The sequence below is a fragment of the Garra rufa genome, chromosome 1, assembly GCF_049309525.1.
Source record: "Garra rufa chromosome 1, GarRuf1.0, whole genome shotgun sequence".
NCBI classification, from domain to species: Eukaryota; Metazoa; Chordata; class Actinopteri; order Cypriniformes; family Cyprinidae; genus Garra; species Garra rufa.
Genome location: NC_133361.1, coordinates 67,586,721 through 67,658,809, shown reverse-complemented (window position 1 = coordinate 67,658,809; position 72,089 = coordinate 67,586,721). Strand labels below are relative to the sequence as shown.

The window sequence follows — 72,089 nt, the reverse complement described above, 5'->3', positions numbered from 1 at the left end:
AATCTCTCAATTGCCATGTACTTGATGCTCTGTCCTGCCTTGTGTAATTATTACTGTGACTACGCTGATGCTCTCATGAAACATTTCTTAAGCGAATTTGAGCTGTTGTATGGTGCTGATGAATTGGTGTATAATGTGCACAGTTTGACTCATTTGGCTGATGATGTTAGGAGGTATGGAGCTTTAGATGGAGTGTCAGCTTTTCCATTCGAAAACTATATGAGGAAATTGAAAAAAGCTTCCCGGAAACCACAGTTTGTTCTTAAACAAATATTTAACCAAATTACACTTGAAAGGACATTTATTACATCAAAAAAAATAAAGCAGAAAGACAGCAAGACACCTTTGCTGAAAATGAAACACTCATGTGGTCCATCAATACCTAACCTACCTCACTGCACCCAGTATAAAAAGGCAATCTTTCAACAGTTCTGCGTTGCCACAACTACTGGAGACAACTGCGTGATGGTTCAAGGGAATTTGGGACTGGTTCAAAACATACTATGTGATGAAAAGACCAACACAAAGTACATAATTTTCAAGAGGTTTTCAAAGCTAGATTCCCTTTACTCCAGTCCTCTAGATTCAAAAGACATTGGTGTTTATAAAGCAAGTCAACTAGAAAGTACAGACCAAATAAACTACCTGTCAGATATAACAAGAAAATATGTTTTGATCCACACAGACAACGACTGGGCAGCCATTCCATTTCTCCATAGCTACTGAGGTTTTTTTCTTCTTTCTTTTTTTGTATGTACATGTCTTCCACCAGCGAGCTACCGTCCACCAGCGAGCCACCTTCCACCATCGAGCCAACTTCCACCAGCAAGCCGCCTTCCACCATCGAGCCGCCTTCAACCAGCGAGCCGCCTTCCACAAGTGAGCCACCTTCCACCATCGAGCCACCTTCCACCAGCGAGCCGCCTTCCACCATCGAGCCACCTTCAACCAGCGAGCCGCCTTCCACCATCGAGCCACCTTCAACCAGCGAGCCACCTTCCACAAGCGAGCCACCTTCCACCAGCGAGCCGCGATCCACCATCGAGCCACCTTCCACCAGCGAGCCGCCTTCCACCATCGAGCCACCTTCAACCAGCGAGCCGCCTTCCACCATCGAGCCACCTTCAACCAGCGAGCCGCCTTCCACAAGCGAGCCACCTTCCACCATCGAGCCACCTTCCACCAGCAAGCCGCCTTCCACCATCGAGCCGCCGTCAACCAGCGAGCCGCCTTCCACCAGCGAGCCGCCTTCCACCATCGAGCCACCTTCAACCAGCGAGCCGCCTTCCACCATCGAGCCGCCTTCCACCATCGAGCCACCTTCAACCAGCGAGCCACCTTCCACAAGCGAGCCACCTTCCACCAGCGAGCCGCGATCCACCATCGAGCCACCTTCCACCATCGAGCCACCTTCCACCAGCGAGCCACCTTCCACCATCGAGCCGCCTTCCACCAGTGAGTCAACTTTTACCTGAGAGCTTCCTTCCACCAGCGAGATGGCCCTGTACAACATTGTGGAGTTCCCAGATTACTCAGTAGGGATTGTGAGCAGCAAATGGCTTAATGAGGACTCCTCCATAACTCTGTGGCCACCTTATACTGACCCTGGTAAACACAAGGCAGCTTTGTTGAAGCATGAAGTTCCTGGAGAGACTTGGAAAGCTCATACAATCTGTGTTTTGGGCACAGCAGGTAGATTTTTTTTTCTCTCCCAGAATTGTAAAAACTTAAACTGAGCATTGCATGAAAGGTGTCAAAATAAATGTCATTGGGCCTTCATCTCTTCATATTTTCCTTGTTTCTTACAGTGGATTATGAAAAGGCAAGATATAAAGCCAAAATGGCAGAAACAAATTTACTTGTAGCCAGTGAGCCTGAAGAATTAGATCGCAGTCAGCGGTCAAGACAGTAAGTGTTGTTCTATCGCCTGTACTGTCTAGTACATTTATGCAAATTAGGTTAAATATTAAACATAATTTATAGTACTGGTGCATTCATAGTTATACATGTTGTGAACAAGATCCTGAAAGCAAACTATTACTAATTCTAAAATAGTATGAGCCAGTTATTAGTGTAAGCCAGTTAATTTAGTATGAGCCAGCTGTTTATGTGTGCTAAAATGCATTCTTGGATTGTATCTCCTCATTTTGTGCAGACCTACCAAACGCTACATTGATTTTGAGCCTGAACCTGCTCCACTGAAACGGCAGAGACAGTCACAAACGGTCACAGCTGCAGTTGTACACCAGCCACCAGTTCCACCACCACCCATGGGTGGCAAACCTTCTGATCATAACTCTCTGGTTACTCTGTCTCCAAGCCACCTTCCACCAGCGAGCCACCTTCCACCAGAGAGTCCCTTTCCACCAGCGGGCTGCCTTCCACCAGTGAGCAACCTTCAACCAGCGAGTCACATTCCACCAGCGAGCCACCTTCCACCAGAGAGTCACTTTCCACCAGCGAGCCGCCTTCCACCAGCGAGTCATCTTCAACCAGTGAGTCAACTTTCACCTGAGAGCCGCCTTCCACCTGCAAGCCGTCCATCACCTGCAGCCTTCCCCCTTCCTCTGAGGCACTCTCTATCAACAGGTATTGTTTAGTAGACTGTAAAAAGGTTTACACCTCTCTAGCCTAAGAAGCAAAAGTATTTTTTACTCTTTGTGGTTACATCTTGTAAAGATTGGTTATTCATTGAGAATTGATTCTTGAAAGAAATGTTAGTATCCATTTAGGCTAGACCTTACATTACGTAATAATATTTGGATTTTGTCTGTAATGTATTGTCTGTGGATTTTATTGTTTCATTAGTTGAGACAATAAACCGATTACAATTTTCTAGGCCGATTCTGATTTCCGTTTTTTCATTGAGTTTGACCTGCTGATACCAATTTTAACTGATTCCGATTTCATTTTACCTAATCACTTTACAGCACACACAAATATTTATTTTCAATCTTTTATTTAATAGAATATTTTGCATAGAACTTAGAATATTTTTAACAGATAATCGCTATAATGCATACTTAAACTGAATGATTTAAAATAAGCTTAAATGTATAAATCTTCCATAAATATTTCATTATTCATTTTATTTTCTGACATGCTCCAATTTTTTGTTGTTTTCACGTTCAGACTGCAGGCCTTAATGCTCAATTCTGACGTATTGCCAGATCCGATTTCTGTTTTTTTTTTTTGACTGACTGACTGTTCACATTATTTTTTAAATGTGTCCCGCATGCACAAAAGGGTAATATGACGTAAATAGTATGGCTGGGTATTGACACAAGTTTCACAATTCAATTCAATTTCGATTCACAAGCTTGTGATTCGATTTCGTTTCGATTCAATATCGATTATTTTGGATATCAGGTACATGCATCAGGGTTTCCGCGGGGTCTTAAAAAGTCTAAAATTTAAAAACCTAAATTTTAGGCCTTAAAAAGTCTTAAATTCGATGTTCTAGATCTTAAATAATTTTACACAGGTCTTATTTTTCCGATGTCCATGTAACGCTCCCTCTAATGCTCATTTAAATTATCTTTTTTTTGTTTCCGTGGTGTTGTAGTTCTTTATTCAACAATTCCAAATATAATTTGCTGTATTTAAACTACAAATAAGATCAGCATGCAATAGCCAATCAGCTTTCTGTTATTGGCCCGAGTCTCTCTCGGATTGTACCGCAGAAGTAAAATGGATTTAACTTTTTAGCCATGGGGAAGTGCAAGTTTAGCGATACTTAGCTTGAAAAAACTGAATATACTGTAGGGCTTGGCTAAGGCCAGTTGCTAACAACAAGATTTTTTTCTCCCTCTGTGGAAGTTACTGCGTCTATTTGTGACACACTTTAAAACAAATGAATGTAACAGCACTCTAAAGAAACACACTGAGGTAAAAATTTCAAATGTATAGTTTATTTATAACATGATATAGTTCAGTAATATACCAAGTGAGCTTTTTGCTGAAAATTCTCACAATTACAAATGTTACATTAATTTTAGCTCAATAAAAAAGTAGTTAGTCAAGTAGGTAGTTACTTATTAGACTATATGCAACATTAGCAGAAGCATTCTCCTAGCAACGTTTTGCTGTGATTCAGCGTTTTGCTCGAATCAGTTGAAATAACTCGCTCATGAAGTGACTTACCGCCACCTGCTGGTAATTTAGTGTGTTTAAAAGTATGCCTCCACACCCAACATTTCTAATGTATATATTTATAAATCAATAAATGTATTTAAAACATTAATCTCACTTTTAATTTTGCTGTGTAAATTATGTAATCTCACTGCTAACAGCCATCCGGAATTTATTGATAAATTCATCAAATAAATTTCAAAGGTGATGCATACATTTCAAAAGTAAAAAAAAAAAGGCCTTTGTAAAGGTAAATCAAATATGCAGATTTAAGATGTAGAAGCTAATAGAGCACTGATGAAAATATTGCTTCAGAATTTTTTTTTTTTTACATCAGATATTTCTAGTGGTACTTTTATGGGGATAGTTTGTGTGGAATAGTATCTGCTGATATGAAAAGTTCACTGTATATCGTAGTAATAAATTTAATTTATGACAGCCATGAAATTGTGTTTACTTTTTACATTAAACACATTATCACATGTATGCATGTAATATAATATCTATTTCAATTACAGGTTTAGGTCTTAAATTTCATATAGGGTGGTATTAAAAAGGTCTTAAAAAGTTTTAAATTTCACTTGTTCATATCTGCAGAAACCCTGATGCATTTGTTTCATTTCAATAATATCAAAGCACAAAGATTATTGCGATTTATTGGATGGGATGCGCGCAACAATGTTCCATTCATTCTTCAACTGAAACAGGATGACTAATCGATTCTTGGGATATAAGCATCAATATCGTTTCGTAAAAAAATATTTTTTACCCAGCCCTAGTAAATAGTGCGGAAGTAAACATGGGAGGTCACAGAGATTAGCGCTAGCATCTACGGTTTCGTTTTTAGGTTGATTTCAGGTGGAAGAAATCATTTGTGAGCAACCACAAATCTAGAGTGGTGAATTCCGATTCGACTGTCCAGACTGAGGTTGCATTTTTTTTTTTTTAATCCGACCTGTAATGGAATTGGACCACATATGAAAGACCGACCTGGAAAATAGCGGATTCCATGTGACTAGTGCTGTTCAGATGTGAGTCACTTTTGCCTGCAGTCCGACCGTAGCCGAAATGCTGTACAATACTGGACTCTAGGCGCACACTGTTTTTTAGACCCCTATTGTGAGTTATAAGTTGGCCTATTATTCTACTAAAACGGTCTCTGTGCTCAGTTTTAATTGTTTTCTTCCTTTTCAGGTATTGATAGATATTTAGTTAGTACACTTGAGGAGATTAAGGACAGGCTGACTGTGCTGGAGAGAACAGTATCAAATATCTCTCGATCGAGCACAAAAGAGGTCACGTTGCCTGATGACATCATATTACCCCTCCAAAGCTACCAGGACATGGATTTCTTGGAGCAAAAGATAGAAGACCATCAATGTCGGAAAGATTTGGTATGTCAACAGTAGCTCTACTCAAGACGAAAATTACACACACTATATGGACAAAATGGCATGCCTTTAAAATCCATATGCATTAACATGGACTTGGTCCCCCCTTTGCAGTTGCAACAACTTTCCCTCTTCTGGGAAAGATTTTCACAAGATTGTGGGATGTCAGTGTTATTTTATGCTCAAACATCAAGAGTATTTGTGAAAGTTGTTGCAACTGCAAAGGGGGAACCAAGTCAATGGGTCCACATACTTTGTCCATATAGGCCTTGTTTACACTGCAGGTCTTGATGGCCAATTCTGATTTGTTGCCTTTTTCTGTTTTATTTTATTTATTTATTTATTTTTTTGACCGTCCGTTTACACGTACTTTCAACTGTGACCCATATCCAATTCATGTGTTTACACTTTCCGTACTATTTGAAACACCACGCATGCTTAACCTTTTCACACGTGAGTTTAAAATATTCTATCTAACCCCAAAGAGTGAGTTTTTTTAGGCGACCATTATTTTGGAATGTTTGACATTACTGTTTCCATGGTGACGCGTCATGGGACACACCGCAGCCACAACAGCACTGTAAGACACATGGATCGCTTTTATTTCGTTTTCCCTTTTTTATTATTGATATTCACAAGCATGCTCGCTATATTATGAAATATCTGATATTCCGATTTTGAAATATGTGCAAGTAAATGTATTTAAAAGTCCAAATACTTTTATTATGACCGCGTTAGTTAATCTATACCGGGTGATGGGCGCCGCTATGTTTGTTCGCGCTGAATCCGAGCTGTGGGATTTAACACGCGCAAATGCATCCTCTCCTCCCGAAAGACATTAAAGTAAGTCTCTGGTGAGCTGGGAGAAAAAGAGAGTGAACTTTATAGTTACCTGCATAATCTGTATATGATATCAATAAATTATGCCGTCAGAATATATTTGTAGGATCATTATTGCCGCTTCCAGACATCAGTGTGTATTTTACAAACTATAAATGTATGGTTTTGCTAGTACTTATGTCTATTTAAATGTCTGAAACCTAAAATAAGCATTATATGGTTAAAAACACTGAATAGTTGTGATAATTTGACAAGCACTCAGCGCGTCCGATCTGGCTCAGAGCCAGCAAAAGCGCCAAAACAGATTTGAATTCAGCAGCTGATCACGTGATGCAGCAAACGTTCGAATCACAGCTGTGTGATCGTACGCTCCAGGGACCACCCAAGACAAATCACACCGGTGTGATCGTACGTTCTAAAGGGTTAAAGGGTTATATTCTCTTGCACAGATCGGTGGACATGAAATATGCTTGATGCTAGATCTGCGATATATGCGAAGATCGCCAAACATCACCATGATTTTGAGGCGAAGGAGGACGAAAAGTGCCATCATTGCACATATGCTTCAAGTATTGTGTGAGAGAGAGATCTCAGGACTGGTGGGAGAAATTTGGCTTTAAATATTGGCCTTAAAGGGTTATGAAACCCCAGGCAACTTTTTCTGAGATTTTAGCAGAAGTGTTTGTGTTGCACATCATAGAAAGCAACGTTGGCATCTGTTAATATTAATTGTTAGAAATAACTGGTTAATTTTGAGCTTTTTTGCGCTATTTTCATCTTCCGGGTTTAAAATCTACATTGTCCTGACGTCACCTTTTGTGACGCGGCGATGGACTATAGTACATCGATGACGCGTCGGTGTCTCATAAATATTCATGCTGCTGCGTGTTCTTATCCTATGAGAAGTCGATTTCGCTTAATTATTCACGACAGCACGTGCTGATTTGCTGTGGCAGGCGCTTCAGTCTCAGTCTATGAGATCGCCCAGAGCCGTTTGTTTCTCTATGGCTCTGAGATCACTTACATTAACTGAGAGGAACGTTCATGAGTGAAAGAGTCTGGCACACGCGATTCATTCACAAAGTAAGTGTAAGCGGTTTTTCTTTGACGCAACCCATCAAAAGGCTTATATAAACGCGCCAAAATAAGCCTTAAAGGAGAACTCCGGTGTGATATTGACCTAAAGTGTATTGAATCATGATACCGAGTGTGAACGTACCTTGCATATCTCATCTCGTCTTGTCCACTGCTGTCCGAAATCTGGGGTCAGTTAGCCGATGCTCACAACAGCTTGTCAATGAGAGTCAATGGGGCATCGAGGCAGTCATGTAAATAAATCACTGTTTTACGCCATTTACGAGGCACAAAGTAGCGCCACACTTCATTGGTAGACTTCCAAGGGCCCCGACATTTAAAACGAGACATTGAGAACTCAGAAAAAGCACCGGTAGTTTATTTACGAGAAGATTTATGCAGACAGTAACTGCAAGATGTTTAGCGGCCGCCGCCATCTTGAATGTAGTCACGTTAAGTCGAGTGACGAGCAGGAAGGAAACTACAACCTGATAAGTTGAAAACCTGATACGTTCCTTCCTGCTCGTCACTCAACTTAACGTGACTACATTCAAGATGGCGGCGGCCGCTAAACATCTTGCAGTTACTGTCTGTATAAATCTTCTCGTAAATAAACTACCGGTGCTTTTTCTGAGTTCTCAATGTCTCGTTTTAAATGTCGGGGCCCTTGGAAGTCTACCGATGAAGTGTGGCGCTACTTTGTGCCTCGTAAATGGCGTAAAACAGTGATTTATTTACATGACTGCTTCGATGCCCCATTGACTCTCATTGACAAGCTGTTGTGAGCATCGGCTAACTGACCCCAGATTTCGGACAGCTGGACACAAACCGAGATGAAATATGCAAGGTACGTTCACACTCGGTATCATGATTCAATACACTTTAGGTCAATATCACACCGGAGTTCTCCTTTAACAGTTATTAGTGGTTCAACAGTGTATTCATATATAGGTTTTCGATGCATAGTGCAAAAGGATGTACATTTATTTGTGTTTTAAACTCGTGGGGAGCGAAATGAAACTGTCTGAACCCAAAGTTGTCTGTGTGGTCTCTCTCCCCGATCTCCCCTCTCTTCTCCATGCAGCGCTGTGAGCGCGCCACGCCCACTTCTGGAGCATTTTTCAAAACTTTGGTGAGAGTAGCAAGTGCTGAAACAGGGGGGTTTCGTAACCCTTTAAGGAGGAGCATTGGGTCCGAAATTTTGTTGTGTACAACAATATGTTGTACACAATTCCTCTCCTACGATGCCACAACGTTACGTCGGGCCATCCGTCCCTTTGCAGATGCGCGTTGGGGTTTCTCTCGACATTAAAGGGTTAGTTCACCCAAAAATTACAATTGTCAGTAATTACTCACCCTCATGTTGTTCCAACCCTGTAAGACCTTCGCTCATCTTCGGAACACAAATTGAGACATTTTTGATTAAATCTGAGAGCTGTCTCACTCCTCCATAGGCTTCTAAGGCATCATAACTTGCTGGCCCAGAAAATGTATTAAAGACATTAATACATTTAATATAGTCCAAGTTAATATTAATAACGTTAATATAGTCCAAGTGACTACAGTGGCTCAATCTTAAGTTTATAAAGCGACGAGAACTTTTTATGCACAAAAATAATGACTTATTTAATCAAGACCTCAAGTCTTTCCACATAGTATAACTGCGCAGCGCTTCTGTGTTGTACGTCTTCTTTAAACCGCGGAGACATTACCTAATGACTCAAAAAATCGATCTGCCTGTTTACATGACAGTCGCATTGGCACATATCTGATTTATTTCCCCAAATTGGCAACAGTGCAACTGCACCTGACTTTCTGCCATAACTAGAACTGTACATTTCACTGACAGGAAGCTTTAAAAGATGTTTTGTCCTGAACCAATTTTTTTAACCAATGCAAATCTCTTTTTAATTTGTGTATTTTCCTTCCTGTTAGACTGCCTATCTTGGAACCATTGGTGGGTGTAATGTCCAAGTTGCAACTAGGAGAATACTCACAACATTGATTGGCCATTCTTTAGCCACTCAATTGAACTGGAATGGCTCAAACCAAAAAAGACCTTTTCAGAACCTGAGGCTTAGGAGGGTTGTAACAGGTAAGCTAGCATCTGGTATTAGAAATTGCATATATTAATTACTCCGCACACACAGTGTTGTTTCATGCCTATTTGCTTTTCAGAGGCTGTAAGAAAATGTTCCTTTCAGCCAAGTCCTCCTGATTCTGAAATTGAGAGTGAGATAAAGGTGTGGCTGCGGAATTCAAGAGACAGAGCGGGTGGACGAAAGGAGCGCTACCACCGTCTGCTGACTAGTCAAGAGACCTCGGGGGAAGAGTGACCTTTGCCAATGAATAATTAGAACACCAAACTTATTTTCGGCAACAGTCAAAGTAATAACGTTCAGTTGTAAGTCATGTAAGTGGTTAGTTAATGATGAACTAATCATTTACAGAACATTCATAAATGATTAGCAAGTGATATACTAACATTTCATGTATGTTTTGTAAATTCCGTTACAAGTCATTTACAAGTGATTAGTAAATGAGTAACTAATTATATATGAAACATTACTATGCACTCATAAAAGATTAATAAGTGATGTGTTCATTATTTTATGTATGTTTTTTCGATTCAGTTATGTCATATACAGTACATTTGATTAGTTAATGATTACTAACCATTTACAAAACATGACTGCGTTTCATAAATGTTTAATAAATTGTTATATTATTGTGTATGTTTTGCTCACATCAGGGGCACAGTGGTTAAAGACTCCATGTGTTTCAGAGAAGACAGCTGTCTATACCCTGCAGTACACACTTTACACTAACTACACACTACAGTGTTCAACGCCTGTTATAGATGATGTCTAAACGCATGAATAAATAATTTACAACACTTTCTGCATCCCCTAAATTTAAAGTGTTAACTGTTCATCACTTGTAAATGTGTTACACATCATTCATAGATACGATTCGTTGATCTTATGCCTTATTGATTCTTGAAGTGGTAATCTACGAATGATGTGTAACATATTTACAAGTAATGAATAGTTTACACTAGATTAGGGGATGCAGAAAGTGTTGTAAATGATTTATTCATGCGTTTACACATCATTGTGTTGATAACTTTTACTTACCTGTTTCAAATGATCTGTACTGTGTATTTAAGGCATTTACAACACTTTCTGCTCCCTCTAATTGCTACGTGCATACAAAAAAATAATTTTATTAAACATTTATGAAACGCATATTCATGCTTTGATTAGCTTATCATTATTTAATTAAATGTATACATATACATACAATAATTAACATCACTTTTTAATCATTTATGAACGCAGTCATGTTTCATAAATAATTAGTTAATCATTTACTAATCACTTGTAATGGAATTTACAAAGCATAAGCAAAATGTTAGTATATCACTTGCTAATCATTTATGAATGTTTTGTAAATGATTAGTTCATCATTAAATAACCACTAACATGACTTACAACTGAACATTATTATAAAGTGTTACCAATATTTTTTATTTTTGTTTATTTGAATTATTTTATATTTGTATAGAGATTTTTTGTCCCTTTCAGAGAATTAAATTAGCTTTATTAACCTGAATTTAATGTTTTATATTTTGTAATTAATAAATACATTGATTTGAAATCCCTTTGACTACTGTACATTTTTTGACAATTCAGACATTAGTTATGTGGTGACTGCATCCATTTCAGATCTATAAAATAAGTTATAGTAGCTGAAAAGTAGTGAAACGGATTTATTGTTGTAGATTAATAGTGCGGGCCCTGTGAGGGCTTAGTGAGGGCTTCCTGGGGGCTAAATGAGGGCTGCCCGTGCAGGGCCAGCACTAAGGGGCCAACGTTTTGCCAATGAGCAAATTCTCATGGGCCCTGCGCTGGCAGCCTGCTGGGGGCCCTTAGGCTAGCCCTAAGTGGGCCCGTAAAGGGCCAGTGCTGGCTTGTTTGCAGGGACCTGGTCTTCAGAGATGTACCGGGCTCGGGGCGGCATTAAACGCCGAGCTCCGCGACAATCAGTCAAACTGAAGGTCCGGAAGCGTACCCCCTACAGAGAATTAATCTCCACCCAGGATAACCTCCAAAAACAAGAAAGGCAAAATAACAAAACAAAACAACAAACAGTGCTCCGTCGGAAAGATTGCATTCACAATCCAGCTGGAAACACTCTAACTAACCAGAGTTCTCATTTATAAAAGGCAATCATTCAAAAAAACATATACACATACAACCATACTTACCAACGTTTCCTACCCCCATAGGATCGCGGACGAGACACCCAATTTATGTTACGGCCAGCTCGTTTCGACCGTACATAAATGATACAAGTACACTAAAATAATGACTTGCAAGATTTTATTAGTCTTCAAAATACAGATAAATTAATATAACGAAGTCTAGGGTTCAAAATCAAAGGGGAAAAATCATAATCCAGATGGGGAGGAGAAAAGGTTGGTATGGGCTGCAGACAAGATAAAGGTTAGCAACAAGTGACTCCTCCAGAGGCTGTCAGTCCCCTGGACGAAGTCAAGAAGAGTGGTCGAGGCCAGTGTTTTATCCTCTCCTTAAGTGGTGAACAGGTGTACGCAATCTCCTGCGCTCTCATAGAAGAACAATGCCAACAGCAGGCGAGCAAGTAAAACACAGGGTCGTAACACCAACTGTATCCCATGTGCAAGAAAAAATAGAAAAATATGGATGTCAGTGACAGTTTATTACATAGTGGTTGTACTTACAGGCATCAGAGAGTGATCCAGTTAAACCGAGAAAGAGAGAGCAACATAGTACAGGCCGAACAGTGAGAGAAGGAGATGACCAGGTAAGCGTTTCAACTGGGATTTCATTGAGCTGTAATGGTGTCTACTAGGGGTGTGACGGATAGTATATAACCGTAGTTGAACACCGTCATTAGAACTCTATAACTGCCAAAACCGTGTTATTAAAATATTTTTTACAAACATTTATCATAGAGAATGTTTAAATACTAATTAAAAACAATTGTTAACAGTCTGTGTTATTAATGGTCTACGTCGTTTCCAACTGTATTTGATTCTTTGCCAAGTACCCCTTGACCGACCACCAATCATTTGAAATATATAAAAGCTATGATATAGTGATGTGCCATCATTATGAGATTTATTAAGCAAATGAAAAACATTTGCAATAATAAACATTAGCAATGAACATTTGCAATCAGGAGACATGTTTTTACCACTAAAGTTCTGTTTTGTAAATCGTCAGATTTTTACCACTTCATTAAGTTTTGCTTTGTAGAAAGCCTTTCTTTAAAGCGAATTTTGTTTTGTACAAATTGTATCTTAATTTTAATACGTTTCATCAACCAATTGCATGTATTTAATAAATAAAAAAGCAAATTTAGGAGACAATATAATAACCGTGACATCGAGGCTCCTATGCGCCGCGTTCACTTGCAGTGCATTGTGAAGTTGAACTAGAGCGCATCTCATCGTAAATGAATGAAACTCAGCGTAGGCCTATGCATCATACATTAGCATTAAATATCTTTGCTGCTGCATCCTTTCTAGAACAGACAAGGGCTTTCTTGCGGCTCGCATCAGCAGAGCATTGCATCGTCCATAGACCACAAAAAAATCAGCGGATGGCGGGCGGGTGCGGCTTTGAAATCTGGTCAAAAAACGTTGGCGCGGATGATGAGTTTTGTGATGCGGTTGCGGATGAACTAATACCCCATCCGCGTATCTCTATTGATAACAACATTGAACACTACACAAATATTAATTTTATTCAAACTAAGTTGTCCTATAACACAGGAACGTCGCAACCCCCCCCCCACCCCCGACGACGGTTATGTTATGAACCGTCACATTTGACTCACGTCATAACCGTCATCACCAATTCTGAAACCGGCACACCCCTAGTGTCTACACTGTAAAACCCAACAAGTTAAGCTAACTAATTTCATTTGAGGAAACCGATTGCCTTAATTCAATTAAGTTTATAAAAAAACAATAGTTATGAGTACTCTGAACTTATTTTAATCGAGTCCACTAAAACAATAATACAAAGTCAAATTCAATACTGTAAGTTAAGCTAACTTATTTCATTTGAGGAAACCGATTGCCTCAATTCAATTAAGTTTATAAAAACAATAGTACTGAGTACTCTGAACTTATTTAAATCATCAACTTTTAAACCTTTTTTAATTCTAATAAGAACTTCTGTAGACGAATGGCAGAAATAAAGTCAAAGTGGTTAATAATAAGTGAAGCTTGTAATGCTGTTTGTGGAGTTGTTTAATCCTCCTCTGCTGAGATCTTGAGATATTTAATGTCTTCTTTATTCTCCAGTTGATTTTGCTGTGGCTGGAAGTCAGTTGTAGTTCTTGTGTTTCTCTTTCCTTCAGTGATTCTGCTTGTTAACAGCAGGTGCTTATCACTAATGCTCAATCATCACTTAATTAATCACTTAATTATACAATTATCATTCTGGGATCTAGAAATGTTCTATAACTCATTCAGTTTGAGTTCTGTTTCAGTCATTCAAGTTTCGGTAATATTTGAGTGCTGTGAACTCAATTGTATTTAGTTAATATTACTGATAGGTTTTACGGTTTCTAATAGAGCCACAATATGGTAGTCAGTGACAGTTTATTACATAGTGGTTGCACTTACAGGCATCAGAGAGTGATCCAGTTAAATGGAGAAAGAGAGAGCAACATAGTACAGGCCGAACAGAGAGAGGAGAAGGAGATGATCAGGTAAGCGTTTCAACTGGGATTTCATTGAGCTGTAATGGTGTCTAATAGAGCCACAATATGGATGTCAGTAGCTATGTTTCCATCAACTTGTCAATCGAATTATCTGAAGTTCGGTAAAAAAAATCATGCGAAATAAAGCTGCTGAAAGTGTATTTCCTTCAAACGGCTTTAAAGCGAATAAAAACCTGTGCGTAATGACGTCACATGCTGTTTTGCGATCAAATTGGTATATCAAATTGATTTGAGACATAAGATACTGAAAATGGTAGTTCAACTGTACTCACCGCCGAACGACTGGGACAAACGGGACATTCAGCCCGGTAGTGTTCAGAAGCTCCACAGTAGAAACACAGGTTATTGGTACGACGTCGATTACGTTCAGCTGTAGTCAGTCATCCTGAGTCGACTTCCATAGGCTCTGGTACAGGAGGGCTTATGGGCGCGGAGAGGCGAGGAGATCGTGCAGAGGAATTTTGGAAGCAAGCAGTGTGGTGTTGGGCTATGAGTATTGAGCGTAGGATGTTTTTTTAATCCCGATAGCGTCATCATAAATGGCCAGTTGTAAACAGAAGTCTGGGTTGAGCCCTTGACGATAAGCTGTCATCAAAGTGATTTCATTCCATTCGCTGCTTGCAGCAATTGTCCGAAACTTCAGAGCGTAATCTGAAACAGAAGAATTGCCTTGTCGTAGGCGAAATAACTGATCGTGAACCGATATGGCCTTGGATGATTGAGAAAATACAGTATTAAAATGCAGGTACGTTGGAATCCCAGAGAGCTTGAGCCCAGTTCAACGCTCGACCTGTGAGCAGGGAAATTATGAAAGCAATTTTGGCTTTTTCGGAGATGAACTGAACAGCGTTTACCTCCATGTATAATTTGCACTGTAGAAGAAATCCTTTGCACTCTCCTTCGCCCGAACAATTAGCAGGTTTGGCCATGGGACTTACTGAGGCAGATCGGTAGTTTTGAAGAGTATGACGAAATTCCATAAGAGTTTCTTGAAGTGTCGGTTGCTGGGTGACGGCTGCGTGAACAGTGGCACTCCGAGAGGCATCGGTGGACGAAGCAGAGAGCTTGCATGGTGTGTGGTCTGGTCTTCTGTCACAACACTGTATGAACGAGGACACAGAGATAACGGTAACAAAGGTTTATTTATACACTGTATGCAACTCCCGATAGCAAGGAAGCATGAGAGGTCAAACTCAGGGAATGTAACGTTGATCTTAGAGTCTCTGGAATGCATGAAACAGAAATAGTCACTTAGGACACAAGGCTGGAATACGTGAAACTTCGCTAGCGGAGACAACAGGTCTGGTCTTGATCTTGGGGTTCCAGGGTAATCACCGATCACAGATGCTGCCTGAGAATACACAGAGAGATACTGAAAGTCTTGAACTGGAGAATACTTGCGGGATGGCAAGGTCGTTTAGGAATCAGACTGGAATGAACAGCGCGGGGAAGTCACAGACGTCTAAAGACGAGACCGGACAGTGAACTGTGAGATGACTGTGGTTTATATCCAGAGTCAGCATGATATGTGAAGTGATGAGGTGCAGGTGCTGTGAATCAGAATTCAGGTGATTGTGATCGGTACCAGGTGTGCTGAGTTGACGCTGGCTGAGGTGTATTGAGTGACTCCGTGACAATTTCATTATAGGATCAACTGATGACTTGGGCGGCCTATCCATTAAAAGAAGTGGGTTGTGTGCTAGAGATCTGTAGTTCCTACAATTCTTCAGTATTGCAGAAAGATAAGACTGGAACTGGCCTGAAGTTTCCAACTGAGATTAGATGTTCCAAACTAAAACAATTGCACATTGTTTGTTTTGACAGAGTCTCAGTAGCACTGATGAATCAGAGTCAGACGGGGATGATGGAAGTGAATACATACCTACACCACTCTCCTCGGACAGTGAAGACTGGAGCGATGAAGGTCCAGATTTGCCAAAAGACAGAGAAATTAAAGTAAACAAGATCAACACTAGTGAGCTCGACGTTGCCTCTGGTGATGATCTGGAACATGCAGCAGATGAAGGAAATGATGAAGGAAATGATGAGAAAGAAGAGGGTATTACAAAAATAACAGTAAAGAAATGCCAGAAAGGAGATAGAAGGATATGGAACAAGAAACATTTCTGTATTTATTGTAAAAAAAACCCAAAGTAAAATAGCACGCCATTTAGAGCGAAAGCACCACAAAGAAGAGGATGTTGCTAAGGCAATATGCTTCCCCAAAAAATCTAAGAAACGCCGTCTGTTGTTAGATCAGCTTCGATATAAAGGTGACTACAACCATAATGTTAACATCTTGCAGACGTTAAAAAGGTGAATTAGTGACTTATAGACAACCTTCTGAAGAAGCAAACCCTCATGAATACTTGCCCTGCAATTACTGTTACGCTTTTTTCAGAAAACGTGAGCTTTGGAAACATGAGCTTTCATGCAAAACACGAAATGATCTCCCTCAGGAAAATTCCCCCAAAAGAAAAAGAGTCCAAACTGCAGCTTCCCGTCTCATCCCTATAAAAGTAAATACAACAGAAAGATGTTGTAAAATCATTGGCAGGATGATGCATGACGAGGTGTCTCTTGTGGTAAAATCGGACGAACTTATATGTGAGTACGGTGACAGACTATTGGAGAGGCATGGGAGCGATCCATCTAAAGATGGCTATGTTAGTCAAAAAATGAGAGAACTGGGGAGATTTGTAATTGCTGCAAAGTCTCTGAAACCAAATGTGAAAAATCTTACTGATATCTTAATTCCACCAATGTTTAAATTGGCTGTTGATGCAGCAAAAAAGGCATCTGGTTACACTAACTCAAAGTACCGCTATGATAGACCATCTCTCGGTGTAAAACTCGGACACTCTCTTAAAGGAGAACTCCGGTGTGATATTGACCTAAAGTGTATTGAATCATGATACCGAGTGTGAACGTACCTTGCATATTTCATCTCGGTTTGTGTCCAGCTGTCCGAAATCTGGGGTCAGTTAGCCGATGCTCACAACAGCTTGTCAATGAAAGTCAATCGGGCATCGAAGGAGCCATGTAAATAAATCACTGTTTTACGCCATTTACGAGGCACAAAGTAGCTCCACACTTCATTGGTAGACTTCCAAGGGCCCTGACATTTAAAACGAGACATTGAGAACTCAGAAAAAGCACTGGTAGTTTATTTACAAGAAGATTTATACAGACAGTACCTGGTAGAGAAAATCCGGTAGCCGCCATCCTGAACTTAGTCACGACAAATCGAGTGTCGAGCACCAATGAATTTATCAGGTTATCAACGTATCGGGTTGTAGTTTCCTTCGTGCTCGACACTCGACCTATCGTGACTACATTTAAGATGGCGGCGACTGCTCTGTTCCTGGTGGAAGATGTCTGTATAAATCTTCTTGTAAATAAACTACCGGTGCTTTTTCTGAGTTCTCAATGTCTCGTTTTAAATGTCAGGGCCCTAGGAAGTCTACCGATGAAGTGTGGAGCTACTTTGTGCCTCGTAAATGGCGTAAAACAGTGATTTATTTACATGGCTTTTCCGATGCCCTGTTCACTCTCATAGACAGCCTGTTGTGAGCATCGGCTAACTGACCCCAGATTTCGGACAGCTGGACACAAACCGAGATGAAATATGCAAGGTACGTTCACACTCGGTATCATGATTCAATACACTTTAGGTCAAGATCACACCGGAGTTCTCCTTTAAGACAGTTGGTGATATACTTATAGGCAATTATGTAAAAGCAGAAAATGAGGTTGCTGCGAACAGAGTCAGGAGTTTTCTGGGTTTAGTGAGTTCAGAGTGGAACCACTATATCTCACACCGTGCTAGGACAAACCTAGAGGAAAACAAATGGAACAAGAAAGAAATGATTCCTCTAACTGAAGACATAATTACACTTCAAAAATATTTGAAGTCAACTGAAGAAAATGCCAGAGAGAAACTAATACAGGGTCCTGACCCTAAAGCATACAGAATGCTAAGTGAAACTCTTCTTTCCCAAATCATACTTTTCAACCGAAGGCGCCAAGGCGAGGCAGCTAAAATGCTACTTCAGACTTATGAGAGCAAAAATACAGATCCTCTTAATGAGGATGTTATGCAGTGCCTTTCAAAATTAGAAAAGGACCTGAGTAAGGACTTCACTAGAGTTGTTATAAGAGGCAAGAGAGGCAGAAAAGTACCAGTGCTTCTCACCAGAAAGATGACAAGATCACTTGACTTCCTGATTGAGCACAGGACTCAAGAAAATAACATTTCTGAGACAAACAAATATGTCTTTGCAAGACAAAATTCAGACTGCCACATAAGAGGCTCAGACTGCTTAAGAAAATTTGCAAATGAATGTAATGCAAAACATCCTGAGACCTTGACCTCTACCCAACTGAGAAAACACATCGCAACCCTCTGTCAAATAATGAACTTGAAGGACCATGAAATGGATCAAGTTGCAAAATTTATGGGACATGACATCCGTATTCATAGGGAATACTATCGCCTAACCGAGAACACGCTTCAACTAGGGATGGGGCCGATCCGATCCAGTATCGGTATCGGGTTCCGATACCAGCTTAATTAATGGATCGGAAATTTCCGATCCAACCTAGAGAAATTTCCGATCCAGAGTTATGTCTACGTACAGTGCTGTCTGCTGAAATGACTTCACAAGTGATCCCGGGCTAGGTGACGTGTCTGTGCTCCAATGAGACACTGAGAGAGATGACATGCCTCCTTTCAGAAAATCTTCAGTTTGCAGGTAGCAGTTTAGCATTGAGCGTCATACATGTCCGCTGTGTGGAAATACTTTACGGTCGGAAACGCCGCAAAGACAGCAACGTGCAATGTTTGCAAAGCCGTTGTTCCGAGAGGTGGCACCTCGTGGATTTATTTAGTAGATTAACTGTTAAATATTACCCATCATAGAGTAAAAGTTTATAATTTGTAGACTTCGTGCGTGTTATTTTCTGTTTTTAACGTTGCCGCACACACCTGAAGCGAGCACGCGCACAGAGAGAGAGAGCGAGAGAGAGAGAGAGAGAGAGAGAGAGAGACGTGATTCAAACTGCGCGATTCACAGACTGATTACTCTTTAACGTCTCTTGAACAGAAACATTCATACAAAGTTATGTTTAAATACCCGTTGTTTTATTCTGGTAACACCGTCGGTTATGTCTTCAGTGAACCGAAACAGCTGAGAAGGAGATGCGTGCCAGTATTACGTGCATTAGGCCTTAAAGAGACAGCATCCTATAAATACCTGCAGTGAGAAGCACTAGTTATTTATCAATGAATTATTAAATTTCTGCACCTGAATACTAGTATTATTGATTTTATTAGTAACTTTATGTTGTATTCATCTACACTTGTCATTTGTGTTAGTGTTCTTGTTTTGTTACTTATTATATTAGTTCAGCTAGTTTTTGCTGTGGATTAGAAGTACTTAAAGTAAGCATTCAGTAATTAATAAACAACAAACTTTTTTTTGTTTTGTTTGTTTTTTGCTGATCCGAAAAGTGCACTTATTGCACTTTTATTCAAAATGTTTAACATTTGAAAACCTTATTTTGTTGCTGCTACACAAGCAAGAATTTACGGAATTTATGTTGATTAGATGCACATTGTTCTATTTATAGTGTGAATATTTATTTTTTATTTCAAATATTTGAAAACCTTTTTGTTTTATGCAACAAGAGTGTATATTGCACTAGTATCTAGTAACCCTGTCTTGAAATTTAAATAAATATCAATTTAAACCCTTAAAGTTGCATATTTGTTTTCAGGATGGGATTTCTGCCATTTTCTAACCTCATACTTACCTCAAGTTGCTTTTTGGGAGATACTTAGACTTGCTTGTAGAGAAGTTTGTTACAGCCTCATAAAATCAACAATAATGATAATAGTCATAGTGATATAAAAGCAAATAGAGCTCTGGTATCGGAATAGTATCGGTATCGGCAGATATCCAAATTCAGGTATCGGAATCGGATCGGAAGTGAAAAAATGTGGATCGGTGCATCCCTAGCTTCAACTTGCTAAAATGAGCAAATTGCTCATGGCCATTGAATGTGGAACAACAGTTTACAAAGGAAAATCTCTAGACGAGATTGACTTGGGATTAGAGGGTGAGCATCTAACACTAGTAAGTTGTAACAATATACACTAACTGGGAATTTGGAAAGAACATGTGACTTGTACTATATAAAACCTTTCTCTTCTGTGTTTTCATTACAGTCGCTTTGTCTGAGAAACGTAAACAAGGCTGCACTTCAGACCATGTTATGATGGAGACGTCTGAGCAAGAAGAAGATGGTAAGAAAGTCATTATAGGAGAGGTTAGGTTCAAGTTAAAATGTACCCTTTTATCAGGTTAATGCTTTGAAAGGAGCAGTCACTTATAAAGTTCTTGTTATACAAAATAAATACACTTTAGAATCGATTAACGTTATCCGTTTATTCATACACCAACACTCGCTGTTACAACTCGTGCTCAATAACAACAACGCTCTTCCGGGAACTCCATAATAAGAGTCCTCTTTTAGTTTTGGTAAACAGTCATGTGAAATATTAAACAATATTTAGCATAGAGATATAATGTGCATGAACACATTGTTTAATGTCTTAACCTTAACAAACTCCCACTCTTTAATATATATATATAATAAATAACTTTCAATTCAACATACTAACAGGACATAATACTGAACAACAACATCCTTGAACAAAAATACGACCTAGCATATTTCAACAAGCTCTCGAGTACAACTCAAAGACAGATTTTGTTTTAATTCAGTTTCCATTGTCCTTCACTCAGTGCCTTGAGTAACTGACAAGCTGATGCCCCCTTTTTGGTAAGGCAGTCTGCAAGTTGTTCTTTTGTGTTGTACCACAGTACTCACTCAACTCTATGTGTTTGGACAAGTTCTTTGATACTACTTATCTCCAGGCGGAGTCTTTTCTCAGAGACTGACTTTGTGTTTGAAGTTTAAAGTAGTTTAAAGTGTATATTAGTTTGAAGTTTAATTTGGTCGAGGTCGAGCTGTTCCACTAAACTCCAAAACGCGTTCACCTCACGGCAGCACATACTCTCCACTGCTGATTCAATTGGGTGGCGTAGCCCACACAAACACAGTGATGGGGACATCGATCTCTCTTTTTCTTTTCTGACAATAAACATAGCTAATTAAATCGTGAGAAATTGATAACGCGTGGATTGAGGAAGGGTATTACATGACGTTTGAGGCGTCGATGAGACTAGCGATTGATGCCTGTGCAGTGTGTGCATCTCTAACGTTGCAGCTCTGATTTGGACTGACTTACTGTAAGTAAATAATGTCTTCAGTCGTTGTCCCTCCTTGCTATTCTACATGACGGCAATATTTTGAAAAGACTTGCTTGTTATCCAGGTTAAGTTTGCACCAGGCTAGACTAGCTTTAACGTAGCTAACGTTACTCACCAGGACACCTGGCCAACACACTCATTCTCCTCACACCAAGCATTAATAACTCTTTTGAGTGCCATGGCTCCCCTCTCTCACGCCTGACCGGTTAAAAATTGTAGGGCTGTGGTCCATAAAGAATTTGATGGTTTCCCACATCCTCAGTCGTTCTCCAAATAGCCATAATACAGTAAGAATCTAGCAGAGTATGGGTTGCGAGTTCCAGTAACTGAAAAAACACGCTACCTTTGAAGAAACCCCAATAAATGTTATTTTAATGCATTTTAAGACAGAAATAATTAAATATATACATATAGAGCATTTTAATTTACACATTAAAAGGCTGTGGTGGTTAACCTGCAACTTACACTTTAAATAGGATTTCAGTAAGTTGGCTTTCCCAAGCCAACTTAATAAATGTCTCATAATGTTAATTTCTCTCTGTTACAGAGTTATCCAGAAGTCAGAAGAAGAGGCCTGATCCTGAGGAGTCTTGTGATTCAGACGGTAAGTAGTGTGATCATCTACTGCACAGACTGTATATACAATGATATATACAACATTATGTATATATACAAGTACATATGTGGTGGAAAAGTTCATTTATTTCAGTAATTCAACTCAAATTGTGGAACTTGTATTAAATAAATGCAATGCACACAGACTGAATTACTTTAAAGAGCATATTGCAGGTAAAACAAATTCTAAATGAATATATAACCTTATGTTAAAATGTGAGCCAAAGACTTAAAGTACTTCAGTCTGTATGCATTGAATTTGTTTACAGTTTTTCTCGATTGGTTTGGCTCATTTCTTGAAACCGAGATGACATTCTCAAAACCATAAGGTCATTTGGCCAAACAGTCTTACAGTTCTGCTCAACATTATAGCTCACTAGCAAAATCAAATATCTTTCCCCAAACTCTTCTTCCATGCTTCAAAAGCAGATTCCTTTCCCATATAAAAGGTCAGTACAGTCAAAATAGCACAGATCCTTCTCAATTGCCTTGGCACATGTGCATTCATTTAGTGCTTTTGTCAAAATAACCTGGATGGTTTAGCACAACACCATGGATCCCCTGCAAAAGCTCATATCTCTCCCAAAACAGTTTATCCATGTGTCAAAACTAAATATCCTTCTCATATAAATAGTCAATGCCCCCAAAATGCATTATACCTTTGGCATTGTTTAAGCACTGCAAGTCAAAATGCTTAGACGTTTTGTCACTGAGGCACAGGTCTAGCAACAGAATACCACTATGAATAAAACTAAAAGATTTTACAGTAAAATCAGCCTCCAATAAACCACTCATTGTAGAAAATACTTTTTCTAAATGCTTTTAAATTTGTGTTTTGGTTGTTCTGTGCTTATGAGAAGACAGAATGTTCTGTGCTTATGAAAAGACAAAGTGTACACTATGTAACAGAATCTGTTTAGTAAAATGTGTGCGTGTAGTTGCGAACTCTCTACATTTATGTCATTTCTGAGAAACCTTTGTTTACAGGCACGTAGGAGAAAAGAAGCCCTGCAAAAGTAGTAGCAATTTGAAGGTCACTTTAGACTAGACTTTTGGTCACTCTAAGAAGAAGAATGGGATGGGGCTGTATTTTCTTTTCTGTGCAGGAGCGGTTGGCGATAACAGGCCCTGATTGGAGGAGAATGGTCGAACGATATCAGGAGGAGAGACCTGCAGATCCAGAATATAAATACTTGCATTTAGTTTTGTGAGACATTCCTGGACTGCCCAGAATGTCAGATTTGATATTGGCTGTTCTGGAATCCTGAGCTCAGCACTCTTTGACTTTACCATTAAATTGATCTTAACTTTGATTTTAACGCGGACTCGAACTGTTTTATTTAAAGGGCGGATAAACGGACTGGGGGGAAGTAGGTATTCTTAGAATACCAGTAACTTCCAACAATTGGAGGGGGCACCCGGATTCGCCCGAGACGAGGAATCAGAAACTGAAGGACATCTCCATTTCAACTCCTCTGCGCAGAGAAATAAATAACAGGTAAGCAGTTACCTTTTTCATAAAAAACTGCAGTTTGGCTACTACTAAATTGAAGAGTTGAATAGGAAGTGAATATCAGTTTTGCGTTTTGTATAAAATTGGGTAAACTCAAAGAGTAAGAAAGTGAAATAAGGTAAAGGATATCTAGTGATCTCAAATAAAGAAATTAAATTAGGAAATGAAAGAAAACTCCTAAAACAAAAGCTTTCCCGGTGAGGTTGAGTTTTCCCAAGGATTTCCAACAAATTAGAAAGGACATAACAGAAAATTCGTTAAAACGTTTCCCGGCGAGGTTGAATTTTCTTTTGACTTTGAAGGTGTCCAATAAAATAAATTAGGAGGTGACAGAAAACTTGTAAAGGTATGCCCGCCGAGGTTAAGTTTTCCTAAGGATTCCCTGACATATTGGTAGAAAGGTGAAAGAAACATCGTAAAACCCGGCGGGGTCGGAGCCTAATAAGGTTGATTTTCTTAAGAACCTCCTAAATTTGAGATCAAGTGTATGTGGCATATGCGTTGTGTGAAGTGAAACAAGTGTGTATGTGTGTAGTTTATATCAGGTGATTGTAGATACAGTTAACATATGATAGAGAATACATAAAGAGAATTGTAGCATTTGAATTAACTGGTACCGATTCGCCACGACGCTGACGGGCGTTGGGGAACGGTCCAGTCTCCATCCTCTCTGCAGAGCATCTAAAACAAGGTAAGCAGTCACCTTTTTCATAAAAGTACTGCAAAATTGGAAATATTCAAAATTTTAAGGTTGAGAGTGGATTGAACACCAATGTAAAGGTAATTTTATACAAAAAGAATCAGATCAGTTTAAAAGGATATTGTAAAAGGTTAAAAGGTCGTTGTCAAATCCTGGCAAGGTTAGGATTGACTTGACCAGGCTTGGTTAAAGTAATTTTATAAAAACTCATAAGAAATCCTGTAAAATCCCGGCGTGGTTAATGTGTAAAAGTGTCTGTGTACTGAACGATCTCTGAAAGTGTGTGTGAGTGTGAACTACTCCGTATCTGGGAGGTTGGAGTGCTGCGCACCTTCTCTGGACCGTCACTTAAGTGTGACCTGGTAGGAACGGACGCAGCATTCTTACGGCTCGGAGAGGAGGGGGAAATTGATGAGCCCTGTGATAAAGGGACTGTATGAAAGAAAATAAAATTTGAAAGTGAATGTATGAATGGAGAGATCCTAATTAGCAGATGGTGTTAGAACTGATATTTCCTACTAGTAGAAAAAGAGTTAAGAACGTTCCTAGGTGTTGGGTGTGTAGACAATTAGGGCATAGAGAGGACTGTGAGAAGTGTGATCCATTAGAAGAAACATGAATAAATATTAGTAAATACTTTACCAGTATCAGGTTTCAATGAATGAATGTTAAAGTAAGTTAAAATAAATACAACAAACAATAAATAAATAAGTAAATAAATAGATAACTAAATAAAATACATACTGAGTAATTTCTGATTTATTTCATTTTGTTGCAAAGGCAACAGTTTAATGTTTTTAATTAAGCCTTGTAAATGATTTTAATAAGCATTAGTTTTAATTAAAAGATAATAACATGGGGAATGTTGTAACCCTTGATTACAAAAAAAACAGTCACAAGGGATGGCCCAAACAGAGCCAAAAGAGATTAAGGGAAGGCAAAAAGAATTATTAGGGTGTTGGTCACGCATGGCTAGCATAAGTGAAGGCATGATTGACCACCCCTCAGCACAAAGAGCTGAATTGCGGGCGTTGATATGTGCTCTACAAATGGCAATAGGCCAGAGGGTCAACATTTATTATGACTCAGCATATGCAGTATCAGCAGCACTTACTGAGCTGCCAGGGTGGGCAAGATGTGGTTTAGTAACGTCAACAGGGAAGCAGATTAAACATGCCCAAGCAGCCACTGAGCTATTGCAGGCCATATATTTTCCAAATGAATTGGCTATCAAAAAGTGTGCGGAGCACACAGGGGGGTGGGACTTTGTAGCGTTGGGTAACGCTGCAGCTGATGCAGCAGCTAAAGGGGCTGCTGGTTATACTGACAGTCAAATGCTTCCAACAACCAGTGACAAATTGACTTCTTTAGCTCCCGAAATTACTGTCCGATATGTAAAATTACAACAATTGACTGCGTCTCCTGAAGAACGCATATCCTGGTTAAACTTGGGAGCAGTGAGTGATGGGAAGGGAATTTGGAGGGTCCAAATGGCAAACTGGTGCTGCCAGCTTCAACGGCGGTCTCGGTACTGTCAGAAGCTGACAGCATGTGCCACAGGGGAGAGAAAGACATGACAAAGCGTATGAATTTGACTTTGAAACAAAAATTGGCTGAAATATGTTCTGATACAGGGACGAATTGGCTTACTGTTATTTCAACTGGTTTGATGTCTGTACGTTGCACTATTAATAGCACAACTGGTTTAACACCTTTTGTGCTGTTAAAGGGGCGACAATTTAGTGGGCTTTGGGCCCCTTTCAGTAAGGAAGCTGGCCTGTTGCCACCTGGGGACTACTATGACAAAGTAGGGGCGGTTATTAACATATTATCTCCCCAGAACCCCACCTTTTCACAGGACTGGCAGCAGGTGACTGGAGCCCCCAGAATCAGTGGGTAAGACTGAAATTGATGAAAAGAAAATGGCTGTCTCCTAGATGGTCAGAGCCCATGAAGGTCACTGCAAGGACCTCACATTGTGTTCGACTGGCGGGTAAGGGAAAAACTTGGTATCATTTGTCATCTTGTGTGAATTGTGATCCTCCTTCCAGGTCGCTGCAGGCTACCAGAGTTGACTTGCGAGCAGGTCAAAGAGAGGGAGAACAGGAAGCAGAAAAGGACACAGCAGAAGAATCAGCTTAACCCTCAGAAGCCAACACAGGGACACAAAATTACTGTTCTAGAGAGGGTGGGAGATTTGCTAAAAATTAGCGAAGACATTCCAATTGCACATTGCATTAGCGCTGACTATGCACTAGGGGCAGGTGTAGCAAAGCAAATAAGAGACAAATATGGGGTAGAGCAGTTGCAGAAACATATTAGCACCCCGGGTCAGTGCATTCTAACCACATGAAAAAAAAAAAACAGATATTTCATTTAGTTACTAAGTGGTGGTGCAGGGACCTGCCCACGTACAAACACTTAAGAGATAACCTAGAAGAGCTCAAAGAGCTGTGCAAGAAAAACAAAGTACAGGTAATGGCTATACCAAAACTAGGCTGCGGGTTAGACTGGTTGGACTACACAAAAGTCAAGGAAATAATTGAAAGTGTATTCGCAGACGGGGGCATACAAATAATTGTACTGAGCAGAGATGGGTTTTAGGAGACCACTAATAGTGGGAGGGAATAGTGGGAGGGGGTGGACCAGGGATGTTCCCTTTAATGCAGGTGGGACAACAACAAGAATATAAACCTTGGGGGCACTCAGATATGAACGCAGTTTTGCTGAAGTTACCAGAACTACCCAGGGGAGGACAGAAATGGCTAAATAAGGTTGCATTGTTAACTCACAGGGTCACTTTGGCAGTGGGTGACATGAGAGCATTATTGGGAGCAATAATGACTAGAACTAAGATGGAGCAGATAGAGAGAGAAGCCTTGATGGATGATGCAGATAATGAAGAACCATTAAATGGATACTTAAATAGACTGAGTAAAGCCCTAGGTCAGATGTTCCCCACTCCAGCAATAACCTACCAAAGTATAAAATTCAAACTAAAAGCTGGTGAATCAGCAGCTGCCTATTTGCATAGATGTGAGGGGGAGTGGGAGGAGCAGACTGGAGAAAACCCTGATTCTAGTAAACTATGTCAAGAATTTTACAGACAGGCTGTAATAAAAGGGGTCCCACAAGCTGATGCTTCTAGCATAGAAAACAGTCCGGAAATGGCAGGGGGAGACAGTGACACGTGGGTGAGACATTTTGTACATCATGTTGATAGAGCTGTAGAGAAAGCAGGAAAGGAAGAGACAGAAATAGACAAACTGAAAACTCAATTGTTAAAGATACAGATAGAAGCAGAAAAAGACAAATCTAAGAAGAAAGGGAAGGAAGTGCAGCAAATGTAAGTGCAAGAGCAAACCAGCCAGAGTGCTCCTCTACCCCAGTTTCTACAGCTTGCAGCACCACAGCCCTATTGGCAGACTGGTGTCAGTCAACAATATGATCCCTATGATCCATACACAGATTGGCCTCCCACCAACAGGGGCAGGGGATTAAAAAGGGGTATGAATATGAAAAATGATAAGGGAAGGGGTCTGTCTGCTCCACCATCGGGGGGTCGTTTCATTTGTGGAGACTTGAGTCACTGGAAGGGCGAATGCCCACGGAAGGGACAACCTCCTGCAGGGGGACGGGCTCCCTTCGGAGGAGGGGCTCCAAGGAGAGGGGGAGCTGTCCCAAATGCACTCTCATGGCCTGCCAACCAACAGGTGCCCGGTCAATGCCCAGTCTGGGACCAGGCAGGTGATGCAGAGTTTACTGACGAGGTCAACAGAGAACCAGCAGGGGGGCAAAGGTTGAACCCTACCTACAGGTGCTGAAAATAATAAGCCTATAACAGCCCTAGTGGACACTGGGGCTACTTTCTCCACTGTTACAGGGGGCACGCTGGAGGAAGAAACACTTTCATCTGACACAGTGAGAGTGCGAGGGTTCTCTGGGGAGTCAGAAAGGTGGCCACTAACTAAGCTTATTCTTGTACTCCACAGGTGCACCATCACCCTTGTTGGGGAGAGACATTTTAGTGAAATTGGGGGTAAGATTTTTTTTTTTTTTTTTTTTTGTAGTCCAGATGGGATCTATATAAGATTTCCAGATAGCACAATTTATAATTGCTCCACTGGAGGGGGGCTGGTACAAGGGGACACAGGACAATGGGTTCTAGAAAAGGTGGTGGAAAAAGGGGCAGATATTTTATTGGTTATTGCTAACTGCACCAGACATGCCAGACGTTACTAAAATTGTACAAGAATGGACTTCATGGATGTCCTCAAAATTTTCACTGTCAGCCCCGGTTGATCCGTTGCATTGCACTGTATAATATGACAGGGAGGGAGATGAAGTATATATGGAAGAATTTCAGAAAGAGGCAGGGATGAAAAATGCTAGGAGTGTCTTAAAATGGACTTTTGAGGCAGAACAGGAATCTATAACACTAAAAACTGATTTGGCCAAACCTGCTGAACTGCAGACCCTAGATTATTCTGTAACATTCCATTTGGATGTCAGTGAGCAAGGGGCTAGTGTGAGTGGGGTACTGTTCCAAAAAACAAAACCAACAGTGCAGGGTTCTGTTGTATATGAGTGCCCATTTGGACCCAATTGAAAGAAAACAACCCCCTTGTGCGAGATTTGATGGGCCAGACAGGGTGGAAACATTTATAACATTGGGAGTAGATGTGTCAGGAAAGGACCCATTAGGACTTATACGAAAACTGGTAGAGAGCGAAAACACCACAACTGCAGTCCCGATGGTCAGGGATCTCACAAAACTAGGTAAAGTGATTAGGAGTACTGATTACAGAAATATCACCCCTCATGATATAGTTACAATGGAAACAGGGTATAAAGAGACAAATTTATGGATTGATTGGTTACATGGGAGTGCAGCTGAATTGAAACTGAGTGGTTGCCTGGCTTGTGCTGTGGCTAGATCTGAACTTAATACTGAACCAGCTCCGTTACATCCTGAAGACAAATGGGGTTAGGACTGTATATTGAACATGACAAAAATGGCAGAACCAAAGAACTGTTCTGAACTGAGCAAAATCTATCCTGTTACAACTAATATCACTTCTGTAGGGGCTGCACACAAGGTAAGAGAGGGAAATTTTACCTGTTTCAATTTCACTTCCTCTGGAAACGGTAAGCTAATAGTAGGGAACTTCAGAGTGTCATGGTGCACAGTAATCCACCAGAGGGGGCAGGAAATGGTGGGGTCATGGGCTAGAGCAGGTCTGTATTGTGCATGTGGTACAGGTGTGATGATAGTTAGGCCAACAGAAATAACAGAAGGATTGTGCCCTATGGTGAGGATGGCTGTGCCTTTAACTTTGAATGGAAACAGGTGGAAGCAGGTTGAGAGCAACCTGGTTAGGAGAAAAGAGAGCCTCCCCCGAACCAGATGCCTTTGCTGACAGATGAGGGTGCATATGATGATGAGGATGAAGAAGTGTGATATCTTTCAGAATCAAGAGAGGGAATTCCCAGTCAGCAAATTTCCTCTGGGTCGGATCTGGCCCATACCAACAGCTAAAGTGTGGCCCAGATAAGTTTAGGTTCCCCGGCCCAAAACTGGTCCACATCTTTTTACCCAGAACCGAACCAAAACAGTGCCATAACCCAACCTAAAATGAGCCAAATCATGAAAACAGATGTGGCTGTTATATGGATCTTATGTGGTATTCTTATATGGCTGAGTTCTGTAAAGGGCAATGGCCCCTATGTGGACCACATGTGGCTGATAGATCAAAAGCCATAATTTAACCATATTTATGCCACACCTATTATTTATTTAAAATACCAATTACACAGTAAATCTTAAACACGTATTAAACACAAAATTGATTCACAGACATTTTTAAAATAATACAATTTTAATAACAGAAGTACAATACAGAACATAAAATGTGGTGTAAATGTCAAATGAGTAAATAAATGTACAAAAATGGATACTTTTAGTAAGTCTCACCAGCCTTTCTTTCACAATCTGTCAGGAAAAAGGAGAGAAAAAAGATTATTAGCATATCATAATGAGTATTAGATATTATTTGAATATTAAAACAAGCCATGACATGAGTGCTCGCTGGTGGTAAAGATAATCCTGTTTTATTAGCATTTTTCGACGGTATTCAAACTAATTGAGATTACGTGAGACGAAAGATTTGTTAGTTTTTAAATCACGTTATAACTTAGAAAGGAGAACGGATGATCGCATTCATGCGCTCTCCGCTTGTAACATTACTTACAGCGGTCTGTCACGTAACATCAAAGAGCGTCAAAAAGGCATTTATCGTTTAAATGTTCTGATATAATAGACATAATTTTAAAGATGAGACTTATCGAAAATAACAAAACCCAAATCTTATCATGATTTCTAGACAGCAGGTATGTTGACGTTTTATTCACGCATATGAATTCAGCACATGATCGTGGGCAAAACGAAACTGTGTTTGTTTGGTACACATACCTAGGCGCACAATTTTTTCTGTACAAATAAGCGTACCATTACATCCCTAGAAAACATTTAAAACACCAAAACTGCACTTACCTGAATAAGAGTGTGTCTGGGCAAAGGCTGTTGTAGACTCAGGAGCAGAGCGGGAAATAACGGACATATATTTTCAAATTTTCAGTAATCCACCAATAGGAATACAGGAAGAATGAATGAATGGGCTGACATTTGGACTACCACAAACCAGCCACACATGACTTTAGCAGGTTATGTGTGTTTTTCCAAGTGAAAGCCAAATGTTAACCATATGTTAACATATTTCAGGATGTGCCATAGCCTAGCCAAATATGGCTCTTCTCTGTGTACTGTCATATGGGCCATATACCTTAATACAAAAAGTCACCCAAATGAAAATTCCCTCTAATTCTAAAGCCATGGCAAAACATATATGGTACAAGTTTGGCCCATATGTGCTCAGCCATGCCATACCTAGGCCAAACGTGACAGCTTTCAGCCACATTTGGCCCAAAAGTTCTTGCTATCTGGGTTGTAGAAAATACTTTTTCTAAATGCTTTTAAATTTGTGTTTTGGATGTTCTGTGCTTATGAGAAGACGAAATGTTCTGTGCTTAATGAAAAAGACAAAGAAGACACTGTGTAACAATCTGTTTAGTAAAATGTGTGCGTGTAGTTGCGAACTCTCTACATTTATGTCATTTCTGAGAAACCTTTGTTTACAGGCACGTAGGAGAAAAGAAGCCCTGCAAAAGTAGTAGCAATTTGAAGGTCACTTTAGACTAGACTTTTGGTCACTCTAAGAAGAAGAATGGGATGGGGCTGTATTTTCTTTTCTGTGCAGGAGCGGTTGGCGATAACAGGCCCTGATTGGAGGAGAATGGTCGAACGATATCAGGAGGAGAGACCTGCAGATCCAGAATATAAATACTTGCATTTAGTTTTGTGAGACATTCCTGGACTGCCCAGAATGTCAGATTTGATATTGGCTGTTCTGGAATCCTGAGCTGAGCACTCTTTGACTTTACTATTAAATTGGCTTTAAACTTTGACGCGGACTCGAGCTGTTTTATTTAAAGGGCGAATAAACGAGCTGGGGGGAAGTAGGTATTTTTACAATACCGGCAACTTCCAACAATGATCTCTGCTATTTGTTATTTAACTGGACACCAGTTGTCAAAGAAGGTTGCTTGGCTTTCTTCAGACATGGCAGAGATGTCAGCAGCTAACACAGGGGCAGTGTACCTCAAATTTAAGAAAGCCAACTGCACTCGTCGTCGTTAAGTGCTTTTGAAAACACGTTTTCACCATCCGCCCTCTAACCAACTTCAGGGCCAGCAGAGATTTCCTGGTTGTGAAGATGCCTCCCGCCGTCTAATGGGTTCACATCAGCATCACACCACAACTTCAAACGGCTGAAATGTCAAGGCCTGAGATTGCATTATCTTCTAAATGCATCTGCTTACATAAGCAATTGCTCATTTCCTCACCTGCGGAGATGCGTAACTAGCATAAAACAGTGAAAATGTGTGAACCCAGAAAATTCTATAATAAATAACAGAATATTCTGTGTTTCGCAGGGACATAATTAAATGTACTATGTTTTTAAAAAGAATGAAATATTAGATATAATTAGTGCAGAATCAACTCTGTGTTTAAAATAAGCATCATTGCAGAGCTTTTAGTGTCATTGTACCGACTATTTGAGTTTATAGAACATGTGTCTAAATATGTTACAAAAAACATTTTTTATTATATATAATGTATGTATTCACATTATAGAAAATGTGAATGTGGAGTAAAAAATGATGGCTTTCCCATGATATAAATAATGCAATAAAAAACAAGTAATAATAAAAAGCTGTAACAATGGGAATGAAATCCTGAGTATTTTTGTATAGTAGAAATGGTAAGAGTAATATTTTACAGTTTTCCACTAAACAAAGGTTTTCATTGAAATGCATTGGTTATTTTTTCAAACAAGTTAGGAAAACAGTGGTATACCCACAGCTAATATTCCTTCAGATTTTCAGTTTTTAGATTATTCTCCAACTTAAATCTCCACAAAATGTGTGTGTATATACTTTAGTTGGAGGAGATTTTTTAGCACACCATTAAACATCATTTCAGTATGTATTTCTCTAAGAACAATTCTCTGGGATGTTTTATTATTTGAATGTTCTTTATGTACATACCTGTGCACTTTTTTTAGACACATCAGCGCGTGAACAGGACTTTTATTTTGAGATGGTGATGTGACGTCATAGATCTGCGCCTCGCTCCTGCGTCTGTTTGAGCTGAAGAAAGGTTTGTGGTTTTATTCATTTAAAGTGTTTAAATTGATACAACGCGGTCAGTCTGCTTTATAGTTTTTACAAACATTGTAAAGGTAATTGATCATTCTGTTACACGAGTAACAGAAGACGTGCGTCTCATTTCGGTCCGTATTTAGTGAATCAGATGATAAACACGGATTTATTCAGTGATGGACAAACGGATCTTTTCAAAAATACAGTTCAACTGAATCACTTGCTTCACAAATGATTCACTTTTTGAATCACTGGAATCGCCGCACACTGACGACATCTGCTGCTCAAAACACTGGAAATACAACGAGAACAACAGAAACAAACGTATGTAATGAACTTTCACAAACAATAGCATTTTCTTTGTCTAAATGTAATATATTAAACGCAATTTAATTACTAAATATTTAATCTTAATTAAAACTAAATGGTAAGTACAGTTATTATTTACTGGTAAAATTTCAGTGTTGAGCAATAATCAGGCCATTAACTCTCACTCTTACCCACACCCTTTCAGTGAAATAGCTCTGATTGAGATGCACACAGAGATTTAGTTTGCATTGATTTTCTTTCTGTTAATTGTTCACATCTTAAACAGGACAAAGTGTACAAACACAGAAAAACTGGTGGAGCAGCTGAGATCCTCGTGACACACTATTATAAAGATGGAGTTTATTAAAGAGGAGAGTGAAGATTGAAGAAACATTCATCAAACGTGAAGATATTGAAGAACAAACAAAGATGGCGTTTATTAAAGAGGAGAGTGAAGACGTGAACATTGAAGAAATATTCAGAGTCAAACATGAAGATACTGAGAAACAAACAGGTTGGTTTTCATTCTCAAACCTGAAATGAATATTTATGAATAATGTCACACAGGTGTAGAAATATTGAGACATTCAACAGAAGTGTTGAGATCACATGACAAATAGGCTACTAACACTGCCTTCAAGTGCAGCTGAGAATATTAAACCATTGATTTCTAGCACTTAGGCTAATTATGCAAAAGTATCTAAGAAAATTACTTATTATGCACAAAGCAAATCTTGAAATGTGAGTGGTTACATTTGGCTACTGCATGCCATCTACATTTGTTCATTTAAAGCTATTTGTGATCCTGGACCACAAAATCAGTCATAAGGTTAAATTTTACAAAACTGAGATGTATACATCATATTCAAGCTCAATAAATAAGCTTTCTATTGACATATGGTTTGATAGGATAGGACAATATTTGGCCAAGATACATATATTTGAAAATCTGGAATCTGAGGGGGCAAAAAAAATTAAATACTGAGAAAATCACCTTCAAAGTTCTCCAAATTAAGTTCTTAACAATGCATATTACTAATCAAAAATTACATTTTGATATATTTATTAGGGATGCACCGATCATGGTTTTTCATGGCCGATTCCGATACCGATTTTTTACAAGCAAGCTGGCCGGTTCCGATACCGATTTCCGATTTTTTAAAAAAACAAGAAGTTATCCAAGTAAACAACATAAACAACATGTTTATTTAGTATTTAACAGGGCAAACTGGCTTTGGCTATTGAAACAATAGCATCTGACATCTGAAAAAAAAAATAATAATAAATACAGTTTAATAAGTAAAACATGTGCTTTTAGTAAAGTAAAAAAAGTAATCCAACAGGCATTTTAATGTAAAATAATAATAATCATTCTTAACAGAACAGACCTTTATTTTTGGCTTTTCAAAAGTAAATGCTTGTTTTTTTTTTAACAAAAAAAGAAGCATCTCAGCTTTGTCACAAGTGAGTCTGTGTCTTTTTTCATCTATCACGTGAGAAGCTGAGCTGAACTAACGTTCGCTGTCCACGCTTGTGCAGGGCGTGGACAGGTGCGCTCGCGCAACTTCAGCGAGCACAGGAAAGCGGCTCTTTGTGAATGAATGAATGATTCAAGATGTGTATGAATTATGTTTCTGAATGAATCGAATGCCACGGCCCTCGTGCACACTTCCGGAAAAAAACCGGCCGGGATAAAAACGAAAACCGTCCGGTTGTCGATCACGCGTTAGATGCAAAAACCGGCCGGTTTCGATTTATGGCCGGTCAACCGGTGCATCCCTAATATTTATAGTAGGGATTTTACAAAAAAATCTTCATGGAACATGATCTTTACTTAATTTCCTTATGATTTTTGGCATAAAAGAAAAATCAATAATTTTGACCCATACAATGTATTTTTGGCTATTGTTACAAATATACCCCAGCGACTTAAGACTGGATTTGTGGCCCAGGGTCACATTTGATAAGCAAATAAAACAGCCAGTGGACTCTAAAGCTACATCTAAATGAATCCGCATACAATTGAAATAACCTTTTTGTTTTAAAATTTTAAAAACAGACTGTACATAGAGACTGATTTAAGAAACTCTCTTCAATACAGAAACATGTTGTGTGAGTTATTGTTTTTTTAAATGTCATCAGTCAACGCTTCTAGTCAGACACTGCTACATCACGTAACAAAAACATGAACAAGCACTCAATGATTGTCTTTTTATTAAGTAACAAACACATTAATAAATGTTTTTTTTTTTTTTAATAAGTATACCGCGTGCAAGGTTTATGTGCATAGCCAAAATTGTCCATTCTGTTTTTAAGTGAATCTCTGTGGCAGAATTACAGCGCTACATACTTATCTGGCATATATACTACAATATTCCCTCTCGAGGGAACTTCGAACCGCATCCTCTAGGGGGCCCTATGGGGAACGCCATCAGTGTGACTCGTGTCTGAAGAATACATACAAAAACGACAATGGCCGGCGACAGCTTATGATGTCACCACCGGCACGCCCAGTACAAAGGGGCACCGATAGGACACAACATCCTTTTCTTCATATTCACTCACTTTTTGTCTGAGGGCATGTTCTCTCACCTGAGGTTTTGAAATAATGACTCCTGTGACGTGTGGTGAAGAGTCAACGTTTTCTGCTCCCGAGGGAGTTTGTTATGCAGAGAATTGAGTTTGTGATCATTGCATTCATTCCTTGTTTCTTGTGAAAAAGGCACGCTCTGATACCCGCAGCTTTCATATGGCTCGAGCTGTGTATGTGGTGAGGAGTAAGCAAAATCAGCTCTCGAGGGAGTGAAATGCAATCGTTGCATTCATTGCTTATTTCTTGCGAGAGGCACGCTACTCATAGCTGTTTTCACGAGCTTGCAGGGTATGTGAGTGTGGTGAGTAGCAGTGTTTTCAGCTCTCGAGGGAATTAATGTGCTCTTCCTGATGCATCCGCAAAGAAGGGAGGTGAGTCTTTACTGTTCTCCCGATTTTGCATAAGTGTGTTCACCCTTTCATGGTATTAACAATGCATTCGTGACGGCAGCGGCTCTGTTTTTGCTTGATTCCTGGCAAAATCTGTCGCATGGGCAGATTGTATTTAGCTCCTGTGGGAATACCCTGACCTCATACCATCTAAGTGAGTATGATCCATATACTTAGCTATTGTCTAGCTTAGGGTTGTGACGATGAGGAAATTTCCCCACCGGTTAATTGGCACGTGACAACACCGGTAATACCGGTATCACCGTGGGGGTGGGGGTTTGCTCTTTTTTTTCTGCTTTTAAATAGCGTGCGTATTATACTTTCACTTTTGCGGGATTTGGCAATTCGGCGTCAATTGTTTTAATGGACGACAACGAAACTACAAAATAAAAATAAAAAAAAACTTTGAACCCAAAATATTGCCAAAAAGGTGCTTTTGGACACTAAATCGTCCGCCATTCTGTTTCTGTAAATTCGACTCCTCGCACAGATAATTAACACGGCCAATTCACCATCAGCAATCTCACTCCGTATCCAAGCACTACAAGAGAATCCCTTTAAATATCCAAGCAGTCTTACCTTCATCATCTCTTGTTTTCAACATCCCTCTCCCTGGGCAGGGGGAGTGCCCCGGGCCTTGGACAAACATGCTTAACTTTTACGCTGTTTATTATAAGCGCAAACTCCTCACGTGATAAATGAAATATGACGCATTGTAGCTATGTTCAGTTTTTAATTATATTGCATGCTCTCGTCTTAAGTACATTATTTAGAATGATATTTTCCATTCAATTCAAATAAATATTTAATAAAAAACGAATACTTAAAAAAAAAAAGAAAAAAAAAAAAGTGGAGACGGTGTCACGGTGGAAAAGTGATGTCACCGGTGTTGCGTCTTAAAACCGTCAACACCGTCTATCGTGGCAAGCCTAGTCTAGCTATTAACTGTTGTTTGGGGCCTGTTTACTATGCTAAGCTTGTGTCTTTCAGGTTAAGTCTTCAGCGAGTGCCAGTTTCTCAGACTTCTTGCTCTTGCAGATTCTGTGGATTTGGCCAGAGCGGAGCCTGTGCTTCTGTTGAGGCAGAAGCATAGTCCACTTAGGGTTGGTTAAGGCTAATCCCCTTGGAAGTACCCCCTTCAGTCTGAGGGCAGGGGAGATTGCCGTTTCTATGCAGCTATATGAGCGAAGGGTTGCTGGATAGGGTGTGCTCCCCTTTCCGGGAAGGGTCCCTCATAGAGAGCCGTCTCTTAGTGGGTCAGGTTTTCCTCCCTGTCCCTCAGGGTTAGGAGCCTGTCCTTTCTGATGTCCAGGTTGATTCCCACTTCTCAAGCCTTGTGGATGATGTAATGCTCCCCATTTTGCAGAAGGGTCCCCTTAGAGCACCACCCCCTGGCAAGTTAGGTTTTCTTCCCTGTATCTCATGGTTAGGAGCCTGTCCTTTCTGATCTCCAGGTTGATTCCCGCTTCTCAAGCCTTGTGGATGATGTCATGCTCCTCATTCTGCAGAAAGTTCACTTATAGAGTGCCACCTCTTGACGGGTCAGGAGTTCCTCGCTGTCTCTCTAGGTTAAGGGCCTGTCCTCCTCTATATCCGCTATTAGAAAGATGGTCAAGTCTAGCTCCATGGCAATACCGTCAGTCGATTAGCAAATTCCAAACTGCCTATGCTGATTGAGTGCAGCATTGCTCCCCTCACAGTGAGGGTTGACCCTAGTATTTCCCGTCATGTGACAAGCATCTGGAACCCTGTCGAGTGTGACCTCTCTAGCACACCTTTTTCAAATCCATGTTATGGTAAGTGTGCACACTAGTCTCTGGGCACTTTCTAAAATCCGCAAGGGTGATAAGTGCATAGCAAGTGTTTGTGCACGTTTCTAAAATCCTGTATGGTATAAGTTACGTGCTAGACGTTGTTTCCATTTTTGAGTTGATTTAAAACCCCGGTCTCCTTGGGCCCAACTACACTTAGGTATCATCACAGATACCTTATGACCATCTGCTACCTAGGATAGAGATAACATTGTTCCCCTTAGCGCCCCCTAGAGGATGATCGTTCTCTATCTCAGGGAACGTCTCAGGTTACGTATGTAACCCTGGTTCCCTGAGGGAACAAGACGCTGCGTCGAACGCTATGGGGAACGCCATTGGCGAAGCACGCTCTGAACGTAGTCTGCAACCAATCAGATGCAGACGCAGCATAAGACGTTCACCCCTCGAGGGCTGACTGTGCATGCTCCGCTCTCAAGCAGACCACAAACAGACTGTGTGTATCCCCACCAACAATGAAGCGTTGGCAGGGAGGAACACACCGTCTGTAAGTTCCCCCTCTACAAATACCTGAACACACTGAAGACGATTTAAAGGCTATAGAGAGAGGCTCTATAGCCAAAGCAAAAAGGAGAGGTGAGAGTGGACACCCTTGACGGGTGCCACGAGAAAGCGAGAAATAAGGGTACTTTTCAGAGTTTGTTTTCACGCAAGCTGAATGAGTGGAATATAGTTAACGAATCCATGAGATGAATTTAGATCTGAATCCAGATTTTTGTAAAACCATGAATAAGTAATCCCACTCCACCAGGTCAAAGGCCTTCTCTGCATCGAGAGAGATAACCATTTCTGGTCTTGAAGACCGGGATGGAGTAAAGATTACATTCAAAAGTCTACGTATTTTGGACGTTAACTGACGGCCCAGTATAAAACCGCAGCTTAAACCTGCAGAATTCACCTGCTCATCATGGAAATGCACATTAGTCCATTATTGCCAAAGTCAGTTAGGAAAGTTCTTTTGGGAAAACGAATCCACTGCCTCAGAAGAATCAAAGAACCGTTCCGCGCCATTATAGCTCACTCGAAGGTGAGCCGTGTACAGCATTCCAAATCGTACTCCTTGCTTGTAAAGTAGGCTCTTGATCTTGTTAAACGCTGCTCGTGTCCTCGCAAACCCTATGCTGAAGTCCTTGAACATCTTGATCTTGTGGCCTTTGTAGGAAATGTCCTTTTGGGATTTAGACTATCTCATGACAGTTTCCTTAATGATGTATTGGTGAAATCTGATTATCAACAGCCGTGGGGGTTCGTCTGCGCGAGGTTTAGGTTGGAGACTGTGGTGGACATGATCCAGCTCGTGTGGTTCTGCTAGGCAATCGCCAAGAATCTCGGAAAGCAGGTTAGACACATACTCCCTTGGGTTCTTTCCTTCAATGTCCTCCGGTAAACCTACAAGTCGTACATTTTGCCACTTCGAGCGAGATATCAAATCTTCTATATTAGCTTTAAGAGCCTGTGTTTTCCTTTTCGGTGTTTATCAGTTTTAACTGAAGAGCTTTTACATCATGCTCAAGCTAAGTTATTCGGTCACTGTGTTCTGAAAGGCCCGCTTCCATCTCGTTGATCGTCGCTGCCTGTGCTGAAGACCGAATTGTTTCCAGAGAAGTGTTTAAAAGTGCAACGAATTCCCCATCTCTTTTCTGAATCTTTCAAGCTCCTTAACTAGGGATTCGATTGTAAGCTGCGAAGATGTGGATTCGTTATCCGCCATTTTTCTGCTTTCTTGACAGGCCCGATCATGGTGAGCTTGTTGTTTACCGCCTGTCCCCGTAGACTTGCTCATTTTAAATGAAAATTCCGACGGCGTAGACTTTCAAAAATAAAAATGAGGTGCAACAAGTTTGATGTGCTGATCAAATAAGGTGTATTCTTAAGATATTAAATGAAATAACGCGGAGCGCAGACACCGTGCGTCTCACCACCGCATTACCAAACCGAAAGTCCCGGACCAGGTTAGTTTAGCAGCATTAGTTGCCAGAGTTTCCCAGTGCTCCGGCTGCATGTTTAATTTAATTTAATATTATGTTTCTAGAGATGTAATTATAATATTACTAATGTTTTTTACATAAACATTTAAAATTGAGTGATTTTACATTTTTTAAATAAGATTTTTGAGAGATTTGATTTGAGATGACAGTTTTCCACTATTTCTCATCCTCTGACAGTCTGTTTTGGTGTTTTCCATTTGAAAGGTCAAGTGTAACAGCCAACTTTTATGATTGGCTAACACAATTGCCCCCTTAATAAAACCTCAGGAGGAATTATTTTGTAATGAATTTTTCATCTGATGGTTAAGTGGGGAGTTTCTTTTTTCCTAGTCTCTCTCTAAATTTGTTGAATTTTATCCCCTAGGAGACATAAAAATAGTATATAATAATTGAGATCAGTCTATATAGATTTTCTAGATTTAATTAAATGTATAACAGCCAACTTAATCTCTGTAGGGTACTGGCCAACCAGGATCAGGTTTGGAGACCCTGGAATAGGATCTAGCATACATGCATTACATGTTGTGATGTTAATTGCTTTGTGCCGTTAAACTGGGGTTAACTTTTATCTCTTTGTTTTTCCACCTTAGACCTAACAGCACTAAAAAAGTAGAGAGAACTACTGAATGAAACTGAAGAGAAAGATCAGTTTGAGAATCTTCATAATTTTGTTTCTGGAGAAAAATCTTTTTGTTCTTTTGAGTCTGAAAAGACTTCTAAACAAAAAAGTGCTCAAAAGACAGGAACTAGGAGTATTTTCACTTGCTGTCAGTGTGGAAGGAGTTTCAAACAACAAAGACGCCTTAAAAAGCATGTGATAATTCACGCTGAAGAGAAGCCTTACACATGCAAACAATGTGGAAAGAATTTCACTGAAAAATGTAGCCTTAACAGACACATGATAATTCACACTGGAGAGAAGCCTTACACATGCAAACAGTGTGGAAAGAGTTTCACTGGAAAAGGAGGCCTTGCCAGACACATGAGAATTCACACTGGAGAGAAGCCTTATTCATGCAAACAGTGTGAAAAGAGTTTCAAACAACAAGCACACCTTAAAAGTCACATGATAATTCACACTGGAGAGAAGCCTTACACATGCCAACAGTGTGGAAAGAGTTTCACTGAAAAAAGAAGCCTTAACAGACACATAAAATTTCACACTGGAGAGAAGCCTTACTCATGCAAACAGTGTGGAAAGAGTTTCACTGATAAAGGAAACCTTAACAGACACATGAGATTTCACACTGGAGAGAAGCCTTACACATGCAAACAGTGTGGAAAGAGTTTCACTGAAAAAGAACACCTTAACAGACACACGAGATTACACACTGGAGAGAAGCCTTACTCATGCAAACAGTGTGGAAAGAGTTTCACTGATAAAGGAAACCTTAACAGACACATGAGATTACACTGGAGAGAAGCCTTACACATGCAAACAGTGTGAAAAGAGTTTCCATCAAAAAGGAGACCTTAACAGACACATGAGAGTTCACACTGGAAAGAAGCCGTACACCTGCAAACAGTGTGGAAAGAGTTTCACTGAAAAAGCAAACCTTAACAGACACATGAGATTTCACACTGGATAGAAGCCTTACACATGCCAACAGTGTGGAAAGAGTTTCACTGAAAGAGAAAACCTTAACAGACACATGAGATTTCACACTGGAGAGAAGCCTTACACATGCAAACAGTGTGGAAAGAGTTTCACTCTAAAAAGATGCCTTAACAGACACATGAGATGTCACACTGGAGAGAAGCCTTACACATGCAAACAGTGTGGAAAGAGTTTCAGTCAAAAAGGAAGCCTTGACAGGCACATGAAAATTCACAATAAAGAGAAGCCTAACAAATCCCCTTACCATGGACAGAGTTTCAAGCAAAATGTCTAGAACGGACAGTTCCGGTCCTTGATTTTGATTGGCCACAATCAAAGCTGTTGTAAATTACTCTACAAACATACACACCTCTTTGTTTCTCTGCAACCACATTGTTGAATGCACAGTTACAGCTGAGGTCAAAAGTTTACATCCCCCTTTTAGAATCTGCAAAATGTTCCCTTGTCAAAACAATCCTAAAGGATTCTAATAAGAATCATATATAGGACTCCTACAATGATAGAAATTCTAATTTACATTTTAAACCAATGTGTTTTGTCCATAGTACACTTTACCATGTCAACTAGCTATATTGTATTGGACTGAGCTTAATGCATAAATGTGCAAAGAATATGGACTGTTGACAATGTGTTTGCTCTGTCTACGATTTAAGAACTTCACATTTGTATGCCATGAATTGAAGGGGGAAACACACTGTTTTTTGATTCAAGCATTTCAACATCAGTGTGCATGGATTTAATTTACACACATCAGTTACTTTCTGTCTTCTACCACCAACATTGCGGCTTTGTGGAAGGCTGTAATCATTATATGGTTGGTGTTGTGGACTTTCGTACTGGTGCAGGGATGTGATGGAGGCGGAGCGAAAGTCCACAACACCAACCCCCTGACGGTGATTGGTTGGAACACTGTTTGTTTTGCTGTGGAAAGGTTGGTAGCACAGATTGTTTTGTTTTTTTGGCATATCTCGGACCCTAGGCTGACCTGAGAGACGCGTTTTTTTTTTACAGCTGATTTATGTGGCAGGCAGCGAGCGGATCGTGAAGAAAGGTCAGCTGAATTTGACACTTTATGTTTCAGGCTTGAAATTGCTGATACAACCTTTAATTTAGTCTTTCTCAAGTTCACTCTTACGGATCATAAATTAAGGGAAAGGTTAGGCGTATCTGGTGTGCTGTCCGGGAGAGGGTTCCAAGCTCGGCAGAAATTCCCGAGCCCGGGGCACTTCTCCTGCCCTCGGGCTGAAGGTGAGGAGACTGGGTGGTGGAAGGGTGCTGAAAAATGGGAGATGAAGAAGGTAGGGCTGCTTCGGTTATTTCTCGTGCTGATTGGATAGGGAGTGTGATTACTAATGATGAATTGGCTGTGTTAATTATCCGTGTGAGCTCCTCCCGAAAATCCTGAAACCGCAGAAAGCCAGGATAAACATTGCATCTAGGGTACGGGTGGTGTGAATGGACTGGTAGCCTTTACGGAGGGTGGAGATGGAATTGTTCAGATTTTTTTAGGGTTATAATTTGGCGGGTGTCCGGGCGAGTGGGATGTTTTTTTTTTTGATGCCTTTGATTAGTAGGGACATCTGGGAATTGGTTATATTGGATGAAGGTGAGCCATACAGATGTTTATGGAAAAAATTGGGTCCCGCTTAGGTACCCTTTCATTGAGCCAATTTGGAGGTTTTTGATGATGTTGAGGTAAGAGATAAATGAGATAATAGACAGCAGTGAAAAATCGGGGAACGACAGGTTGTAAGCAGAGTGGAATGTTTTAAAACATTTCCATGCTGTTAGGTAAGACTTAAGGGTCCTGGGCGAAATGGCTTGAAGGATGGAATTAAGATAAGCTTCTAGGAGAGGTCTCAAAGAGTGGTTTATGGGAATATCAGCTCTGAATAGGGAGGAACTGGGGTTGGAAGTAGGTGTGATGATGGCATAAACTGATCCGCAGGCTTTGGATCCATTTGCAACAGCTTTTTTGACGTAGACAAAGTAAACAAACAGTAGTCGACAACGGCAGACTGGTGTGGTGAAAACAAACAGGAAGGGGAATCGATAGTCAAGGCAATAGGTTGAGGCGGGCGGCGATCAAAGGGGGTAATCCGTGCAACGAGCGAGGGTCGGTAATAGGCAGGTGGCAAACGTTCACACACACGATAAACAGTCCAGTTGGCAACAGGATAGCAGTCCGAGAAAAGAGCACTCAGGATTGCTAGCATAACTAAACAAAACTTTGCGAGGGAAATGCCCACAAAACAGTTCTTAAATGGCCGACAAGGGGAAATGACCCGGAGGACCCGGAACCGGAAGTCAGGGTCCCAGGTACGGGGATGCTGGGAAATGTAGTGTCAGAACTCCGGTGAAGGTTAGGTGGAGGTGAGCCAATGGCCTTGGAGAAAACCTCCAAACCTGATGGAAGGGGCAGCGTTGGTAAAAAGCTGTATATCAATTGGTGAGAAAAGCAGGTTGTTGTAGAAAAAGGATAAGCCATTCCATTCTTAAGGAAGGCTATGCATAGGATAAGTTTGTTGCGGCATGAATCAGTTAGGAATATTTGGTCTTCCAAAGTGTGTGCGGAGGATGCAAGGGAGAAGAGCTGGGAGATGAAGGGGCGGCCTTGCGGGATGATGCGCATCGTGAAATTCAGATGGCCTAAAATGGATAACAGCTTGCGTTTGGGACAGCTAGGGGTAATTGAGAGAGTGGGGGCTACCAGAATTGTCTAATCAATTTTTTTCTTTTGGTAATGATGCCTGAAATTTTTGTGAATCCAAATTGATACCAAAGAATTGGATGGAGGTGCTAGGGCCTACGCTTTTGTCTTGGGTGAGGGGAAAAGCTTTTGGGTCGAGAGATGTGCGGCTGGGAAGGAGTCGGGGGGCAAGATGAATCAAATAAGATATATGGTAATTATTGGAGAGGATTCAACAAATTGCTTCTGACGGGTGTCTAAGAATTTAGGGCTGCTTCTACAGCCATCTGGGTGGATGGGCATGACTTTAAAGGCAGAGGTAATGTGAACTTTGGCCAGCCAAGCACTGCAACCTGCTTCTTTGATCAGGGTGATGACTTGGTCAATGTCATGATAGTGGAGAGAAAATTATTTGAGCGGGATGAGACTCTTAATGCTCGGAAACTGGGAATTCTGTGAGGATGAAAGATGGATTATGAGGTGTTTTTTACCTAAAATGTTTGGTTGCTACGCTGATGGGCCTTATGCGAAAAAGCCGGGGCAGAAGAAAATGAGGGAAGGAGAGGAATAGATTGTGATGTAGACGGCGCCATTAGTGGAGGCATGCTCGTGCTATGGGTGATTCCTGGGGTGGAGGAAAACAGAGGGAAGGAGAGAGGGAATAGCTGGTACCAAAGGCAGTGGCATACTCACACTATGAGTGGCTTCTGAGGCAGAAGAATAAGACGGAAGGAGAGCGGGAATAGCTGGCGCTGGGGCTTGCACTGTTAGCGGAGACAAGTTTGTGCTGGACTGGGATGGGTAGGGGAGGGGGTTAGGAGTGTGGTGATGCATGGGCTGCAAATTGTTTTTTGCAGTCAGCTGTGGGCTGACGTCATCAGCGTGCTGACGTTCCGTTGAAAGGGGAGGAGAGCGGGAGCTGGCGGCAGTGATGGACATGGACACTTAAGTAAATTTTTCAAGTATCTGTATTTTACTGGAGTAGTTTTATTTTAAGTAACTTTTACTTTTACTTAACTACATTCTAAAGCATAAGATCATACTTTTTACTTAACTACATTTCATAAAACATGTCATTACTCCTTATAATATATCACGTGCCCCGAGACGTAGAAGCACTGTCTGATTCATGAACAAACTGATTCTTTTCAATGAACCTGTTAAATCATTTCGCAAATTGCACCAAACAATTCATTCACGAATTGGACTGATCCAATTGCAGCTGTTCTCGAGTCGACAACTCACTGATTCAAATGAGCTGTTTAGAGCGAGTGCGATTCACAAATAAGAACCGGGAGATCTTGTGAGTGCGTGTGCGACTGATGCTGCGAAAAGTAAGTTATAATGTCGAGTTTTAGGATTAATTATTGTAACTGTCAGTTGTTTGTGAACTAAATCTGTTATAAAGGGTAATATATTTAAGCCCACTGAAATGATTGAATGCAGACACATCAGCATCGCTGTCTCAATGTTTTAGGTCAAAAAACGAAACATTAAAATAACACAGATTAAATAAAATAACTCACGCACGTTCATATTCCTCACTGCTGTGACCTTAACAATTTTATTAAAATGCTACGCATTTAGCCCTATGTGACGTCTGTTTTTATATTGTTTATTAACAGTATAATTTATATATTGTTTGGATCAACTAGCTTAGTAGATAGATATTAATGTTTATTTATAACCATACTGAAAATAAGTATATATTGTTAGCTGATGCTAACTGTCTAGCTAACAAGCTTGCTGGTGCTAAGTTGAGGTAATTTTCAGATATGAAGTCAAATATTTATAATCAATCACCGAGCCAGATTACATCTGAGGGAAAAAGAAAAGATGTGATGTTCAGAACATGGTAACTACAGTAATTATCATAGTGGGAAGTGATGTCCTCTGGGGGCATTTGGCCAGGGGTGTTTTTACACCCCAGATAATGTTTGAGAAAAAAGAAAAGTATGATGAAAATATAATTACATTTTCCTTAAAATGTTCTTCCTAACTTCAAGCCTTATTCCCATATCATTTATAACTGTGACGTTCTGCAAAACAAGCTTTAAAACACTTTTCTTACTGGTGAAAATAAGATGGTCAAATCAGTTTTCTCTCAGGTACATCGCAATGTAAGCATTACAGTGAACATTACTACGCCACTCTCGTCAATGTAGTCCATATCAACAACAAAAATATATCTTGGCTCCATAAAGGCTAGTGGTTATTTTGGGAAAAGCCAAGGCTTTTTGAACAGTAGGATTATAAATATATATATATGCTAATATAAAATTAAATTCAGTAGCCTATATAAAATTGCAAAATACTTAAGTACTTTTTTAAGTAAACAAAATTTTTTGTACTTTTGTACTTTCTTTCGAGTAAAATTGAAAAAGGAGTACTTTTACTGGAGTAATATTGTATTATACGTATCTGTACTTTTACTCAAGTACTTGATTTGTGTATTTCGTCCGCAACTGGCTTGCCGATGCTCTTGTGATGCGTCCTGATGACTGTGGGTTAGGGGTGCTGCGACCTGAGCTTGCTCTATTCGCAGCCTTGGATAGAGGAGTGCAATTTAGGGGTTCGTCGGATACCTAAAGCTTAACCTTAAGGCTGAGCCTAAAACTATTTTGTTTTTGTTTATTATTACATACATTTAAACAATGGTCTGTCAGAATACTCAATTCTGACTGACTGGAAGTTGTGTAATAAAATGTAAATGATGAGAATAGCTGTCATTTTACATATTTCATTTAAATATTGGCCTGCAAACATGGAAAACATTTTGGGTTACAACTGTAACCCTTGTTCCCTGAGAAAGGAAAGGAGACACTGCATCTGTAATGACACTTTGGGGTTCCCCTCATTGTAGCGTGGCTGAAGCACGAACGAAACTATTCCAATCCTGATTATTGTTGCGTCTGTCATGGTCGGGGGTAATGAGAATTAAACAAAAGTTCTTTAATAAAAGCCACAAAAGGTAGTTCAGACAGGGAAATCCAGACAGGGAGACGGGTGAACACGCATCCAAGATAACATTGATATCACTCAAGGAAATACTCCGTGAATGCACCCACGGGTAGATGGTCAGTGGCTGTGTTTTACAATATCCTTAACCTGGCTGCAGTAAATGCTTCCATCATATTCAAGGAATGCACAAATGAGAGAATGCCTTCATAATGCAACTCACAAAATGAATTTCGAACACGAGAGCAAAAGCCATACATCTGATGGTGTGAGCTGGAACCCAGGCAGGAGCAGCAGCGGATGGAGAGAAGAAGACCGTGCTAAGTGCTGAGAACCTGCAAGAAAAACAAAATGAATGACACTTGGTGTGTGGGAGCTGCAAGTGAAAGGTACAGATTACCAAGTAATCGATGCACTAGCATCAGTAAATGATGCCACATGCCTTTTTTCAAGTGGAGCCCACTTAGAGGAGAATGCATTTGTTATGATTTTACAGCATGATATTTTCCTTATAATTTGACAGAATATTTTCTTTAAAATTTTACAGCATGATAGTTTTGTTCATTCTAAAACAAATACTGCTTTATAAATAAGTTTGTTTTCCACAGTATATATAGGTATGTGTGTTTTTGGCCATATTTTACTATGCATTGAATTAGTGATATGTTTATTAGTTTATTAGTAATTATATAACTTATTTTTACAAAGAAATAAACTAAATATTGATTCAAATTTGTACGTGTAATTAGTTACAATAGCAGGTTTTGACATTCATTAGATTTTTTTAGACTTTCATTCATCTGTAGAACAAAAATAAGAAGAGTATTTTAAATTAAATCTGAGTGCTTTCTGTCCCTCTAATGATAGCCTACACAACTACCTCTTTCAAGATCCAGAAAGGCATAAAGACATCAAGTATGTGACTCCAGTGGCTTGATAACAAATTTTTGAAGTGATGCAAATTTGTGGAAGAAAACAAAACGAATTGTCTTTTTTCTCACAAAATGTAACCCATCCCAGAAGTACTGTACTTGTTCACAAGCAGAGAAAAAGGGACAACGTATGCATTCCTCATGTATTAAAGGTCCTGTTTTTTTTGCGCAGTTGAGCTCACATTTGTGCCTTTTTTTTAAATGGTGTCAACACACGTGCAGGATCTATCATCTATGCTAAAGTGAAGATGTTTTGTGAACAGAAAGCATTAAAACTGATGTTAGGCCACTGGAGTCCCATACTTTAATGATGTTTTTATACCTTTCTGGGCCTTGAAAGTGGTAGTTGCATTGGCTGTCAATGGAGAGACAGAAAGCACTCAGAATTCATTAAAATGATCTCCATTTGTGTTCCAAAAATGAACAAAAGTTTTACAGGTTTGAAACAACATAAGGGTGAGTAATTTAACAATTTTCTTATAATATTTTTGGTTAACTCTCTCTTTAAGTTAGATGACTAATCTGTAATTCATGCAAAATTATTTTAATGTTAAACTTAAATTGGCATGGTTCTGCAACAATGCTTTCTTGTACAGCATTTGAAAATATGAAACAAAGATTTGTTTTACTCATGCTTGACATTTCAATGTGAAACTAAGAAAGTAAGAGCAAACATGATGTGAGACGCAGGGCTCCAAGTGTTTGTACACTCTTAGTATACCTCTCACCATGTGCCAGTTTGAGAAAACTACTGAATGCAGCCTCCAGGTTTATTCCCACCTTTATCTGCATGTTTACTCCAAGTTCCTTTTTGAGATTTGAAAAGCTCAAATACTTCATGGTTTTCCAAAACTGTTCATGCAAGAGCCTTGGAGGAATGCGTAGCCACTTAGTTGCCTTCATCTCAACCCTCGTTCAGGATTTCTTCCCAGGAAATCTCTAAAAGAAATGGATATGAATAAAACTGAACTACAGAGTAAAATGCAGATTGGAGATAGAAAAGCAATCATACAGTATTTTAAGCTAATTAAATCAACTGCTATTTAAACAGTGGAAATTGCTTAGCTTACATTTACAATGGTCTTTATTTGCAAGTCATATGAGCTTGTCAAATCAACTGTGTCTTACAACATACTTTATTATTTTCAACTAAATAAACAGCAACACAACCAAATGCTTTATAAACATTTCATGGCATATGTGTTGCTTACTTCTGTATGAATTCCAGCGTAAATGCCATCTCCTCTGGGTATTTGTAGCTCACAATTGCAACAGGGGAGGAGATGTGATCATTAAATAAATAGTGAAACAGGGCTCGACATTAAGGCTTGTCCGCTTGTCCGGGACAAGTGGATTTTTTTGTAGGACAAGTGGAAGAGAAAATTGGTTGTCCGACTGGACAAGTTAAATTTCAAACAAAATAAAATGCCATGTTAATTAACGTTATATGCCGTTAACGACAGAGCAGAACGTGCAGCGCAAACACCGAGCAGAATATTGAACAGAGAGCGCGCCGACACACACACACACACGGAACGGAAAAGAACTGCTCATGAAGTTACTGCACGTTCACACCGCCGCCGACTTGAGCTGAAAAGAAGCTCTGGCCGCCCCGTCAAGAACTCTTGTCAAAAAGTACGAGGAAGCTTGTTGATGCTTTGGCCGCTCTGACGTAGCAGCATTCTATGCTCGATCATGGGAGAGTGCGCGCGCGCGCGTCTCTCTCTCTCTCTCTCTCTCTCTCTCTCTCTCTCTCTCTCTCTCTCTCTCTCTCTCTCTCTCAAAATTGCGAGAAATTAATCTGTGCGACCTCAAATTATATTTGGAAGCATTTGTGCGAGTGAGAGAAATGAGTGTGGTACGACTCGGTTTCAAAACTGTCGCTAGCCTAACTACTGACTAGTAGTACAAGACTAAAAGTCTTGATTAACGTATAATTTTAAGAGACGGAAAGACTATCGCGATAGGTTTGGATAAATCTTCAAAAAGGCAATGATGTCATTGAATAAATATGCACGCTGTACGTTTCAAAGTCAAAACGCTGCACGTATGTCTTCATATGAATGTATCTGAAGGGAACAGACTGTCCTCAGAAACATGTCGTTTGCATTGTCATTTCATTTCTGATAAAACGGCGTTAGTGCTGGTTTGTGTACAGCTGTTACTATGGAAACCGTAGTATTTCAGCGCTCCTAAAGCGCCCCCTCGTGACAAACAAATTAATTTTTATTTTCAATACATTTTTTCAGCTGTTTATGGTCAAATTATTGGAATTATCGATCCATGTGTAAGTGTGAAATAATTTAATTTGCCTTTTAAAATTGTAAACAATTAAGTAATACTAATGTTATATATCTTATATAAATATAAGAAATTATATACTTGATTTATCCCTTTTAATGGTATAAAGGTTGAAATGCCATTGTATTAGATATTTTGTTTTTTGTGTCTGTATCTGAATTATAAATATTGTAATTTTATGGCTTAATATTCTACCGTACATTGTCCAACCCCACTCATACTGTTCATTTAACTTGTGCAGCTCTTAAAAAAAGGGTCATAAATTGCCTTAAATTGATATTTTAAAATTCTGCAGCTACACTAAATGGTGAAATAAAATTCTTTCCTTGATATTTGTCAATATACTATACAACGCGGCTCAGATAGCACATGTACATCTGCAAGATGTCTGATAAAGATCTCTTGATCTGGAAAGCATCTGCTGTGTACAAACATCTGGCAGGCGTCTGTCAGATGTCAGTTAATCAGAATCGGCCATGAAGAATCAAGATCGGTGCATAACTAAAAAGAAATTGGGTGCTCCTAAATTTTTTGGGATGCTCCTAACTTTTTAAAGTTGGGAGCACCAGTGCTACCAAGTAAAAAAGTTAATTTCGAGCCCTGCCTTACACCAACAGCACCATATGAGTTCAAACGGGAACGAAAATTTGTAACCAAATGGAAAGATGAATTTGACTGGGTTATTTATGAAGACGGAGAAATGTTCTGTGGCGTCTGTCGGATAGATAGTTTTATTTTTTTTCACCAAGAGTCACCACTACCTCTGGTGATACACTGTGCACATCAGCGTGCAAAGTATTACTTTGTATTATACTATGAGTCTGGAGATCCTTCTACTGTTCCTTTCTACTTCTACGTTCCTTTCTACTGTTTCAACTGAATTGTATTAACATTGATAGTGTTTGGATGCTTTCAATGAATTATGCATTAGCAAAAAAAAAAAAAAAAAAAAATGATATTATAAATCTTTACCCGGACAAGTGACTTTTGTGCATGGACAAGTGAAACATAAATTTACTTACCTATCCCTCAAAAAGTTAATGTCAAGCCCTGGTGAAATGAAAAATGAAAATTTGATTTTTATCCACGTCCATGATATGGCTGGCAGACTGCACCGGTTTTCGTCAAAAATCTTTTGTGTTTCTCTGAGGGAAAAAAATGTCTCCGACACGTCTTCCTGCGTCGAAAGCCGTTTTTTGGCCAGCAGTCGAGCTGCAGAAACCTAATAGGCCGAGGTTGTGACCCCACAGATCCGTGCCTTCGGTAGCTCAGCTGGTAGAGCGGAGACTGTAGGTGGAGCGTTGGCAAGCCTTAGGTCGCTGGTTCGACTTCTGGTTCGAAGGAGGTCATTTTTCATGTGCCCCCCTTTTTTTGGGGGGGCGGCCTTCTGAAAATGGCCAGCAGAGCTTGATTTCACAGTCCGCCGTGGGGGGCAAAAGAGCGTTCCCTGACCGGGAATCGAACCCGGGCCGCGGCAGTGAGAGCGCCGAATCCTAACCACTAGACCATCAGGGAAGAGCTGATCTTCTGCTGGCCTGTTAATAGCATGAGAACAAGCAGACAGCAATACAGGCTTCTGTCACGTCGAAAACCAAGAAGTCGGGCGCAAGCACGAGGTCCCCCAGGCGGTGGGCCAGTGCTTGGCAATCCTTAGGTCGCTGGTTCGACTCCGGCTGGAAGGAGGTCGTTTTTCATGTGCCCACCTTTTATGGGGGGCCGGCCTTCTGAAAGCGGCCAGCAGAGCTTGATTTCACAGTCCACCGTTGGGGGGGAGGGGGGCAAAAGAGCGTTCCCTGACCGGGAATCGAACCCGGGCCGCGGCGGTGAGAGCGCCGAATCCTAACCACTAGACCATCAGGGAAGAGCTGATCTACTGCTGGCCTGTTAATAGCATGAGAACAAGCAGACAGCAATACAGGCTTCTGTCACGTCGAAAACCAAGAAGTCGGGTGCAAGCACGTGGTCCCCCAGGCGGTGGGCCAGTGGCGCAATGGATAACGCGTCTGACTATGGATCAGAAGATTCTAGGTTCGACTCCTGTCTGGCTCGTGCTCTGCTTTTTGCGTAATGCAGTTTGGTTTTGATGTCACGGCCTTGCCGAATTGTTGCCCTATTCCTACGTGCCACCCGGGCTTTGAGAAAAAGTTGGACACGAAATATCCGGTTAAAACCGCATCTCAGTTTCATTGTTAATCTCATGATATTTTCATTTCTGTACCTTTTAACATATAAGCAATTCCCGCACACTATCGTGACTTGCAAAATAGTAATCTTTATTAACAACGTTTCGGTCAAACGACCTTCATCAGGAGTATACAAATGTTCAAATTCATCTCTTTTAAGATAAACACATGACCAATTAACAAAACTCCATCTGTAAACAATTAAACTCATTAGGAGTATAAATTAGCATCACATCATAAACAGTTACAAATTCTGATAGTTACAAAAATCAACAAAGATCCCACTGCAGATCAACAAGATCATCCAAAATACATAAACAACACATTGTCATCAAACAGCATCAAATTGTTATAACGGGCTCCATAGCCACTCAAACTCATTGTAAACACATAAAAAACGACACATCATTCAAATCAATTCAATCACTATAACATTACATTAAATGGTGCTTCATCGTTCATGCCCATAGGTGATAAAGTTTGAAGGGTATAAATCCAGAACAGTTCGCGTCTCTGTAGAAGTAATTCAATGTCTCCACCTCTAGGTGGCAAAGTTACTTTCTCAATCCCACAGAAACGTAAAGAGGTAACGTCGTGATTCAGATTTAGAAAGTGTGCCGCAACTGGATAATTAATATCTTTTCTTCTGATCGAACTCTTATGTTCACTAATTCTTTGTTTCAATTGACGTGACGTTTTTCCCACATAGCCTATACCACAAGGACAACGGATCAAGTACACAACATGAGTGGAAACACAAGTAATCACAGATTTGATGCTATATTTTTTGCCCGTTCTAGGATGACAAAAAAAGGATGTTTTAAAAGTATTATTACACTGAGCACAATTCCCACAACGATAATTGCCCTTCTGTATAGGACTAAGTAAACTCTGAGATGCACGAGGACTGACGCTCTGAAAACGAGCATGTACCAAGCTATCTTTTAAATTCTTGGCGCGTTTATATACAATCAAAGGAGGATGTCTAAAAATATCGTTCAACTCCGGATCAGAAGACAATAAATGCCAATGTTTTTTAAAAATTGATTTTATCATGTAGGACGTAGGTGAATGTGTTGTAATACAGGCAAAGGAATACTTTTTTGTTTTCATTTTCTTCTTTTTTAACAATTCAGACCGTGTTTTTTTAAAAGCTGTATTGTATCCTTCTTCGACCCAATCCAAAGGATAACCTCTGTTCAAAAAATTATTTTTCATGATTTTCGATTTCTCAATAAAATCGGAATCAGAATAACAAATCCTCCTCAGTCTGTAGAACTGACTCTTAGGCAGTCCTTTTTTTAAAAAAGTCGGATGAAAACTAGTAGCAAGTAAAAGTGTATTACGATCAGTCTCTTTTGTAAACAAAGTTGTAGTCAAACTGCCTTCGTTCTTTTGGACCCACATATCAAGAAAGTGTACTCTAGAGGAATTAATTTCAGAAGTAAATTCTAAGTCATCAACCAAGTTATTCAAATATGTCACAAATTCTCGAGCCTCATCGTGATCACCCAAGAAAATACAAAATATATCATCAATGTATCTATACCACTTGATAATCTTTGAATAGAAAGGATTATTTTCTGTATTCAATACATAACTCTCCTCAAAAAACCCCATAAATAAATTGGCATAGTTAGGGGCAAAATTCGAGCCCATTGCTGTCCCACTTATCTGAAGAAAAAAATCCATATCAAAACTGAAATAATTATATTTCAAAAGGTACGAAGCCATCTCGACGATAAAGTCAGATGGTGGATCAGAGTCCTCGCGTAACAAAAGATAATGTCTAAGTGCAATAAGTCCTTTTTCATGTGAAATGTTAGTATATAAACTTGTTATGTCCAAAGTTAATAATAAAGAGAAGTCCGGTAAATCATACACCTCAGAAATCTTATTAATAAAATCAGTAGAGTCTCGAATGTAAGAAGGTAACGAATAAACAAAAGGTTTTCTGTACCTTGACAGACCGGCGATAGGCTGTTTTTCCTTGAGATAACGGTTACAATGCAAGACCACGCTTGTTTTTTCGAATGCGTGGCGTGAGTATTTTTGGAATCTTTTTTTTAACCGGACAAGGCTTTCACTGACCAGTTCCCATATGGTCTAGCGGTCAGGATTCCTGGTTTTCACCCAGGCGGCCCGGGTTCGACTCCCGGTATGGGAAGGTGGGTTCCTCTTTGCTTTCCTCTTCGAACGGGGCGCACGTCTTCCTGCGTCGAAAGCCGTTTTTTGGCCAGCAGTCGAGCTGCAGAAACCTAATAGGCCGAGGTTGTGACCCCACAGATCCGTGCCTTCGGTAGCTCAGCTGGTAGAGCGGAGGACTGTAGGTGGAGCGTTGGCAAGCCATAGGTCGCTGGTTCGACTTCTGGTTCGAAGGAGGTCATTTTTCATGTGACCCCCTTTTTTTGGGGGGGCGGCCTTCTGAAAATGGCCAGCAGAGCTTGATTTCACAGTCCGCCGTGGGGGGCAAAAGAGCGTTCCCTGACCGGGAATCGAACCCGGGCCGTGAGAGCGGCAAATCCTAACCACTAGACCACCAGGGAAGAGCTGATCTACTTCTGGCCTGCTAATAGCATGAGAACAAGCAGACAGCAATACAGGCTTCTGTCACGTCGGGCGCAAGCACGAGGGCCCTCAGGCGGTGGGCCAGTGGCGCAATGGATAACGCGTCTGACTACGGATCCGAAGATTATAGGTTCGACTCCTGGCTGACTCGTGCTCCGCTGTGGGCCAGTGGTGCAATGGATAACACGTCTGACTACGGATCAGAAGATTCTAGGTTCGACTCCTGGCTTGCTCGAGCACCGCTTTTTGCGTAATGCAGTTTGGTTTTGATGTCACGGCTTGCTGAATTGTTGCCCTATTCCTACGTGCCATCCGGGCTTTGAGAAAAAGTTGGACACGAAATATCCGGTTCAAACCGCATCTCAGTTTCATTGTTAATCTCATGATTTTTTCATTTCTGTACCTTGACAGACCGGCGATAGGCTGTTTTTCCTTGAGATAACGGTTACAATGCAAGACCACGCTTGTTTTTTCGAATGCGTGGCGTGAGTATTTTTGGAATCTTTTTTTTTACCCGGACAAGGCTTCTACTGACCAGTTCCCATATGGTCTAGCGGTCAGGATTCCTGGTTTTCACCCAGGCGGCCCAGGTTCGACTCCCGGTATGGGAAGGCGGGTTCCTCTTTGCTTCCCTCTTCGAACGGGGCGCACGTCTTTCTGCGTCGAAAGCCGTTTTTTGGCCAGCAGTCGAGCTGGAGAAACCTAATAGGCAGAGGTTGTGACCCCACAGATCCGTGCCTTCGATAGCTCAGCTGGTAGAGCGGAGGACTGTAGGTGGAACGTTGGCAATCCTTAGGTCGCTGGTTCGACTCCGGCTCGAAGGAGGTAGATTTTCATGTGCCCACCTTTTTTGAGGGGGCCGGCTTTATGAAAGCGGGGCGGTGAGAGCGCCGAATCCTAACCACAAGACCACCAGGGAAGAGCTGATCTAATGCTGGCCTGCTAATAGCATGAGAACAAGCAGACAGCAATACAGGCTTCTGTCGCATCGAAAACCAAGAAGTCGGGCGCAAGCACGAGGTCCCCCAGGCGGTGGGCCAGTGCTTGGCAATCCTTAGGTCGCTGGTTCGACTCCGGCTCGAAGGAGGTCGTTTTTCATGTGCCCACCTTTTTTGGGGGGCCGGCCTTCTGAAAGAAGCCAGCAGAGCTTGATTTCACAGTCCACCGTTGGGGTGGAGGGGGGCAAAAGAGCGTTCCCTGACCGGGAATCGAACACGGGCCGCGGCGGTGAGAGCGCCGAATCCTAACCACTAGACCATCAGGGAAGAGCTGACCTAGTGTTGGCCTGCTAATAGCATGAGAACATGCAGACAGCAATACTGGCTTCTGTCACGTCGAAAACCAACAAGTCGGGCGGAAGCACGAGGTCCCTCATGCGGTGGGCCAGTGGCGCAATGGATAACGCGTCTGACTACGGATCAGAAGATTATAGGTTCGACTCCTGGCTGGTTCGTGCTCTGCTTTTTGCGTAATGCAGTTTGGTTTTGATGTAACGGCCTTGCCGAATTGTTGCCCTATTCCTACGTGCCATCCGGGCTTTGAGAAAAAGTTGGACACGAAATGAAATCCAAACTAGCCAAAAATCAGCAACTTATCCGGTTATAACCGCGTCTCAGTTTCATTACTAATCTCATAATTTTTTCATTTCTGTACCTTGACAGACAGGCGATAGGCTGTTTTTCCTTGAGATAACGGTTACAATGCAAGACCACACAATCCTTAGGTCGCTGGTTCGACTCCGGCTCGAAGGAGGTCGTTTTTCATGTGCCCACCTTTTTTGGGCGGGCCGGCCTTCTGAAAGCGGCCAGCAGAGCTTGATTTCACAGTCCGCCGTTGGGGGGGTGGGGGGCAAAAGAGCGTTCCCTGACCGGGAATCGAACCCAGGCCGCGAGAGCGCCGAATCCTAGCCACTAGACCACCAGGGAAGAGCTGATCTGCTGCTGGCCTGCTAATAACATGAGAAAAAGCAGACAGCAATACAGGCTTCTGTCACGTCGAAAACCAACAAGTCGGGCGCAAGCACGAGGTCCCCCAGGCTTAGGTCGCTGGTTCGACTCCGGCTCGAAGGAGGTCGTTTTTCATGTGCCCACCTTTTTCGGGGGGGCCGGCCTTCTGAAAGCGGCCAGCAGAGCTTGATTTCACAGTCCGCCGTTGGGGGGGTGGGGGGCAAAAGAGCATTCCCTGACCGGGAATCGAACCCGGGCCGCGAGAGCGCCGAATCCTAACCACTAGACCACCAGGGAAGAGCTGATCTGCTGCTGGCCTGCTAATAGCATGAGAACAAGCAGACAGCAATACAGGCTTCTGTCACGTCGAAAACCAACAAGTCGGGCGCAAGCACAAGGGCCCCCAGGCGGTGGGCCAGTGGCGCAATGGATAACGCGTCTGACTACGGATCAGAAGATTCTAGGTTCGACTCCTGGCTTGCTCGAGCACCGCTGTGGGCCAGTGGTGCAATGGATAACACTTCTGACTACGGATCAGAAGATTCTAGGTTCGACTCCTGGCTTGCTCGAGCACCGCTTTTTGCGTAATGCAGTTTGGTTTTGATGTCACGGCTTGCTGAATTGTTGCCCTATTCCTACGTGCCATCCGGGCTTTGAGAAAAAGTTGGACACGAAATATCCGGTTCAAACCGCATCTCAGTTTCATTGTTAATCTCATGATTTTTTCATTTCTGTACCTTGACAGACCGGCGATAGGCTGTTTTTCCTTGAGATAACGGTTACAATGCAAGACCACGCTTGTTTTTTCGAATGCGTGGCGTGAGTATTTTTGGAATCTTTTTTTTTACCCGGACAAGGCGTCTACTGACCAGTTCCCATATGGTCTAGCGGTCAGGATTCCTGGTTTTCACCCAGACGGCCCGGGTTCGACTCCCGGTATTGGAAGGCGGGTTCCTCTTTGCTTCCCTCTTCGAACGGGGCGCACGTCTTTCTGCGTCGAAAGACGTTTTTTGGCCAGCAGTCGAGCTGGAGAAACCTAATAGACAGAGGTTGTGACCCCAAAGATCAGTGCCTTCGATAGCTCAGCTGGTAGAGCGGAGGACTGTAGGTGGAGCGTTTGCAATCCTTAGGTCGCTGGTTCGACTCTGGCTCGAAGGAGGTAGATTTTCATGTGCCCACCTTTTTTGAGGGGGCCGGCTTTATGAAAGCGGGGCGGTGAGAGCGCCGAATCCTAACCACAAGACCACCAGGGAAGAGCTGATCTAATGCTGGCCTGCTAATAGCATGAGAACAAGCAGACAGCAATACAGGCTTCTGTCGCATCGAAAACCAAGAAGTCGGGCGCAAGCACGAGGTCCCCCAGGCGGTGGGCCAGTGCTTGGCAATCCTTAGGTCGCTGGTTCGACTCCGGCTGGAAGGAGGTCGTTTTTCATGTGCCCACCTTTTATGGGGGGCCGGCCTTCTGAAAGCGGCCAGCAGAGCTTGATTTCACAGTCCACCGTTGGGGGGGAGGGGGGCAAAAGAGCATTCCCTGACCGGGAATCGAACCCGGGCCGCGGCGGTGAGAGCGCCGAATCCTAACCACTAGACCATCAGGGAAGAGCTGACCTACTGTTGGCCTGCTAATAGCATGAGAACATGCAGACAGCAATACTGGCTTCTGTCACGTCGAAAACCAACAAGTCGGGCGGAAGCATGAGGTCCCTCATGCGGTGGGCCAGTGGCCCAATGGATAACGCGTCTGACTACGGATCAGAAGATTCTAGGTTCGACTCCTGGCTGGCTCGTGCTCTGCTTTCTGCGTAATGCAGTTTGGTTTTGATGTCACGGCCTTGCCGAATTGTTGCCCTATTCCTACGTGCCACCCGGGCTTTGAGAAAAAGTTGGACACGAAATGAAATCCAAACTAGCCAAAAATCAGCAACTTATCCGGTTATAACCGCGTCTCAGTTTCATTACTAATCTCATAATTTTTTCATTTCTGTACCTTGACAGACCGGCGATAGGCTGTTTTTCCTTGAGATAACGGTTACAATGCAAGACCACACAATCCTTAGGTCGCTGGTTCGACTCCGGCTCGAAGGAGGTCGTTTTTCATGTGCCCACCTTTTTTGGGCGGGCCGGCCTTCTGAAAGCGGCCAGCAGAGCTTGATTTCACAGTCCGCCGTTGGGGGGTGGGGGGCAAAAGAGCGTTCCCTGACCGGGAATCGAACCCAGGCCGCGAGAGCGCCGAATCCTAACCACTAGACCACCAGGGAAGAGCTGATCTGCTTCTGGCCTGCTAATAGCATGAGAAAATGCAGACAGCAATACAGGCTTCTGTCACGTCGAAAAACCAACAAGTCGGGCGCAAGCACGAGGTCCCCCAGGCGGTGGGCCAGTGGCGCAATGGATAACGTGTCTGACTACGGATCAGAAGATTCTAGGTTCGACTCCTGGCTGTCTCGTGCTCTGCTGTGGGCCAGTGGTGCAATGGATAACACGTCTGACTACAGATCAGAAGATTCTATGTTCGACTCCTGGCTTGCTCGAGCACCGCTTTTTGCGTAATGCAGTTTGGTTTTGATGTCACGGCTTGCTGAATTGTTGCCCTATTCCTACGTGCCATCCGGGCTTTGAGAAAAAGTTGGACACGAAATATCCGGTTAAAACCGCATCTCAGTTTCATTGTTAATCTCATGATATTTTCATTTCTGTACCTTGACAGACCGGCGATAGGCTGTTTTTCCTTGAGATAACGGTTACAATACAAGACCACGCTTGTTTTTTCGAATGCGTGGCGTGAGTATTTTTGGAATCTTTTTTTTTACCCGGACAAGGCTTCTACTGACCAGTTCCCATATGGTCTAGTGGTCAGGATTCCTGGTTTTCACCCAGGCGGCCCGGGTTCGACTCCCGGTATGGGAAGGCGGGTTCCTCTTTGCTTCCCTCTTCGAACGGGGCGCACGTCTTTCTGCGTGGAAAGACGTTTTTTGGCCAGCAGTCGAGCTGGAGAAACCTAATAGGCAGAGGTTGTGACCCCACAGATCCGTGCCTTCGATAGCTCAGCTGGTAGAGCGGAGGACTGTAGGTGGAGCGTTGGCAATCCTTAGGTCGCTGGTTCGACTCCGGCTCGAAGTAGGTAGATTTTCATGTGCCCACCTTTTTTGAGGGGGCCGGCTTTATGAAAGCGGGGCGGTGAGAGCGCCGAATCCTAACCACAAGACCACCAGGGAAGAGCTGATCTAATGCTGGCCTGCTAATAGCATGAGAACAAGCAGACAGCAATACAGGCTTCTGTCACGTCGAAAACCAAGAAGTCGGGCGCAAGCACGAGGTCCCCCAGGCGGTGGGCCAGTGCTTGGCAATCCTTAGGTCGCTGGTTCGACTCCGGCTCGAAGGAGGTCGTTTTTCATGTGCCCACCTTTTTTGGGGGGCCGGCCTTCTGAAAGCGGCCAGCAGAGCTTGATTTCACAGTCCACCGTTGGGGGGGAAGGGGGCAAAAGAGCGTTCCCTGACCGGGAATCGAACCCAGGCCGCAGCGGTGAGAGCGCCGAATCCTAACCACTAGACCATCAGGGAAGAGCTGACACAGTGTTGGCCTGCTAATAGCATGAGAACATGCAGACAGCAATACTGGCTTCTGTCACGTCGAAAACCAACAAGTCGGGCGGAAGCACGAGGTCCCTCATGCGGTCTATCTCGATAGTTTAGCTAAACGGCCCTAAACCGTTTCCCATTCATTCTCAATGGTAGTGCTAAACCACTACGGATGCAATATTCTTTTGTCCACTAACGCTCTAGTGGCGCTCTTCCGTGTTTCGTCTCCCCGGGAAGTTTGAAGTCGCCATTTTCATACTGACTCGGAGCGTGAAATACATTCAGTGAAGATCTGCCTCGTTCATTTTATTCAGCACATCTGTCAAAGGTAAGTTACTGTATTTATATATATTACCTTATAGGTTACGTTTTGGGTGCTGTTAATAATGATATCCAATTAGTTGTTGAGCGAAAATGCCCGCTTCGCTCCGTTGGTCGTCATTAAACTTTACGCTGTCTGCTTTTGTTTACTATTATATCATCAAAGGTTGATTTGCACGCAAAGTTATGAATGAACATGATCGTTTTATATGTTCATGTGTACAGTTTTTATGTCATTCGGTTAAACTATCCGTTTAGTTACCATGACATCACTCGTTTGGCTTGTGGTAAATATGAGCTAAATGATGAATGAATATGTTTTTTTTTTTTACGTTTATGTGGTTTTCATTTGGTGATGTTAAATAAGCTATGTATGGCATAGATTTCAGTAGTAATGTGTTGATAACTCGCAGATACACATTGCACTGTCCAAGGTAGCTTACTGCTGTAAATTCTTTGTGCAAATTAGATAAGGTAGACTTTAATATATGTCATTTACGTTGCACAAGCCTTAATAGCCTAATTTTAGAAACAAATGTATGGGCTTTATAATAATTTTACAACTTTCAATGTGTGAAATAATACACATCCATTAAACAACATAACCTTTTGAGATAAAGCTATCAAACCATCTGTAAAAATATCTAAATAGTATTCCCTGTCATGCACAAGACAGAATATTCCTTAATTATTTTTATATACACTACTAATAATAAAAGGAATATTCTGAAAAAGAAAACTAGTCTTGTGCATGACAGGGAATAATATTTATAGATGTTTACAGTTGATTTGATAACTTTATCTCAGACCGTATGTGTGTGCATATATATATGCCTTGCGCAACGTAAAGGGCATATATGTTATAACATAACAGTGCAAAGAGTTTGATTGGTTTTGACAAATAAACCTAAAATTCAGTTTTTCTTTCATGGTAGATCAAGATGCAGAAAAAAGTGCTGTTCTTCCCAGGGAGAATGTGCATTATACTAACTGTCCTAAGGACTATGAATTCGTGCCATGATGAATTGATACCAACTACAATGAGGGTCAGTATGCATTTTTGTTCTGCATTCATGTTTCATTGGGTATTAACACTTGAATGCAGGCTTGTTCACTGAGTCAGATTGCTCCTTTAATTAAGTTTTACTTATATAGCTAAAACTAACTAAAAAAAGCACAGAAGTAATGTATCCAATCTCTGTGATCTTCAGGGTTAGGCCACATGTTTCCAAACAGGATTGGGGCCATTCATGAATTGAATTGAGAATGAATGGTAAATTCCAGTTCACTTCCTGGAATGGAATGGAACTGGATTTGGAATTGGAATGTCAGGAAACAGAATTGAAATCAAATAAATTCCACTTGCGGTGCTAAATAAAATAATTTGACTTGTTTTGCTTTATAGTTTATAGTACATCAAATATTGTAAATCACATAAACAACAAACATATAAAAGAAATACAAAGTACTGTATGTTTAGTATGTTTAGCATGATCATTTCACATGCCACATTTCAGGAAATGATGATAATTCAATGCAATAGAAAGTGAATGAAATACATGAATGAACATGATTCATTTGTTTGTGAGTTGAGACATATCTTATGTGGTAATCATATATTGAATGTATAGTACATCCAGAAACTTATCACCACTGTCATTCAATTATTACAGTTTTTTTCAGTCGCTAACAAGCGTTTGTCCAAACAGTTGTCACATTTTCAAAACTCTAAACACAGCATCGGTCTTTTGTGGCCATACCATTCACACATTTCATGTCGTTTTCACCCAATATGGAGTCAGTGAACACATTTCCACAATGCTTACATTTTCTTAACAGACAAGCTATACCTACCAACAAAATTATGGATTGTTTTTGTAGTATTTACTAATGTTAACACACAACATCCCACAATAGCAACATCCAACAATATTCCAAACCTTAGATACAGTATAAAAACCTCTGCTTCTGAAATGATATCGGTTCAAAAACAATATCAATATCAATATCAAAAATATATCTCAGCTGATAATAAACAAACAATTGAATAATTGACACACAGCTGATTTATGTTGGGTAAATTGGACCAACCACAGCTGATTCCAGTGAGAGATGCAGTGAGAGGAGCAGGAGCAGTGAGAGATGCAGTGAGAGAAGCAGATGCAGTGAGAAATGCAGTGAGAGCAGTGAGAGGAGCAGATGCAGTGAGAGATGCAGTGAGAGGAGCAGATGCAGTGAGAGATGCAGTGAGAGCAGTGAGAGGAGCAGATGCAGTGAGAGATGCAGTGAGAGGAGCAGATGCAGTGAGAGGAGCAGTGAGAGGAGCAGATGCAGTGAGAGATGCAGTGAGAGGAGCAGATGCAGTGAGAGATGCAGTGAGAGCAGTGAGAGGAGCAGATGCAGTGAGAGGAGCAGATGCAGTGAGAGGAGCAGATGCAGTGAGAGATGCAGTGAGAGCAGTGAGAGGAGCAGATGCAGTGAGAGATGCAGTGAGAGGAGCAGATGCAGTGAGAGGAGCAGTGAGAGGAGCAGATGCAGTGAGAGATGCAGTGAGAGGAGCAGATGCAGTGAGAGATGCAGTGAGAGCAGTGAGAGGAGCAGATGCAGTGAGAGATGCAGTGAGAGGAGCAGATGCAGTGAGAGATGCAGTGAGAAGAGCTGATGCAGTGAGAGATGCAGTGAGAGATGCAGGAGCAGTGAGAGATGCAGTGAGAGATGCAGTGACTGTGCGTTCACACCGCCGCCGGCGAGAGCGTCAAAATTCGCTCTCGCCGCCCTGCATGCAACGCTGTAGAAAGATTCCTTGACGCTCTGCCGATCCAACGCTTGGTCTTGTATTTAAAGCGGCCGCAAAGCAAACAAGCATGTCGATCTTGTGCAGACTGACCACAAGTAGGGTGTAAGTTAGTTAAACATGAAAATAAGAAATTGAATTTAATATAGTTACATGTTTGCTAACGAAATAAACCAATTAAAAGCCATTTGCATTGAGTGGGTTTTGTGTTCATGGTTAAGTGCAAACTTAAAAATAGGGACACGTCCTAGATTATGGGGAAACCCGCCACAGTGATAATTAACTTCTCCATTTTCCTTGGGAACTAATGTGGCCGGAACCAAGTTTACAGGACTGCGTTCTTTGGAAACCTCTCAGCGGTGAACTTCTACATTCCGATTGGTTGCCGCCGAGCCGCGTCATAGCTCATTACCATAAGAGATGTAGTGAGAGATGCAGTGAGAGGAGCAGATACAGTGAGATATGCAGTGAGAAGAGCAGATGCAGTGAGAGATGCAGTGAGATATGCAGTGAGATATGCAGTGAGAAGAGCAGATGCAGTGAGAGATGCAGTGAGAGATGCAGTGAGAGATGTAGTGAGAGGAGCAGATGCAGTGAGAGATGTAGTGAGAGGAGCAGATGCAGTGAGAGATGCAGTGAGAGATGCAGTGAGAGATGCAGATGCAGTGAGAGATGCAGTGAGAAGAGCAGATGCAGTGAGAGATGCAGTGAGAGATGCAGTGAGAAGAGCAGATGCAGTGAGAGATGTAGTGAGAGGAGCAGATGCAGTGAGAGACGCAGTGAGAGGAGCATGTATTTTTTTAGACGAAAATTATCCCTTTGGCTAATTATGTTTTGTAGATGTGAGTCTGTGTTAAGAGTTTAGAAAAAAGTATCTGAAGTATGGGTAAGCGTTTGTTAGCGATTGAAAAACTGTAATTCATACTTTTTTACAGGATACAGGTTTTTATACTGTATCTAAGGTTTAGAACATTGTTTTTGCTTTTGTGGGATGTTGTGTTAACATTCGTAAATACTACAAAAACAATCCATAATTTTGTTGGTAGGTATAGCTTGTCTGTTAAGAAAATGTAAGCACTGTGGAAATGTGTTCACTGACTCCATATTGGGTGAAAACGACATGGAATGTGTGAATGGTATGGCCACAAAAGACCGATGCTGTGCTAATTGTGTTTAGAGTTTTGAAAATGTGACAACTGTTTGGACAAACGCTTGTTAGCGACTGAAAAAAAACTGTAAGATGGTCTCAAGGTACACAGTGTGTAAATGTAAGCATTTTAAATCTATGACAGGCAGGAGAAGGAAACATATGGCTGTTTTAGTTCCTACTAACACCAACACTATACTATTACTAGCATATATTGTAAGCTCTGAAATGACTGATGGTTTTGTATGTTATAGTTCCATCTGCTGCACTATCCAAACCAACTCCTGATACAAGTGCTGGATTGAAGGCATCACCAGCTGATGGTAAAAACACTGTAATCTAGATTATGTAATCAAATGTTGAGTTAATTTTGGTTACATAAATATAATAAGACACCTGTGGCTCTTCCAGCAGAACTGATGTTCCTAGTGAAGGAGACCTCAGCAGAGAGGCCTGAGTCAACTCCAGGTATGTTTCCATTTTAGTGTAGGGCTGATGATCAGACAGGGTTTCCGCGGGGCATTAAAAGTATGAAAGTCAAGAAAATTACATACGATGTAGCCTAGTTAAAGGTTGTATCAGCGATTTCTAGCCTAAAACATAAAGTGTCGATTTCAGCTTACCTTTCTTCACGATCCGCTCGCTGCCTGCCCCATAAATTGTCTGTGAAAAAAACGCGTCTCTCTGGTCAGCCTAGGGTCCGAGATATGCCAAAAAAACAATCGGCGCTATCAACACACCACAGATAACCAAACAGTGTTCCAACCAATCAGCCTCAGGGGTTTGGTGTTGTGGACTTTCCTACTGGTGCTGGGACGTGAGGGAGGCGGAGCGAAAGTCCACAACACCAAACCCCTGACTCTGATTGGTTGGAACACTGTTTGTTTTTGTGTGGAAAGGTTGGTAGTGCCGATTGTTTTTTTGGCATATCTCGGACCCTAGGCTGACCAGAGAGACGCGGTTTTTTCACAGACAATTTATGGGGCAGGCAGCGAGCGGATCGTGAAGAAAGGTAAGCTGAAATTGACACTTTATGTTTTAGGCTAGAAATCGCTGATACAACCTTTAAGCAACGTGAGCGGAACAAAAGAGAGTGCTGTTTTCAGAACATTACCACGATTGCAGATTTGTCATTCAATAAACAAGTAACAATTAGTGTTTTGTTACGGAATAAATCAGCGTTTTTTTTTTAGTTAAATAATTTTTGAGTCGATGAATCATTGATACATTCATAAAGACAGACACTTGATTGATTCTTGAATGAATCAGCAGAAAACAATTTAAGGGGGAAGATATCATGAATATGCTGATTTAAGTAAGGTTAGAAGTGATGCAGTTTAAATTATATAGATTTTCTCACATATCCAAGACTATCATCATTGCATTGTCAAAATCAATGGCACTTAATATAAAACATATAACCGGTCAAAGTTTGGGATCATTAAGATTGTTTAATGTTTTTGAATAGTCTATATTATATAATATGTAATATATATAGTATAGTATAATATAATATTTAAATTTATGATACTTTTTAGGTGAATGCATTTTAAAATATAACTTATATGTGACCCTGGACCACAAAACCAGTCTTAAGTCGCTGGGGTATATTTGTAGCAATAGCCAAAAATACATTGTATGGGTCAAAATTTTAGATTTTTCTTTTATGCCAAAAATCATTAAGAAATTAAGTAAAGTTCATGTTCCATGAAGATTTTTTGTAAAATTCCTTCTGTAAACATATCAAAATGTAATTTTGATTTGTAATATGCATTGTTAAGAACCTAATTTGGACAACTTTAAAGGTGATTTTCTCAGTCTTTTTGATTTTTTTGCATCCTCAGATTTCTGATTTCAAATAGATGTATCTCAGTCAAATATTGTCCGATCCTAACAAACCATACATCAATAGAAAGCTTATTTATTGAGCTTTCATATGATGTATAAATCTCAGTTTTGTCAAATTTAACCTTATGACTGGTTTTGTGGTCCAGGGTCACATATTATATGTGATTGTATTATGTGATTCAATTTGAATTATAGCTTCATAATGCCAATCCTTAGTAAAGTCACACTAAAATGCTGATTTGCAACATTTCTAATGATCAATATATACACACACATATGTTTTTGCTTCACAATTTTGTTGAAATCATGATACATTTTATTTTTCAGAATTATTTGATTAATAGAAAGTAATATATAATATTTCCCAAGGAAAAATTAACTTGATCAAAAGTGAAAAGACATTTTTTATGTTAAAAAATATTTTATTTCAAATGAATGCTGTTATTTTTTAACTTTCTATTCATCAAATAATTTAAAAAAATTGAAAATTAAAGGGAAAAAATGTGTTCAATATTAATAAGAAGAACCGTGGATAATGTTTGAGCACCAATAATCATAACAGAGCAGCAAATCAGTATATTAGAATGATTTCTGTAGGATCATGTAACACTGAAGACTGGAGTAATGATGCTCAATATTCAGCTTTTATCACAACAATGAACTACATTTTAACAGATACTAGCATAGAATTTTTTTTTTTTTTTTAGCCTTGGTGAGCAGAACAGAATTGTTTTTAAACATTAAAAACCTTTGACCATTTATATATTTATGCACGTTTCTTCAACTAAGCTGAGGAACATAAATATTTGCGAAAGTCACATTACACAGACCCAAATAGTTAGTCAAGTTTTAAGGTCTGAAACTTAGATTACAAGAGAAATTGTTTATATTTTACTATTTTTTTGCAATGAACAACTGTAATTTCCACCACATCACAATATACAGCTGTTGTTTAAAAATAGAATAACTTATGTCACTCAGGAATTGTCTTAAGATCATTTTTGTAACTAGTTTAACCATTTTTTTCAGATTGTAAAATATGTATACAGTTGTCAACGAGACAAATTAACTGCCCTAAGGTCCAAATCATGAACTGTACACCTGTCACACTCTGAAACTAAACATTGGTTTGGGTAAGATCTTATTAGATAATGAATATTGAATTTTTATATTAAGTAGAGCATGATCTCATAAATTGTGGATGAATGTTTAATGAGTGATGAGACCTTTATAAATATAAAAAAAATGTGTGTGTTGGTGGAAATGAAATGGAAATGACATGAAATTAACGTAATTGTAGGGAAGCTTCATACCAATGCTGGAACATGACTGGACTGAAACATTTGCAGTCCTGCAAATCTACTGTCGATCTAATCCATATTAATTGTACTTTGTAACCATGAATGTCATTTGCACCACAAAGGACAGTGTGGTGGAAATGACATTTCTGTAGATTATTTGTGGAAAAAATGGAAGATAGCTTCACTGATTGGCTTTGAATTAATACTTAGCATTTCATGTATTTAAAATACTCTTATTTACCTAACATTTTTTGCTTTTTAATAGCACCTTTGAAGGAACAGCATGTGGTGGAAATTACACATAATAAATATATTAACTGATCAAGCAATATTTACTTTGATGTTTCTTAATTTGTTGTTGCTGAAAATTTAAGTTTCTCCGTGTCCAACATGTGCTCTGATGCCACTCAACATTTTCATAGAAACACACAGTATTGTGGTGGAAATGACTGGAAATTAATAGTTACCAGATAAGTAATATTTATAAACTGTATTTTCATTGTTGAAGTTTAAAAGTCTGGGTGTGCAACAAGGAGACCTAAAAGGAGGTTGAAAAGTATGGAAAAATCATAATAATAAAGTATGCAAAAAATGTTAAGGTGGTTTTAATTTTAGCTTAACAAAGGAAGAGGAATTTGTCAAAAAAAAAAAAGACCAAAGAACAAAAAAAGTACCTATAAGTTAAGAATCACCTTTTTATTATATATTGGTAACACTTTACAATAAGGTTCATTAGTTAACATTAGTTAACCACATTAGTTAACATGAACTAATAATGAACTGCACTTATACAGCATTTATTAATCTTTGTTAATGTTAATTTCAACATTTACTAATACATTATTAAAACCTTGTTAACATTAGTTAATGCAGCGTGAACTAACATGAACAAACAATGAACAACTGTATTTCCGTTAACTAACGTTAATGAAGATTAGTAAATACAGTAACTAATGTATTGCTCATGGTTAGTTCATGTTAGTTAATACATTAACTAATGTTTAACTAATGAACCTTATTGTAAAGTGTTACCTATTTTAGGTTACATATTTATATATGGGTCGTGCGTGGCTGTAAAAAAATTAAATGCATTATAAAAAGCATTACATTAGATTTGATGATACCAGCAGAAACCCTGTCAGATTTAGTTTAGTATCGTTATCCATACGGCCCTCCCTGGAGTGGCAGGAAAATACATTTACTGCCCAGAAATAGAAATAGAAAATAGAAATTCTAATTGTAATCATCCATTATTTTCATGTTGCACCATTCTGTTGCTCCATTCATTCCTTTCAGTTACATTTTAATTGGTCATTGTTTTTGTCCTTAACATCCATTCTAGCACATAAGACCTAAACGGAGCATATTCTGGTAAATTGCAACTGTTTGTAAAATGTGTACTGATTAATCTAACTGATTGTTATTTGCTTGTGTACATATATCTAATTGACCTTGTTCTTTTTGTCCATTCCCATTGCTTTGCAGCAGCTATAATTTCCTTGGTTATACCTGTGGGGTTTTTTTTTTTCTTCTTTTTTTGTTTATACTTGTTTTAGGACTCTTTAAATTCCACTGAAAGCATGTTTGAGTCAATTTAATAAAACATTGATTTTAAGTAAAGAACTTGTCTCACCTGATTTAATCTTCAAACACTATTTGGCTCATCATCAATTAGAATAATGGCTTAAATTGTTTATTTTGTAGATAAATTTTTGAATGCAACATATTATACTGATATTACATACTTTATGGTCATTCTCTATACAGAAAAATATATACACATTTCAGGCTGAACTGATGTAGATTTTAACATACCTCTCATGTAAATTTTTGAATAACTAGTGCAGCATTTCAGTACCATGGACAGGGACAGTAAAATTCAGCACCAAGGACAGCTGGCAAAAATGCTACAATCTGATTGGCTGTCAGTGAATTACAACTATTCACGGCTGGCCCCCGCGTGGTAAATGTGCATTGTTGCTTTGATGTTGTCTGCTGTGAGGTGCTGTGATCTATAGGAGACGTGGGTCCTGTCCCAAATAGCACTTCATGTGAACTTACAACTGTATACATATTGTTATTGCTTAGGTAAATTATGAATATGTATTGCCAAATGACCAGGTTGCAAAAACATCATAAAAATACAGAACTAAAAAAAGCATAGTGGTTAAAAAAAAAGCCCTGCCAGACCAACTCAATCCCCAGGAAGCAAAACAATTCAGATTTTAAAGAAAAAGAGCAGCTAAAGCCATTCTATTATTTATTTATTTATATTTTCATTCTCTTTTCAAAATCATGCTTAATTAAAGGTATCAAACACTGTTTATGTGTATGTATTTTTTTTTTTGTCTGTTTGGGAAATTATTAAAAGGATATGGGTTTGCAAGACCAACTCAATCCCCAGTAAAACAAAACAATTCAGATGTGAAAGAGGAAGAGCAGCTAATGCCACTCTTATATGTATGTATTTTTTATTTATTTATTTATTTTGTTTACAAATTCATGCTTAATTGTTTCTTCCAGGTAAGTATTAGCACACATATTAAAGTACATCAATATTTAATTTTAACAGTTATGCTATAGATGGTTCATTCAATCATTGCTATGGTTTCACTGTCAATACTGTAGTAAAACCATAGTTCTTTTGTAGTTACTATTGCCAAATGACCAGGTTGCAAAAACATCATAAAAATACAGAACTAAAAAAAGCATAGTGGTTAAAAAAAAAGCCCTGCCAGACCAACTCAATCCCCAGGAATCTTACTTCCGGCTCTGCTACTGTTCGGACGCTTTTGCTTACTGCTCCGCGCTTTGCTCCCTGCTTCTGAACTTTTCTCCGATTTTTCAAATATTTAACTTCAGCATATCAGCACAGTGCTCTGACAACACATTTTTGATACAAATATCACGAAAAAAGGAGACTTTTTGCCTCCCACTGCCAGCAGTTTACATTCCGGAGACGGGAAAACACAGCTGCCTACTTTCAACAGACAAGAAAGAAAATGCCTCTTCTGGAATCTACTTGCTGCACAAACTGCCACAGACTTCTACAAAGGATTGTGATTTTAGAAACAAAGTTACTTGCTGGACTTCCAAAACAGGCGGAACACACAGAAGATCATCATCACGGACCCCCTCAGCATACAGCCGGTGAGTCCTGTGAATCTAGTCAATATCGACAGTTTAGAAATGTAGAGGAACAAGCCAAAACTGATCGACGCACAAATCGATGGCAAAAACAGGGAGCGAGACCCAAAGGCACTCGAGACATCAGACTATCAAGAGTATCTCGTATTGCTGCGGTATCATCCTCTACCCCAGATATGGCCACGACAAGGCTTGCAAAAACTGTTGTTTTACCACCCCCTATACAGCTAGAAAACAGATTTGATGCATTAATGAATGTGGGTGAGGAATCCCCAAATGTGACTGAACATATATCATGTCAGCCAACTGCTAACATTGCTATAAACAGGCGCGCAAGGTCGAGCAGACAGCGGCACTCAGCTCAGAGCGCACCCGAGCCCAGGACTCTCATAGTGGGTGACTCCATTATCAGAAATATCAGTAGCAGAACTACAACTACATGCTGCTGTCCTCAAGCAACCGTCTCTGATGTGAACAAAGAACTTCC

At 40.4% G+C, this 72,089-nt stretch overlaps 1 long non-coding RNA gene, 13 other non-coding genes and 1 pseudogene across 14 annotated transcripts; 10 read left to right on the top strand and 5 right to left on the bottom strand.

Moving 5' to 3' along the window:
- The first annotated feature begins 18,359 nt into the window (after nucleotides 1-18,359).
- On the top strand, nucleotides 18,360-23,452 carry LOC141325705 (uncharacterized). Its single transcript, XR_012353821.1, has 3 exons — nucleotides 18,360-20,523; nucleotides 22,101-22,157; nucleotides 23,275-23,452. It is a non-coding gene; the product is annotated as an uncharacterized lncRNA (long non-coding RNA).
- A 4,444-nt stretch (nucleotides 23,453-27,896) lies between these two features.
- On the top strand, nucleotides 27,897-45,036 carry LOC141318994 (uncharacterized; annotated as a pseudogene).
- A 7,175-nt stretch (nucleotides 45,037-52,211) lies between these two features.
- Nucleotides 52,212-52,283, bottom strand: trnae-cuc (transfer RNA glutamic acid (anticodon CUC)). Its single transcript has one exon. It is a non-coding gene; the product is annotated as a tRNA-Glu (tRNA).
- Nucleotides 52,284-52,557: 274 nt separating this feature from the next.
- Nucleotides 52,558-52,629, bottom strand: trnae-cuc (transfer RNA glutamic acid (anticodon CUC)). Its single transcript has one exon. It is a non-coding gene; the product is annotated as a tRNA-Glu (tRNA).
- Nucleotides 52,630-52,744: 115 nt separating this feature from the next.
- On the top strand, nucleotides 52,745-52,817 carry trnah-aug (transfer RNA histidin (anticodon AUG)). The gene has a single exon. It is a non-coding gene; the product is annotated as a tRNA-His (tRNA).
- A 2,229-nt stretch (nucleotides 52,818-55,046) lies between these two features.
- On the top strand, nucleotides 55,047-55,118 carry trnae-uuc (transfer RNA glutamic acid (anticodon UUC)). Its single transcript has one exon. It is a non-coding gene; the product is annotated as a tRNA-Glu (tRNA).
- Nucleotides 55,119-56,058: 940 nt separating this feature from the next.
- trnae-uuc (transfer RNA glutamic acid (anticodon UUC)) lies at nucleotides 56,059-56,130 on the top strand. Its single transcript has one exon. It is a non-coding gene; the product is annotated as a tRNA-Glu (tRNA).
- Nucleotides 56,131-56,256: 126 nt separating this feature from the next.
- trnay-gua (transfer RNA tyrosine (anticodon GUA)) lies at nucleotides 56,257-56,343 on the top strand. The gene is given in 2 exon segments: nucleotides 56,257-56,293; nucleotides 56,308-56,343. It is a non-coding gene; the product is annotated as a tRNA-Tyr (tRNA).
- Nucleotides 56,344-56,712: 369 nt separating this feature from the next.
- Nucleotides 56,713-56,784, bottom strand: trnae-cuc (transfer RNA glutamic acid (anticodon CUC)). The gene has a single exon. It is a non-coding gene; the product is annotated as a tRNA-Glu (tRNA).
- Nucleotides 56,785-56,899: 115 nt separating this feature from the next.
- On the top strand, nucleotides 56,900-56,972 carry trnar-acg (transfer RNA arginine (anticodon ACG)). The gene has a single exon. It is a non-coding gene; the product is annotated as a tRNA-Arg (tRNA).
- A 905-nt stretch (nucleotides 56,973-57,877) lies between these two features.
- Nucleotides 57,878-57,950, top strand: trnar-acg (transfer RNA arginine (anticodon ACG)). Its single transcript has one exon. It is a non-coding gene; the product is annotated as a tRNA-Arg (tRNA).
- Nucleotides 57,951-58,338: 388 nt separating this feature from the next.
- trnae-uuc (transfer RNA glutamic acid (anticodon UUC)) lies at nucleotides 58,339-58,410 on the top strand. The gene has a single exon. It is a non-coding gene; the product is annotated as a tRNA-Glu (tRNA).
- A 582-nt stretch (nucleotides 58,411-58,992) lies between these two features.
- trnae-cuc (transfer RNA glutamic acid (anticodon CUC)) lies at nucleotides 58,993-59,064 on the bottom strand. The gene has a single exon. It is a non-coding gene; the product is annotated as a tRNA-Glu (tRNA).
- Nucleotides 59,065-60,300: 1,236 nt separating this feature from the next.
- Nucleotides 60,301-60,372, top strand: trnae-uuc (transfer RNA glutamic acid (anticodon UUC)). The gene has a single exon. It is a non-coding gene; the product is annotated as a tRNA-Glu (tRNA).
- A 582-nt stretch (nucleotides 60,373-60,954) lies between these two features.
- Nucleotides 60,955-61,026, bottom strand: trnae-cuc (transfer RNA glutamic acid (anticodon CUC)). The gene has a single exon. It is a non-coding gene; the product is annotated as a tRNA-Glu (tRNA).
- Nucleotides 61,027-72,089: the final 11,063 nt, after the last annotated feature.